The sequence below is a fragment of the Eretmochelys imbricata genome, chromosome 11, assembly GCF_965152235.1.
Source record: "Eretmochelys imbricata isolate rEreImb1 chromosome 11, rEreImb1.hap1, whole genome shotgun sequence".
NCBI classification, from domain to species: domain Eukaryota; kingdom Metazoa; phylum Chordata; order Testudines; family Cheloniidae; genus Eretmochelys; species Eretmochelys imbricata.
In genome coordinates this window covers 1,298,879-1,363,131 of record NC_135582.1, presented here as the reverse complement: position 1 = coordinate 1,363,131, position 64,253 = coordinate 1,298,879, and the positions used below count along the sequence as shown (strand labels likewise).

The 64,253-nt window shown below is 56.0% G+C and overlaps 3 protein-coding genes across 3 annotated transcripts; 2 read left to right on the top strand and 1 right to left on the bottom strand.

The window, feature by feature from the left end:
- Positions 1-3,762: 3,762 nt before the first annotated feature.
- STK16 (serine/threonine kinase 16) lies at positions 3,763-9,258 on the top strand. Its single transcript, XM_077829386.1, is given in 8 exon segments — positions 3,763-3,948; positions 6,028-6,068; positions 6,071-6,246; positions 7,177-7,310; positions 7,590-7,710; positions 8,073-8,168; positions 8,277-8,398; positions 8,506-9,258. Coding segments are annotated over 8 exon segments (915 nt in total). The 5' UTR covers positions 3,763-3,862; the 3' UTR covers positions 8,645-9,258.
- A 1,265-nt stretch (positions 9,259-10,523) lies between these two features.
- LOC144271820 (tubulin alpha-4A chain) lies at positions 10,524-16,390 on the bottom strand. The gene is made up of 4 exons (XM_077829385.1): positions 16,294-16,390; positions 12,814-13,036; positions 11,940-12,088; positions 10,524-11,583 (listed from the first exon to the last, which is right to left on the bottom strand). The coding sequence occupies exons 1-4, from the start codon at positions 16,294-16,296 to the stop codon at positions 10,609-10,611; spliced, it is 1,350 nt and encodes a 449-aa protein (XP_077685511.1). The 5' UTR covers positions 16,297-16,390; the 3' UTR covers positions 10,524-10,608.
- A 4,125-nt stretch (positions 16,391-20,515) lies between these two features.
- Positions 20,516-47,281, top strand: LOC144272349 (tubulin alpha-1D chain-like). Its single transcript, XM_077830351.1, has 6 exons — positions 20,516-20,629; positions 22,454-22,593; positions 23,334-23,460; positions 42,926-43,148; positions 43,567-43,715; positions 46,298-47,281. The coding sequence occupies exons 1-6, from the start codon at positions 20,516-20,518 to the stop codon at positions 47,279-47,281; spliced, it is 1,737 nt and encodes a 578-aa protein (XP_077686477.1).
- Positions 47,282-64,253: the final 16,972 nt, after the last annotated feature.

Here is a 64,253-nt window from a genome sequence, read left to right as displayed (position 1 = left end):
CACAGTTCTGCAGAGATTTCAAGCCACAAACACTTCAGGCTGCTGACCTTGACTTGCCTAATGCTGTAAGGTTGGTGGGCTCCTTAAAGGATTTTGTGGCTGATCTACAAGTTCAGTCTGACAGCTTTGAAACTGCTTCTAAACAAATGACACTTTGAGTTTCTCAGCAGCACAAATCGGAAAAGCACTGTGAACTGAAGCGTAAAAACCAACAGGACGAGTCTGGGGAGCCGGACTGTAAGTTGTCAGGTCGAGAGAAATTTTGCATGGAGGTTTTCAGCGTTGTTATTGATAAACTTGTTGCAGAGTTGCATCGCAGGTATGAAGCATTCAAAGAGGTATGCGGCTACTTCAGATTTATGAACAATCTTCATCTACTTTCTGCATCAGAACTATATGATTGAACTACAAAACAAATATAGTACCGACTTACAAGAGGATTTTGCAGATGAACTAGTTCAATCTAGGAACTTCACAAAAAACGAGGAAAACAAAACAGCAAACACACTACTTCACGTTTTAAGACAACGGTGTCTGCAGTCCATTGCCTTACAGATTTTTTTGACATTGCCAGTAACTAACGCTGGAAGGGAATGATTGTTTTCAAAACTGGCGCTAATGAAAAACAAGCAGAGGTCAAGCATGGACCAGATGAGACTGAATAATTTGGCTCTAATGTCAGTACAGTATGACTTGCTTCGTCAACTGGATTTCAGTGACATCATCGAGGATTTCTCAGCCCTGAAGACCAGAAGGAAACTAATATAACAGCTGTTTAAGGTAAGAAGTAGGCTATTTTGAATTAACTTAACCACTATTCTACATGTTTTAAGACTGAAATGTAACCACAGAACGGCTTTATGTTAATTTAAAGGCAAGTTTGGTATAGTGTTAATAGCCTCGATGCCATAATTGTGATCATTTTGTTTTAAATTAGGAAAAAGACTTGTATACGGGGGGCCCCACAAAATCTAATAGCCTCAAACCCACAGGAGAGTTAATCAGGCCCTGACTGACATTAGTGCAATGATCCTCCCACTTTATGTTGAGGATCTTCCAAAGAAAGTGCTGGGGCTGACGTTCCAGGTTTTTCAGCTGTTTTCTGTAGGTCACCCAAGTCTCACAGCCATAGAGGAGAGTTGGGATTACCCCCGCTTTATAAACTAAAAGTCTAGTGTGTGTTCTGATGTTGCGATTGTTGAACACCCGGCGAGACAGTCTGCCAAAGGCAAGGCTGGCACAGCAAATTCTGTGCTGAATCTCGACGTCTGTGTCTGCCCTCTGTGAGAGATGACTGCCAAGATAGGCAAAGTATTCTACCTTTTCCAGATCTGCTTTGTCGATATAGTTCTTCCTTGCTGGGTCTGATGATTGACTGGGGACTGGTTGGTGGAGAATTTTTGTTTTGCTGATGTTCAGAGTTATCCCTATGCTTTTGTAAGCTTCAGAGAGCAATTAAAGGCTGTTTGAAGATCCTCCTTTGAGCGTGCAACTCCAGCACAATCATCTGCATACTGGAGTTCAGTTATTGTTGCTGGATATTACTTTAGTTCTGGCATGGAGACGAAAAAGGTTGAAGAGGTTGCCATCATCTGATATTGGATGCCAATGTCCTGTGGTAACCGGTCTTGGGTTAGTGTTTCCGTAGCTGCTAAGAAAAGGCAGAAAAGGGTGGGTGCTGGTACACAGCCTTGTTTCACGCCAGTTCGGATGGCTCAGGGCTCAGAGGCAGAGCCACTGCACAGGATGGAGGCAGTCATCTGGTCGTGGAGGAGTCTTACAATGGTGCTACATTTGCTTGGGCAGCCAAACTTTGACATGATTTTCCACAGAGCCTCATGGTTGACAGAGTGGAAGGCCTTCTCCTCTCCTGCACCCCTTCCACTTATATATATATATATATATAACCCCAACGATACATACAACATGATGGGGGCTAATTTAGCTACTGCTAATCAGGAGAAAGATCTTGGCGTCATCGTGGATAGTTCTCTGAAGACGTCCACGCAGTGTGCAGCGGCAGTCAAAACAGCAAACGGGATGTTAGGAGTCATTAAAAAAGGGACAGAGAATAAAACGGAGAGTATCTTCTTGCCCTTATATAAATCCATGGTATGCCCACATCTTGAATAATGCGTACAGATGTGGTCCCCTCATCTCAGAAAAGCTATGCTGGCATTAGAAAAGGTTCAGAGAAGGGCAACTAAAATGATTAGGGGTTTGGAACGGGTCCCATAGGAGGAGAGATTAAAGAGGCTAGGACTTTTCAGCTTGGAAAAGAGGAGACTAAGGGGGGAGATGACAGAGGTCTATAAACCCATGAGTGCTGTGGAGAAAGGGAATAAGGAAAAGTTATTTACTTGTTCCCATAATATAAGAACTAGGGGCCACCAAATGAAATGAATGGGCAGCAGGCTTAAAACAAATAAAAGGAAGTTCTTCTTCACTCAGTGCACAGTCAACCTATGGAACTCCTTGCCTGAGGAGGTTGTGAAGGCTAGGACTATAACAGGGTTTAAAAGAGAACTGGATAAATTCATGGAGGTTAAGTCCATCAGTGGCTATTAGCCAGGATGGGCAGGGATGGTGTCCCGAGCCTCTGTTTGCCAGAAGCTGGGAATGGATGAGGGGATGGATCACTTGATAGTTACCTGTTCTGTCCATTCCCTCTGGGGCACCTGGCCCTGGCCACTGTCAGCAGACAGGACACAGGGCTGGATGGACCTTTGGTCTGACCCAGTCTGGCCGCTCTTATGTTCTTATGTCCTTCCCACAGCCCCACCCCTTCTCCTCTCCTCCACCCCTCCCCTCCCCCACTTCCCCACAGCCCCGCCCCTTCTCCTCTCCTCCATCCCTTCCCTTCCCCACAACCCCTCTGCCCTGCCCCTTCCCCACCCCTTCTCCTCTCTTCCACCCCTCCCCCACAGCCCCTCTGCCCTGCCCCTTTCCCTCTCCTCCCCCCCACAACCCCTCTGCCCCTCCCCTTCTCCTCTCCTCACCCCAAACCCCTCTGCCCCGCCCCTTCTCCTCTCCTCCACCCCTCCCCTCCCCCACTTCCCCACAGCCCCGCCCCTTCTCCTCTCCTCCATCCCTTCCCTTCCCCACTTCCCCACAGCCCCACCCCTTCTCCTCTCCGCCTCCCCTCCCCCACTTCCCCACAGCCCCGCCCCTTCTCCTCTCCTCCATCCCTTCCCTTCCCCACTTCCCCACAGCCCCGCCCCTTCTCCTCTCCTCCATCCCTTCCCTTCCCCACTTCCCCACAGCCCCACCCCTTCTCCTCTCCTCCATCCCTTCCCTTCCCCACTTCCCCACAGCCCCACCCCTTCTCCTCTCCGCCTCCCCTCCCCCACTTCCCCACAGCCCCGCCCCTTCTCCTCTCCTCCATCCCTCCCCTCCCCACAACCCGTCTGCCCTGCCCCTTCCCCACCCCTTCTCCTCTCTTCCACCCCTCCCCCACAGCCCCTCTGCCCTGCCCCTTTCCCTCTCCTCCCCCCCACAACCCCTCTGCCCCGCCCCTTCCCCTCTCCTCCACCAAAACCCCTCTGCCCCGCCCCTTCTCCTCTCCTCCACCAAAACCCCTCTGCCCCGCCCCTTCCCCTCTCCTCCACCCCTCCCCCACAGCCCCTCTGCCCCGCCCCTTCCCCTCTCCTCCACCCCTCCCCCACAGCCCCTCCCCCTCCCAGTTCCCCACAGCCCCGCCCCTCCTCCTCTCCGCGGCTGCCGGCGCAGGGTGATGACGTGACGGCAGTTCCGGCCCAGGCGCCGGCCGGGAAGGGGCGGGGCTCGCGGGTCATGACGTCCCCGCCGGGGTCCGGGTCCCGCCCCCGCCCAGCCGCCGCCAGCGCCGGGCCCGGGACGGGCGATGGGCCACGCGCTGTGCGCCTGCGCGCGGGGCAGCCTCAGCATCGAGGGGCAGCGCTACCTGCTGCTGCAGCGCCTGGGGGAGGGGTGAGCGCGAGCGCGGGGGGGGGCCGAGCTGGGGGGGGTGAGCGCGAGCGCGGGGGGGGGCCGAGCTGGGGGGGGCGAGCGCGGGGGGGGGCCGAGCTGGGGGGGGCGAGCGCGAGCGCGGGGGGGGGGGCGAGCGCGAGCGCGGGGGCCGAGCGCGAGCGCGGGGGGGGGGCCGAGCTGGGGGGGGCGAGCGCGAGCGCGGGGGGGACTAGCTGGGGGGGGCGAGCGCGGGCCGGGAGGGGCCGAGGCGAGGGAGGGGTGAGCGCGGGGGGGGGCCGGCCTGAGGCGGGGGGGGTGCGCGCGGGGGGGGGGCTCTAGCAGCGGCCGGTTCCTGAGACGCCTCCGCTCCCCCCCCCCCACTGGTGCTGCCTGGGGCGGGAGGGTCGGTGTCATTCCCCCTCCCCCACTGTACAGCCGGGGAAACTGAGGCAGGAAGGTGCCATGGGGGATGTGTCCGCAGGAACCCCCACTGAGTTGGCCGCGGGTGTCGGCCCGGGGGGCGCTGGCTGCTGCTCTCTGGGCCCCAGAGTGTCCCGGGGCCTGGTGTGTTTCTGGCGAGGGGGCTCCCCCAGCGGCGGGGGTTAAGCCCTCCCCGGGGCCTGGGCACACATGCCCGTCTCCCAGCCCGGGGCGGGGGCCGGGCCCCAGCCGCTCCCGTCCTGCGGGGCTCGACCCCCCGCTCCTGGTGCCGTGAGCCCGGGGGCCAGTCGCGGCCTGCGGCCTGGGGAGCCGGGGCCAGCCCCGCGGGAGGGGAGCGGCTGCGGGCTCGCCTGTGCGGGACCCCGGCCCCATCGCTGTGTTCTGGTGAGCGGGCGGCGAGGCCGGGTCCTGGCCCCGCAGCGCGGCCGGGTGCAATAGCTCTCCGCTCGGTACAGGCCCCCTGACAGGGTGGGGCGCTGGGCCCCAGGGGAGGCTGCCCGTAGGTAGGCGGCACGGAGCCGAGTGGGGCCCCGTGGAGCCTGGGCGCTGAGGCGGATGGGAGGGGAGCGGGGCTGGAGCAGTGGGTGATGGTGTGCCCGCTTGCCGTGCTGCTGGGCGGGAGGGGCTCTGTCTCTAGGCCTGGTTATCTCTGGCATGTCGTCCTCTCCCTCAGCAGCCTGTCCTGCTCCCGGGAGAGGCGCAGGGACCCCTGGAGATAACATCAGAGCGGCCAGACTGGGTCAGACCAAAGGTCTATCTAGCCCGGAGTCCTGTCCTCTGACCACGGCCAGGTGCCCCAGAGGGAATGAACCGAACAGGGAATCGCCCAGTGATCCATCCCCTGGCCCCCATTCCCGGCTTCTGGCAAACAGGGGGCGAGGGACACCGTCCCTGCCCATCCTGGCTAATGGCCATTGAGGGACCTGTCCTCCAGGAACGTATCTAGTTCTTTTTTGAACCCAGTTATAGTCTGGTGAAGGGTGTTGGGCATTGTATGACGAAATACTTCCTTTTGTTTGTTTGTTTGAAACCTGCTGCCTATTAATTACATTTGGTGACTCCTAGTTCTTGTGTTATGGGAAGGGGTAAATGACGCTTCCTTAGTCACTCTCTCCACATCAGTCGTGATTTTATAGGCCTCAATCAGATCCCCTCCTTAATCGTCTCTTTCCAAGCTGAAAAGTCCCAGTTTTATTAATCTCTCCTCATATGGCCGCCGTTCCATCCCCCTCATCATTTTTGTTGCCCTTTTCTGATCCTTTTCCAATTTATCTTTTCTGAGATGCAGTGACCACATCTGCACGCAGTATTCAAGGTGTGGGCGTACCAGGGATTTATAGAGAGGCAATAGGATATTTTCTGTCCTATTCTTTCTCCCTTTCTTAATGATTCCCAACATTCTGTTTGCTTTTTTGACGGCTGCTGCCCATTGAGTGGATGATTTCAGAGAACTCTCCACAGTGACTCCAAGATCTCTCTCCAGTGGTAACAGCTAATTTAGACCCATCATTTTGTAGGTAGAAGTGGGATTATGTTTTCCCCCATTACTTTGCATTTACTAACATTGAATTTCACCTGCCATTTTGATGATGTCTCTGCCCCCCTGCTCTGGGGTGTTGGGAGCTGCTCCTGCCCCACTCACACTTCTCTGCCCCTCAGAGGCTTCAGCTACGTGGACTTGGTGGAGGGGCTGCAGGACGGCCGTTCTATGCCCTGAAACGCATCCTGTGCCATGACAAGGAGGACTACCGGGAAGCCCTGCACGAGGTGGAAATGCATGGCCTCTTCGAGCACCCCAACATCCTGCGGCTCGAGGCCCACTGCATGGTAGAGAAAGGGCCCAAGCACGAGGCCTGGCTGCTGTTGCCCTTTCTCAGGGTGAGGCCACCCTCCCTCCCAGGGGAGCCACGACACGGCCGGAGGTGCTCATCCCCCTGCCCCGGGGGCACCGTGCCTGGTGCCAAGCTCTGTTTGTAGCCAAGGGGTCAGATTGCAGCTGGCCTTGGAGCCCAGTGCAGCAATGCATCCTGGGAGGGGCAGTCTTGGGGGCCAGCACTCTAGGCCAATGGCAAAGGGAGTAGGAGATGCAGCCTGGGGCAGTGTGGGGGAGGAGGAGGAGGAGGGTGGTTACTGTCCCTCCAGGCAGCTGTTACTCCAGCCCTGCTCTGCACCTGGGTCAGAGCCACCAGTGTGAGGGTCTGCACTGGGCCTCACACAGCCAGGGCTGTGAGCTGGGGACTGGAACCGCCCAGCCAGCAGAATCCTGGCTTGGGCAGGGCCTGGGCCCAGCAGCTGCAGAGGAAAGTTTAAAACTCCCAGGTGGCTGCAGTGGGGGTGCTGAGTTGGGGCAAATAGCCTTTAGAAAGGGGTCCATGCTGTCCAGACACCCCTCCAGCCCCTGCTGAATTCAGCAGAGCCCTGGGGCCCCCCTGGTCTCTTATGGCAGTGAGTTCCACAGATGACTGGTGTCTGTGTGCAGCATCACTGTCCCTGCTGATGAGGCGGGGCCCATAGCTTAGAGCAGCTGCTTGCTGCGAAACGAGGCCTGAGCCAGGATGCTGTAGTTTGTCACTCTCCAAAGCTGTCTCTGCTCCCCCCCTCCACCCTGCTGTCACTTATCTGAGAAATCTTGGGAGCTGTTAGCAGAGGGCTCTTACTAGGAGCTGGTGCAGGAAGCCCTTCATGGCTTATCCCCCAGTGTGGGGCAGTGCTGGCAGGCTAGGCAGCTGGGGAAGGTGCTTTCTATGCCCCCTCTGCCAGTGCCCTGCAGGGAGTGTCCCACTAACCGGCCGCCTGTTTGCTCACCAGAGAGGGACCCTGTGGAGCGAGGTGGAAGCTCTGCGAGACAAAGGCACCTTCCTGGCTGAGGAGCGGATTGTCCCCATTCTCCTTGGCATCTGCCGAGGGCTGCAGGCCATTCATGCCAAGGGCTATGCACACAGGTGAGCCCAGCCACGAGCTAGTGCCCTTGGCCACCAGACCTGTCCCCCTCACAACTGCAGGAGCACTTGCAGTGGGCAACCGGGCACGAGATCCTCACATGCAGAGCTGGAGCGCCAGCACTGGACTGGTGGGGGGTGGGTCAAAGTGGGGGCATCAACACTGGACCCATGGGTGTGGGTCAGAGTGGGGCATCAGCACTGTACTGGTGGGGGAAGGCTCTGTGCCCCCTCTAGGGCCTGGGAAGCTGCAGGGAACTTGCTGTCTCTTGGTCCCCACAGAGACCTGAAGCCCACCAATGTGCTGCTGGATGACAAGGAGCAGCCAGTGCTGATGGACCTGGGCTCCATGAACCGGGCCCGCATTGAGGTCAAGGGCTCCCGGGAAGCCATGGCTGTGCAGGTATGAGGCTCCCTGCCCAAGGGGTGCAGGGTTCTGCAGCCCCTCCCTGGGGGAGGGCTGGGATCAGCTGGTGGGGTCTTAGAGGTCCTGGGAATGTTTCTCTCATCAGCTGGGGCTCTCCTGGGGAAGAGGCCCTAGGTAACCCTGTCCCACACCAGTCACAGGCCTCCTGCCCTGCTACCCCTGAACAGCCCCTGCCCCCCTACTGCTGAGAGCTGGGCACAAGGCAAGCTCTGAGCAGTAACTGAGAATAGCCCCCCCCCCCCCCCAGCCTGGCTCAGTCCCTGTGGAAAATGGCTTGTCTTGTCCTGCCAGCCCCCGGGGTCCTGGTGCAGGCTCACCCTGTGCTCCGCCCTTCCTAGGACTGGGCGGCTCAGCGCTGCACAATCTCCTACCGGGCACCTGAGCTCTTCACGGTGCAGAGTCACTGCGTTATCGACGAGCGAACAGACATCTGGGTAAGGAACCCCTTGGCGTCCCCCTGTCCCGGGGCAGCTTCTCTCCCCTCCCTCTCTGTACTGGCTAGGGGGGGAACTCAGGGGAGTGGCTGACCTGGCCTGGTTCAGTCCCTAGGCTGCGTGCTGTACTGCATGATGTTCGGCGAGGGCCCCTATGACCTCATCTTCCAGAAGGGCGACAGCGTGGCTCTGGCTGTGCAGAACCAGCTCCGCGTGCCCCCCAGCAGCAGGTGAGGAACAGGCACTGCTGCCCCCCTGGCAGGGGAGGGGAGGGTCTGCTCTGCGCTCACCCCCTGCACAGGGGCCCAGCCTCACAGACCTGCTGTGCCTCTTGCAGGTATTCCATTGCCCTGGAGCACCTGCTCTCCTCCATGATGGCAGTGAGCCCTCAGGAGCGGCCCCACGTCTCCCACATACTTGACCAGCTGGAGGGGCTGCAGTCAGCACCAAGTGGCCAGGACACCACACGGATCTGAGCCCTGCACAGCTCTGTACCCACAGGGACTGGTGTGTGTAGGGGGGTGTACACGCACAAGGCCTACGGGCAGCTGCTGACCTGCCCCAGGGACGGACTCACGGAACTGCTTTTAAAATGGAATTTTAGGTTAAAAGCAAAACCAGCCCTGTGGGGCTAAGTCCTGCCACCAGTGCCAGGCTGGCACATGCTGTCTGCTTCAGCACCACGCTGGGCACCTGCCCTGCTGCTAGGAACTCTGCCAGCCTTGGGCCTGGGCAGGACACAGGGCCCAGCAGCCTGCCCCTTCCCTCCTGCCCACCCCAGAGCTCCACTTGGCTGGGGAGGGGAAGGTGGTACGAGTACATCACCTTCCCCAGGGCCCTGGGCTGCCTCCAGCAATGCAGCTGGGGTGGCCTTCGCAGCATTTCCTTGGCCATGGGGAGGGATGCTGCCTTCTGACCCTCAGTCAGGGGTGCTGCCTGAATCTGCTGCTGGGCTCTACCCAGCACCTCCCCAGGCCCAGCGTCCCCCTCCAGGGGCAGCCTGTTCCCCTTCTCCTGCTGGAAGGGAGGTGGGGCCCAGCCTGTACCCCCACCAGGGCTTGTCTGTTTAGTAAAGTGTGTGCACAGAGAATGTGGCCTGACTCCCTGGGATTCCTGTGACACCCCCCACCCCCCAAATGCAGCCTGGGGGGAGGGAAGACCTGGGAACCTATGGGATTGGGGATTGGCCCTGACTCCAGCCCAACAGAGGCTTTCCTGCTGGGGTGGGGGTAAGGGGCTGTGGCTGTCTGGGCCGCCAATGGGGCAGGGATGAAAAATACCCCCCCCCGGCACCAGGGGGCAAGCAGCCTCCTTTGGTTGGGGGCAGGGGGGGGGAAGGAGGAGGGAGAGTGTTGCTGCTGGGGCTCAACTAGCAGAGGGTGGCACTGGGACTGTTAGTTACTAGGGAGCAGGGGCCAGAGCATAAATCAATGATTAACCCCAGCCCTGTCCTGAGAGCCCTGCTGTTCCCAGTGCAGGCTGCCCCCTTCCCCCATGGGCTGCAGGGAGAGCCAGCACCCCATGGCTGGCACTACCCAGGGCCTTGGGAGCAGGGGCAGAGCCTGGCCCAGGCAGGTTCCCTCCCACCCCCAGGAGAGGGGAACAGGGCACAGCCAGTGTAGCCCAGCCAGATGCCAGCTCACCTTCCCAGCCAATAGCCAGGGGAGTTGGCACTGCCAGGGGCCCTCCCAAGCAAGGCCTGGAGGAGGGGCAGGCTCTACCCCTCCCTGCAGAGGCACAGACAGCAGAGTAACATGCCCCCTTTCCCCATGTAGCTAGTCCAGCCCTGGGCTCAGCCCTGGCCATGGCCTCAGGCAGGCTCCAAGGCTCAGCCCTGCTCAGGGAGTTGTGTCACGTGGAGGATGCTTCCCATCACTAAGCAACAGAACTGGCCATGCCATGCTGGCTGCTTTGTGCAGGGGTGGGGGGCAGCCTGGGAGGGCCCTTGCCCTCAGTAGGCCACTTACACCTGGGCATATGGGGGGCAACCCCCAGGACCTGGAGTTTGCTGGTGGAGTTCTCCACCCCTCCTCCAGCGAGAGAGCAGAATAGATCCGAGAGCCCAAGCCACACTGGGCACCTGGTCAGGCCTAGGGCTTAGAAGCCACCACTTGCCCACAGCCCCAGCTAGGAGCCAGGTACCTGATTTGGGGGCAGCCTGCCCTGCTGATGGCCCATGCTACTGCGCTGCCCAGGATGTCTTGGGACCCCATTCCCAGCCCCAACACAGCCTGGCCCCAGGGCTGTAACTGGACCTGCTCAGCACCAGCTCAGTGGGCCTAGGACTGACAGTGCAGCAGAGCTGGGACACTCACTACAGCCCTGCCCCCGGCAAGGAACAGCCACAGCCTCAGCTTTGGGTTCAAGACCAAGGAGATGGTTTATTGTTTAAAGGATTTTGCAATTAACACTATAACATGAAAGTCCTTCAGCCAGTGCCTCAGTACTCCTCTCCCTCCTCTTCATCCTCATAGGAGTCAAGGCCCACCTCCTCGTAATCCTTCTCCAGGGCAGCCATGTCCTCCCGGGCCTCTGAGAACTCCCCCTCCTCCATGCCCTCTCCCACGTACCAGTGCACGAAGGCCCGCTTGGCATACATCAGGTCAAACTTGTGGTCCAGCCGAGCCCAGGCCTCGGCAATGGCCGTGGTGTTGCTCAGCATGCACACGGCCCGCTGCACCTTGGCCAGGTCGCCGCCGGGAACCACCGTCGGGGGCTGGTAGTTGATGCCAACCTTGAAGCCAGTTGGGCACCAGTCTACGAACTGGATGCTGCGCTTGGTTTTGATGGCAGCAATGGCAGCGTTGACATCTTTGGGCACCACATCCCCGCGGTACAAGAGGCAGCAGGCCATGTATTTCCCGTGGCGGGGGTCACACTTCACCATCTGGTTGGCTGGCTCAAAGCAAGAGTTTGTGATCTCAGCCACAGAGAGCTGCTCATGGTAGGCCTTCTCTGCAGAGATGACGGGGGCGTAGGTGGCCAGTGGGAAGTGGATGCGGGGGTAGGGCACCAGGTTGGTCTGGAACTCTGTCAGATCCACATTGAGGGCACCATCGAATCGGAGGGAGGCGGTGATGGAGGACACGATCTGGCTAATAAGGCGGTTCAGGTTGGTGTAGGTGGGGCGCTCGATGTCCAGGTTCCTGCGGCAGATGTCGTAGATGGCCTCGTTGTCGACCATGAAGGCGCAGTCCGAGTGCTCCAGGGTGGTGTGGGTCGTCAGGATGGAGTTGTAGGGCTCCACCACCGCAGTGGAGACCTGAGGCGCTGGGTAGATGGCGAACTCCAGCTTGGACTTCTTGCCATAGTCAACGGAGAGACGCTCCATCAGCAGGGAAGTGAATCCAGACCCGGTGCCGCCCCCGAAGCTGTGGAAAACCAGGAAGCCCTGGAGCCCTGTGCACTGGTCGGCCTGCGGGAAAAACAAACATCAGAGCTCATTAGACTAAAGTACCAGCCAATCCAGGCTGCAGCCCAGACATGGCCAAGAAGGCTAGAGATAGAGAACCAGCTGGCCGAGACCTCCACCAGTTCCCAGGCCAGCCCACCCAACCCAGGGGAAGAACAAGCCCCAGTGTCAGAAAGGGAGCCCTCTAGGTCCCAGACCCCTTGCCAAGTACAGCCAGCTCCCAAGGCCTCCCCAGACAAGAGCATGTTTAGCGGGGACTTACAGCGAGAAGCTGGAGCCCTCTTACCAGCTCCTTGGCTGGGCAGAGCGCAGACCCTCCCCCCCCTCCCCCCCAATATTCCCTCTGACAGGCTGCATACCAGCTTCCGGATCCTGTCCAGCACTTGGTCGATGATCTCCTTGCCGATTGTGTAGTGCCCACGGGCATAGTTATTGGCAGCATCTTCCTTGCCGGTGATGAGCTGCTCTGGGTGGAAGAGCTGGCGGTAGATGCCGGTCCGAATCTCATCTGGAAGAGATGAAAGGAGGGGTGTGGGACAGGACTCTAGGCCAGTGGTGGTCCCCCCCACCCCCTTAACAGAATCTGCCTGCACCCCACCCCCCTTACCTCACAGCCCAGGCTCCCGCCCCAGCCTGGCCTCACTGGGCTGGCCCAAGCAGCCTGGCGTTGCTGCTCACCCCCTCTGAACGTTCCTGTGTGCACCCCATGGACATCAGCAGAGGCCGGTGCACTGAGCTGGCCTGCTGGCGCAGGGGGTGGAGGACGGCCATCCTCCACCAACAGGAGGGCCTGGGGCACAGGCTGACGTCCCTGGAGAAGCCGCCAGGGTGTGGCAGAGGGTGTGGGACACAGCATTTCGCCCACACCAGGAAGTGGCACCAGCTGCCCTGAGGGCGTTCAGTCTAGCTCTGAGCAGTGCCGTGGCGGGAGCAGACCTGCCGGTTGGGTAGGTTTCTCGGGGCACCAAGCCTGTGTCACGGATAACGAGCATCAGCGTACATGACGCTTCTCATCCTCAAAGCCCCCCCTGCAGTGGGGAAGGCCAGTCCCAGGCCAGGCGGAAGGGCCTGGCACAGAGCTAGGGCAGGGCTGCCCTGTGGGCAGGAGTGACTGAGGCCGCACAAGCCAGCTGCTGCGCTTGGCAGTCCAGGAGGCAGACGTGGCTGTACCTGGGGGGCCTAAATCCTTCACCAGTGAGCGCCCCCCCACCCCACCCAGGCACCGTCACTCACCGATCACGGTGGGTTCCAGGTCCACAAAGATAGCCCTGGGGACGTGCTTCCCAGCGCCCGTCTCACAGAAGAAGGTGGTAAAGGAGTCGTCCCCTCCCCCGATGGTCTTCTCGCTGGGCATCTGCCCGTCTGGCTGGATGCCATGCTCCAGGCAGTACAGCTCCCAGCAGGTGTTGCCCATCTGGACGCCGGCCTGGCCGACATGGACTGAGATACATTCACGCTGCAGAGAGAGAAGGGCCATTGAGGTGCCTCTCCAGGCCAGTGGACCCAGAGCCCCATGCCAGCGCTGGTGGCGAGGTGGGGCCCGCGGCTCCCCCAAACTCCTGGGGGATCACAGTGCCGGTCTCTGTTCAGCGAGAGCTGCCAGACAGCCCGGGACATTAGTGCCTGCGGGTCAGCACAGCGGGCGAAGGGACCTTGGAGAACAGTCCCGCTACCAGCTCCCCAGCCTGGGGCAGCACCAAGCCCAGAAGGAGCCTGGGGTTCTCAAGCAGAGAGTCCATTCCACGGGGGAGAAGGGGCTGCTTGCTCCCGGCAGCCCCCGACCCTGGTGCCCAGCACCATGGAGGCCAGGTGAGTCGTGCAGCACAGGGAAACACTGCAGGCTGCAACTGGCTGCCACGCTGCGTGTCTCCCCCCCCCCCCCTCACACTGCAGCACTGCCCAGACTGCAGGTGTGGGGGAGGAGCCCAGCAGTGTGTGCCCCCCCCACCCCCCAAGAGCAGGCCCCGCCCTAGATCCAGCAGCAGTCACACTCCTAAGGATTGTGTCTGCCACACCCTGCTGTTAGAACCGCGGGGCCGCGTTGTGGGAGGTCCCTGCTACAGGGGCCATGCTGGGCACTTGCTCGATACCTGTCCTTGGCTCTGAAGGTGGCAACGCCAGGGCAGGAGCAGGGTGGGAGGGCTCGGATCAGACTCTTCAGTGGTGCCCATCCCCCTGGGACCCAGCCCACAGCCCCTCACTGTCCCAGGACTGCAGCAGCCCCTGCCAGCTTACTGCTGGCTGGAGCCCCCCAGGGTCAGGTCGGAGGCTTGGCTGTCCCTGGGACCAGCTCTGGCTCCCGTCCACCGTCTCGCTGCAGCGGGAGGGGAGGAGCCGGGACTGCAGCGTCAGGCAGGTGCTGAGCTGACAAGCACATACCTAATGCATAAGCTACAGCCCCACCCTCGCTGCTCCCAGCCAGCCTGGGCACGGCAGCGCCATCCCCAATCCCAAGGGAACCCAGCAGCGGGCAGGGCTGCGGGGCATCAGAGTGGGGAGAGGGCAGGGAGGCTGCCCAGTACCTGCCCGGGCTCTAATGGGGAATAAGGCCCTTCCACCTAGCGGCATAGAGCAGCGCCCCGCTGGAGCCGCTACAGGGCCCGTGGGAGGGGACGGCAGAGGGAGCTTTTCCACAAGGCAGCAGGCTCATCTGTGCCCACAACAGCACAGGGGCTGTTCGCACAGAGCTGGCTGCATCCGGTGGGCGCTGGTGGCCGGGACGCAGAACCCCCCTTTCCCAAACACTCCCCTCCCCCCAGCAGCTCTGACCCCCAGGCCTGCAAGGCCAGACAGAGGCCTCTGGTCACTCGGCCCTCCCACCCCCACAAGCAAGGGAGCCAGCTGGACCAGCCATGGGGCTCCCAGGGCGGGGGGCACAGGCAGGGTCCAGCTCTCAGGAGCCGCAGGGTCACAGCCACCCGCTCTGGGGGCCCCAGGGGGTCTGGGACGGGAGCCAGGATTCCTGCAGCAGCCAGAGGGCCAAGCCCAGGAGGCCCCTCCGCCCGCCCGCAGCATCAGCCCCAAACTCAAGCCGTTTATGGGGAAGCCACAAGGAGGAAGCACCCAGCTCCGTGCAGCTGCCACCTCAGGGCTGGCCTGCATCCCCGTCCCCGATGGCAGCCCGCGGAGAGCTCTGCGGCGCCCGCCAGGTCCCCCCCCAGGGCTGGCAGCCCAAGCTGGGGCTGTGCGACGCGGCAGCCGTTCCGGTCCCTGCCACGGTGCTGGATGCAGGGGGCTGTGGGTCAGGACTGGGGGGCATCAGCAGAGCGGGGGACATTCTCCAGGCCCCGCCAGCGCTGAACCCGGGCCGCCGACGCACCATCTCCGGCCCCCGCCTGTGTGTACCGCCCCGCCCCGGCCCGGCCCCGCCCGGGGGAGTCACCAGGCAGCCGACATTTGAACGCGCACAGGCCAACCAGGGAGGGCTGCGAAGCCACCAGCCCCGCCCGCCAGACGTTCCCTCCCGCCATCCGCACTGGGGGAGCGACGGCAGGAAACCCCTTCCCCGGTGCGGCGCCGGTGCCCCCGGCCGGCGCCGGTGCCCCCGGCACTGCCGAGACCCCGCTCCGGGCGCATGGCGCTGGGCTGGCCCCCGTGGGCCTGGGCTCCTCCGCCGAGGGGGGACGGGGATCTGGCGGCGCCGCGCTACCGGCCCCCCCGAAGGGCTCCCGGGCAGGGGCCCAGCTGAGGGGGGGCCCAGCCGTGCCCTGGCCCAGCTGTCTCCAGGGGCGCAGCGCGGCCAGCCCCGCGGTGCCCAGCCCGAGGGGCGAGAGCCAGGAAACGCTGCCGGGAAGGGGGGGGGACGGGCGCTGCCTCCTCGCCAGGGGCCCGGCTCCACCTGCGCGCCCAGGCCGCGGCCTCGCCACGAGGTGGGGGAACCGGCTCCGCCACTGGACCGGCAGCGACCGAGCGGGCGGCCTTGAGGGCCCCTTCCGCCAGACACGGGCGGCGAGCGGGGCTGCCCCCGGCTCACCCCCGCCCCCGAGGCAGGGCTACGGCCCCTAGTTGGGCCAGGAGCCCGGCAGAGCTATTTCCAGGCGAGCCCCCCGCCTATTAATAACCCCCCGGCCAGACGCAGCCGCTGCCCCCCACTGAGCAGGCAGAGCCCCCAGCACCCTCGTGTCCTTCCCGAGTCGGGCCGGGCGCCAACACCCCCCCCCCCGGGCTCACCAGCCCCTGTCCAGCTGCCCCTGCCCGTCTGGAGCAAGCCCAGCCCGGGGGGGCCTGGCTGGGGATCCCCGCTCGCGGGGCAGCCCCCACTGCGCTGGCGCCTGCCTATGGCCAGGGCAAGGTCGCCCTCTCCCCGCCCATCCTGCGCCGAGGGCAGGGCGCTGGCGGTGCCAGGGCTCTGCCCCCCAACCCAGCGCCGCGGGCCCTTCAAGGGACCCAGCAAGGCCCGGACACGTCGCTTCGGGCGGCCCCGCGCCATGGAGAGCCCGGCCCGGCCCGGCCGCCCCCCTCGGCGGGAGGGGCCCGGCACCCTCGGGAGAGGGGCCCGCCGCGGAGCGCACCAGCCACGCGCGGCCCGGGCACCGCGCACGCTGCGGGGCGCGGAGCCCCGCACAGGATCCGGGGTAGGAGGCGCGCGGCGGGGCCCGGACTCCTGGGTTCCGCGCGCGCGGCGGGGCCCCCGGGTCAGTGCAGCGCCCCGGGCTGCTCCGTTCCCGAGCGGGGCCCCCGCGAGCTCCGGGGCCCCCCGGGCCCCGCACTCACCATGACGCAGTAGTGGCCGGGATCTCACGTGAGTCTGCGCGACGAGGTCTCGGTGAGAAGCTTCGCCTGGTGCAGTCCTGGCGCACCGGCCTTATATACGGGGGTGGGGGCTGGGCCACGCCCACGGGCGGGATGACGAGTCTGACCACGCCCCCACCTCCAGATTTGCACAGGGGGCGTGGTTTGTTTTTAGAGCGGGGGTGTCCTAACACACTGTACCATGCAAGGCCCACCCTAAAATGACCCCCCCCCCCCGCAATCCCATGGTGTTCCCCCCCTTCCCCCCCAGCAAAGGGGGAATGTGCTTCAATGTAGCAAAACCATGTCTCTGAACATGGCTGCGGGAGGGGTCCAAATCCAAGCCACTGTCTGGGAAGCAGGTCTGGGGGAGCCCCTTCCACACTGGGCTCAAGCCCACTGCAGCCTTGGTGAGCAGTGCAGCCAGGAGAGACGACAGGCCCCAGCATGCATGGCTGCAGCGTGCTCCCTGCAGAGCGCTGCCTGGCCTGCCCCAGGATACCGCGGCCCCCGGGGCCTGGCTCCCTGGGAGAGCTACCCCTGCCTTCGGGCAGCCTGTTCCTGGTGTCATATGTCTTAGAAATACCTGGAATGGGGATCCTGGTCTCCCAGTCCCATGGAGTCTCTCGGGGAAGGCTGGACCCTCTCACCCCTTGCTGACAGTGGCGAATTAACGCATGGGCCCACGGGGCCTGAGTTGTACTTAAAGTTCTGCACAGGGTCTTTTCAGGGGGAATAAGGCAAACGCCACATTTGTTGGTAATCCATGTATCAATCAACACTGTATCATATGCATAAGATACATCTTACACTCAGGCACTCACGCACACGCCGTCTTGTTGTTGTTACCAACTAGTTGCTCCCCTTAACTTCACTGGCCAGGTGAGTTAGATGCGGGGGGCATGGAGCCGGGCTTCTGCTGATCCGGATCGATGCTCCAATCTTGACAAGACGAGACCCGGGTCCTCTGCAAGACCCCTCGCATTTATAGGCGCTTCCCTCTCATGCAAATTGTCCCAGATTCAAAATCTGGGTCTGCGTCTGTTGGTCCTTTGTGCCGCTTCCCTCTGGGTGTTCCCAAAAGAAGGTGCTGGCTTCTAACCCCCAAGCCCGTCACTATGTCAGCTCTTCTTTAGTGAGCCCACTTGGCAAGTTTTATTGTTCTTGGGTCTGGCTGCCATCCCCTCTCCAACTATTGCAGCTGTCTGGAGGTGCGGGCCTTCCACGCCTTGCTCATTCACACCTCGTTCATTCAACAGGGCAATGGATTACAAAGTGTGTGTGTGTGGGGGGGGGGGGATCTTACTCTATTCCTAGCAAAAAGACAATTTTCTTCTACCTTAATTATACTATTTTAGGGGCTTTAACATTATATCAAGGTTCAATACAAAGTTTCTATATAAGGATCTGATGCAAAGTTCCTGTATCAAAGGACTCGATACAAAAGTTGTATAAAAACAGAGGTTACATGCAGATAGACTTAATACAAGGTTATATGAAGAGACATAACACCAAGTCATATGAAAGTTATGTGAAGATGCTTAATGCGGAGATTTATCTACAGCTGTGCCCAGGGGCCCCGGACAATTTGGGGGCCTCAGGGTGTTGGGGGGGTCCAAAATGTTCTTTGTGTCCAGGGCACCAATAAATCCTAATCCACTTCTGCTCACTGAAGGCGTGCAGTACTCCACCTTCAACAAAGGGAGCTTTGCTGGGGATTTGAGTTAAATGGAGGTTAAGAAAGTCAAAGAGAACTCAGAGCATGGTGAAGGGTTTCACTTACCCCTCGCCCACCTAACCGGGATCACTGCTTCGGCAGCCACGACGCCAGAAACCTACCAGTTCTGCAGTCGCCCATAGAGCCTTCCAGGAAAACCAGGTGAGACAAGACCTGAATTGCTAAAGGAAACAAGCAGAGAAAACACTTTAGAAGCAAAGAAGAATCTTCCAGGCCTCTGAAGGTCAGAGAGAAGGCGGTAATAAAAAGGGGCCCCATTCCATGTCCGTTCCGTTGGCAGGTCCCTTTGCAGACAGGGCAGCCCCCCGAAATCACTCCCTGAGCCGTGTTCGGTGCCTGGGATGCACCTCTCACCCACTCTGCTAATTCCTTCCCACTCTTCATAAAAACATACCGTCTTCTAAAGCACTCGGAAACATCCCGCAGACCTGCGTTTCCATGCAATACAGGTCCTTCTCGGACTCAGTGAGCAGGGCTTGGGCAGCTGCTAGGAAGGTTTATTAGACCTCATTTCATAGAACATCAGCATTGGAAGGGACCTCAGGAGGTCATCTAGTCCAACCCCCTGCTCAAAAAAGCAGGACCAATCCCCAATTTTTGCCCCAGATCCCTAAATGGCCCCCTCAAGGATTGAACTCACAACCCTGAATTTAGCAGGCCAATGCTCAAACCACTGAGCTATCCTTTCCCTCCCCTGTGACCTGAATAACTCACCTATCCCGAGCCCCAGCCAATCAAACCCACCCAGCACCCCACAAATCAACCCCAGCCTCTCTCAGCACCCTGACTTATGAACTCCCAGCGACAGGCTCTGTCGTCTCTCTGCAGACACTTACGCTGTGTTGTAATGGCAGACACATGAGTTTGCTTTTCGATGAAGTCACTGGGACCCCACGGAAAGTGTCTTCACTGCTTCTCGTTGGGAAAAACTGAAGTGTGGAAAATGAGCGATTTGAACCTCTCAGGTCATTCATGCCAACAGCACCATTGCCATGAACGCTTGGAGCAGGTCTAATGGACGCAGTGCTTGGAAAGCAGCAGTGGGCTGTCTGCAGGGGGGGTCCCAGGGCTGCGAATGCTGCTGGAGCTGATGGGGGGCTAGCCGCAATGAGATGTTTTCCCAGAAATGTTTAAATTCGTCCTGACATGAAGAAGGATGAATTTAAACCCAGGGAAGGTTGCTGGACTGCAGATGTCACCAACGGATGAAAACATAACAATTGAGGTGATAAGCAGTTAAGTCAGTCAACACAACCTTCCCAGAGAGTAGTTACCAGTGGTCACAGTCAGGCTGGACGGGCATAACGAGTGGGGTCCCGCAGGGATCAGTTCTGGGTCCGGTTCTGTTCAATCTCTTCATCAATGATTTAGATAATGGCACAGAGAGTACACTGATAAAGTTTGCGGACGATAACAAGCTGGGAGGGGTTGCAAGTGCTTTGGAGGATAGGATTGAAATTCAAAATGATCTGGACAAACTGGAGAAATGGTCTGCAGTAAATAGGATGAAATTCAATAAGGACAAATACAAAGTGCTCCACTTGGGAAGGAACAATCGGTGACACACACACAATGGGCAGTGACGGCCGAGGAAGGAGCACTGCGGAAAGGGATCTGGGGGTCAGAGTCGACCATAAGCTAGATATGAGTCAACAGTGTAACTCTGTTGCAAAAAAAGCGAACATCACTCTGGGCTGTAGTAGCAGGAGTGTTGTAAGCAAGACACGAGCAGTAATTCTTCTGCTCTGCTCAGCACTGATTGGGCCTCAACTGGAGTACTGCGTCCAGTTCTGGGAGCCACGTTTCAGGAACCATGTGGACAAAGTGGAGAAAGTCCAAAGAAGAGCAACAAAAATGAGGGAAGATTGAAAAAACTGGGTTTGTTTAGTCTGGAGAAGAGAAGACTGAGGGGGGCACATGAGAACAGTTTTCAAGTACATAAAAGCATATTAGAAGGAGGAGGGGGAAGAATTGTTCTCCTTAACCCCTGAGGACAGGACAAGCAGCAACGGGCTTAAATCGCAGCCGGGGTGGTTTCGGTCAGACATTAGGAAAAACGTCCTAACTCTGCAGGTGGTGAAGCACGGGAATACATTGCTCAGGGAGGTTGTGGAATCTCCGTCACTTGGGATATTAAAGAGCAGGTTAGACACACCCCTGCCAGGGACGCGTAGGGGAACGCGAGCTGGGACGTGGGGAGAATCAGGAGCGGGGGAGTGGGGGTGGAAATGAGGGGAGGAGGGGTTTGGTTGGGGAGGGACCAGGCTGCGTATGAAGACAGGGAACACGGTGGTGTCTTGCACAGCCTGGGAGGCGCCCATGCCTTGGCTCCCAGACACTCGACTCTCCAGGCCCGGCTGTGCTGAGTACTCGAGCAATAAATGAAAACCCACAAATCTGACCCCCCAGGAGCCCCCAGCACTCAGCTGTGGAAGGAGCTGCCGCTGCGAAGCTCTCAGAAGCACAATGCAGGTCAAGCATGGACAGGTGGAGTCTGACAAGTGCCTGACAACTTTGGGTGTTGGAAGTGCAGCCCGGGTCCCCATGGGTGTGAATTCTGCTGTGGAGGCATTTCAAAGAGTCAGTGCACAGGGATTTTTGAGTGAAATTGCCCCTGTGCAGAGAGCCAGCAGCAAATGGCCTAGTCTATTGCTGGTGAAGTTACGACGGGCTCGGGCTTGGAAGCACCATCATCAAATACTTTGGCACATTTTGCAGACAGCAAGATGGCTGCGTAACACATAGACCCACAGGGTTAGAGGGGACCGCACGGGTCATCTCGTCTAACCCCCGATGAGATGCAGGACTTGTTGGGTCTCACCCATCCCAGACAGACGGCTCCAGCCTCCTCTCGAAAACCTCCAGGGAAGGAGCTTCCACAACCTCCGGAGGCGTCTGTGCCATTGTCTGACTGCTCTTACGGGGAGGACGTTTCTCCTGAGATTTAATCGAAACCTGCTCTTTCTGTCGTTTGAACCCATCGCCTCTTGTCCTGCCCCCCGTGGCAAGAGAGAAAAACTTTTCGCCATCTTATCTGTGGCAGCTTTTCAAGTATTTGAAGACCCCTATCATGCCCCCCCCCCCAATCTCCTCTTTTCCAAACTGAACATACCCAGTTCCTTCAGCCTTTGCTCATCCTACTTGCATTCCATCCCTGTGATCATCCCTGTCGCTCGCCTCGGGATCCTTTCCAGTTTCTCTCTATCCTTTCTACACAGCGGGGACCAAAGCTGGGCCCAGGTCTCCAATTTATCGAGATCCCTCTGAATTTTATCTCTGTTCTCCAAAGTGTTGGCAACCCCCCCAGCTTTGTGTCATGTGCAAATCTGATCAGTCTGCTCTCTAGTCCTCCACCTGGGGCACTGATAAAGACATTAAACAACACCGGACCCAGAACAGCTCCCTGTGGAGCCCCACTTGAGCCCTCCCTCTGCTCTGACATCAGTCCATTAATGGGGATGCTTTTTTTTGCAGTTAATTACGTATTCACTTAATGGTGGTTCTGTTGAGCCTGTATTTTCCCAGCTTACTTATCAGAATGCCGTGTGGGACTGTCTCAAAACCTTGCTGAAGTCCATCGTATTCCCCCATTCACCAAACCAGTTACCCATATTACCGACATTAATAGATTTTAAGGTGGGAAGGGACAGTTCTCAGTCTGACCTCCTGTATAGCACAGGGCAGAAAATTCACCCAGAGACTCCTATAATGAGCCCAAGAACTTGTGTTTGACTAAAGCATCTTGCAGGAAGGCACCAGCCTGACTCTGAAGCCACCAAGAGATGGAGGATCTGCCCCTGGTCTGACAGGAACGTTCTCTGTTGGACACATACTGAGCAGATGCAGTTTAACTGCTGGTTTAGATCAAATAAAAGCAGTAGCGAAATGCAGAGAGTTGCAGAGATCACAAAACATCTGGAGAAAGCGATGTCCACCTCTGCCTCCGGCCCCCAAACCCTGCCAGGCTGGGCGAGGGCAGGGGGCAGACAGACCGGGCCCGAGAAACACGGCTCGCCCATCAGCCAGTCGGAAAGGATTAGCAGATAGATTGGGGCTAGTCCACAAACCAGGGGGAGCCAGAAGCCCTCCCCTACTCGGGGCAGGGTGCGACTGACACCATGGGACAACCAGGCAGATGCCCAGAGCAGTGAAATAGGTGGCAACTGGCTAATGAAAGTGACCTCCAAGGAAAAGTAAACGATACTCGTAGTAAGGCTCCTCTGACCATGCCCTGTGTGACTGAGAGGTCCCCAGGAGCCAGAGCAGACCCAGCTGAGTGGAGGGCCCCTGCAGTGGACGGGCGTGCCGGGCCTGCTCCCCGGCATGTTCTCTGCACCCCACAGGTAGGTAGAGGCCCAGTGTGCCATGGGGCGAGCTAACGCTCTCCTCTCCCTTCTCCTGCAGGTTTCACAGCCTGTGGGGACAGCTAGGCAGGCCGTAAATGAACAACTGGACACCGACGTGGAGTTCACCATGCACAAGCGACAGCAGAGCCTGCCTGGGGCTAGGAAAGCAACACGGGATTTGCTTCCCCCCAGCACTAGGTACGTTCCCAGGGCTGGGGCCACGCTGCAGCCGGCCAGCCAGGAGAGAGCCCTGCACTGTGCGGGGTCGGGGAGCCGGCTCCAGCAGGGCAGCGCCGTTGTGCCCGTCGGGGCCGACTGCTCTGCAATATTGGAACAAACGTGTGGTCAGCTGGGCGCATCAGCGTTGCTTGTGGAACGCCCCAGCGAGGGGGGCAGGGCAGACCTCAGGCCCTGCTTCCCCAGAGCCATAAGCCCCGCCCACCTGAGCCAAAGGAGAATCACTGTTAGTACAGGGCCAATGGCACACAGCAGAGGCAGAGGGGACACAGACACGCTAGCCAGTTCATTACAGCGAGTTTACACCCTGTGCCCTTCTCCCCTGGGAGCCATGGCCTAGCTCCAGGGAGCCTGCAGAACATCCCAGGCATGAGCCAAAAGCAGAGTCCCCCAGGAACTCGGTCCCACTACAGACAATGGCTGGGGAAGAAGAATGCTGCAGACAGTGGCCCCCCAGCAGGAACCCCGGCTCTCCCCCGCCCCCGCACTCTGGATCTCCCCCCCCCCGCGGGTTTATTCAGTGCGTGTTTTTGCAGACTGCGCAAAAGCCACATTGTGCCTCCGATGAAGTGAGCTGTAGCTCACGAAAGCTCATGCTCAAATAAATTGGTTAGTCTCTAAGGTGCCACAAGTCCTCCTTTTCTTTTTGCGAAGACAGACTCACACGGCTGCTCCTCTGAATCCTGTCATTGTGCAAACAGTTTGTTGACCCGGGTGTGCAGAGAGAGGTGGAACCAGCCCAGCCGCATGGGTGCTCAGAGCCGTTGGGAGCAGGAGGAAGTGGCCGGGCAGCCAGCCAAGCCAGGCAGAGGGCTTCAAGAGGAAATGGTTAATTAGCGGAAGGCTGAAGGCAGCTAGCAAAGGCGCCAGCTCCCAGGGCTCTCACTTGTCCCCAGCTCAGCAGGGCCACGGGGGTGCGACACAGCACAGCGCCCCTGGCACTCGCAGGGTTAATGCCCTCCTGAGCACACCTGGTGCCCACACCCAGGCAGGTGGCGAGGGGTGCGGTAAGGAGCCTGGAGCTGCGGGATCATGAGAGAGACAGGCAGAGAGCTTAGCCCTGGCCCTGCCGCTGAGGGGCCAGGCAAGCCTCCAAAGCACACGATGGACTTTTGTGCTGGCTGGCCAGGCCTTTGTGCTGGGCACAGAAGAGCGGTGCCCTGCGGGGGAGGCTCAATTGCTGCCCCGGCCTGGGTGACACACAGCCACGCCCGGTGGCCTGCTGCCTTTGCAAGTGCGCGGGGAAGGGCTGCACGGTCCCCAGCCTGCCCCCTTCAGTGCAGCGAAGGCCACTCCTCCTCCTCCAGCATCGCCGAGGCTGTGGTGGGTCCTAGTTCTCTTTACGGCCAGTTTCTCAGCGTGACGCCCAGAGCAAATGTGCCAGTGACTGGGCTGGAATCTGCTACGGCTGTGACCATCTCTCCGCCTCGGGGTGGCGGGTGACACAGGCCTGCTAGGAGAGGAACAGCGGGCTCCCGGCTCTGTCCCCTCTAGGGACTCCATGGAGCTGGCCCTTGGCCTCGGTGTTACTAGCTGCCACTGACGGGAGCTGTAGGAGGACCAGGGAAGGAGAGACAAGCCGGGAGTGGCGGAGTTCCCTTCAGCTCCCTGATTCCACACACAGCCCACGGGAGATGGGTGCTGAACTCCTGCCAGGGTGTTCTCCTGCCAGGGGCCAGAGCGTATCCTGGGGGGAGAGGCTGGAAGCCAATTCCCAGCTCGACACCCTGCCACACCGTTTGCCTGAGCCTGCCTCAAGCCCTGGACTAGGTGGAGAAATCCTGGTGGTTAGAGACCAGTGAATGGCTCCATCTGGTGAGCACAGGCAGGACTGTGGACCCGGCTTCTCCCTTCCAGGGCTTTGGGTGCTCGTGGCCGTGACTGAGGCCTCCAACTCCAGGGCTTGTCGGGGCAGCGGGGGATGCGGTGAACAGGTCACTGTGGAGCCCAGGTTGCTGAGCACCTGCCTGCTGGGAAAGGAGCCTAGGGACAGTGCGATTTCACAAAGCTCCCTTCACGGCGGTACGACTGTTACGTGCATTAGACAAACTATGTCCAAAAAGAAAAGGAGGACTTGTGGCACCTTAGAGACTAACCAATTTATTTGAGCATAAGCTTACGTGAGCTACAGATGCATCTGATGAAGTGAGCTGTAGCTCACGAAAGCTCATGCTCAAATAAATTGGTTAGTCTCTAAGGTTCCACAAGTACCCCTTTTCTTTTTGCGAATACAGACTAACACGGCTGTTACTCTGAAATATGTCCAAAAACTGCAGCGTGAATTTGCCGTGTCCCCCTCCCAAAGCCAGGGGCCTGCAGGGCTGGCGTTGCAGGCGGCGACGAGGAGAGCTGGGGGTGGCTTGCACCCACTCAGCAGTGTCTGGCTACAGCGAGCTCTGTTGTGGGCCCAGAAACCCCCCGGCGGCGCACAGATCTCTGCTGCTCATTAGGTCTGGGAGCGGGGCTGCTGCGCCAGCCACCTCAGCGACAATCAGCTGGTTCTGCTCTCAGCCGTTCTCCGGCTCGGCACCTGCTGTGTAAGGTGACAGTTAGTGAGGGCTTGGTGCCTAGTGGCCAGGAAGTTCTGCTTCTAGCTTCTCAGCGTGACGCGTCGCGCCCGCGACACACGGGACTGCCTCGGGTGTCAGGTTTGTTCAGAAGAACGATGCAGCCAAACAGAGCAGGAGGGGAACGGTCCCTCTACAAGAACAACTGGAATGTAGGAACAGTCAGGGCGCTGTGTGATGCCCCTGCCCAGCCCCTGGTCTGGGAGCGCCTGGCTTCTAGGAGGTCCCACAGAAGCTCCTGCACCAGCTGGTTTATAGATGGCTCCCAGCTGGGATGGTGGGAGCTCCCTAGCGGGCCTTGGAGGCGAGCGGCTGGGGCTCCCCAGGGGGCAGGGCACTGGCCCTTAGAAAGGAAGTCCAGTTCCCCAGCCCCCCATGGATGCAGGGTCTCTGCAAGGCAGGGACAGTGACTGCCTCCTGCAGAGCACGCGTGGGGAGTGTGCCAGGTGCAGACAGGTGTGAAGGGGGCTGATGGCAGCTCCACCCTTCTGTAGAAGGTCAAGGTTTAATGGGCCGGTTGGCCTGGAAGGGCAGTGCTGGCAGCCGGCCAGGAATGAGTGACAGGATTTCACAGGGAAAACTGGGGGAGGGGTGAAGGGAGGGGGGGCGTGCTTTGGTTTCCACTGGCGGGGTTGGGGTGGCATCTGGACAGACTGGCTCCCTCACGCGGATGGACAGACGAGCCCACTGCTGGAAGGTGTTAGCCCAAGCTAGCCCACACGGACTGGCACCTCGTTTACACCCCAGGCAAGACAAGGGCAGAGGGGCGCTGCTGTAGGGCTTGGGCAAAAAGGACGAGGGACGTAGAAGGCCAAGACTCTCGGGGAGCACTGGGCATGGCTTTGCTGAGAGTCCTCAGCGTCCTGCCACCTTCCCGCGTGAGGCCAGTGGGCTCCCCTCCAGCCCCCAGAGCCAGACTCAGAGCGTGCTGCATCTCCAGGGCTGCACCAGACCCTTGGCCACATAGCCAGGCGCAGATCACGGGGCCCAGGAACCAAGGTTCCTCCGAGCCTGTTTTTGTCCCTTTGGACTGTCGCAGCCCCAGTGACAGGACCAGGGAGGCCGAGGCCCCCTGCTTGGAGGCAAAGGGGTGAAAGAGAAGACCCTCACTCAGAGCCACCCAGTGGCCGTTATTCATTACCCTTTCAGGGCACAAGGACTCTGTCCACTCCTGAAGACCTTAGCAGGACATGGTCCCCATCCACGAAACCTGCCAGTCCCGCTGCCTCTCAAGTAAGAGGCAGCAGGACAATGCCCTGGGAGACTCAGCCATTGTTCTTCTAGCTCAGTGAGGGACGGCGAAGCCTCATTTCATCTCAGAGTTTAAAGTCCTTAACCAGTTTCCCCTATGACTTTAAGTATCCAGGTGGTGAGATAAGGGGGTGTGATTGTGGCAGAGCCCTAGGGGCCCAGCGTGATGGTGTGTGCACAGAGAATGGCCGACACCCTGTCTCCTGGCAGCTGATGGTCTGGGCCCTTCCTCTGCAAGGTGCCAACTGAAGGGGTTGGAGAACAAAGATCAGGTGGCCTCCTGGCCCGGGAAAGAGACAAAGGAGAGGAGGGGCCGGGGAAATGGAGGGAGGCCCAGAGGGGGCTCTGGCCTCCCTGCCCCCCCAAGACAGACCCGGCTGAGGGGTCCTGTTCTCTGCACCTGCAAGCTCTGTGTTAGACCATGTTCCTGTCGTCTAATAAACCTTCTGTTTTACTGGCTGGCTGAGAGTCACGTCTGACTGCAGAGTTGGGAAGCAGGACCCTCTGGCTTCCCCAGGACCCCACCTGGGCAGACTTGCTGTGGGAAGCGCACAGAGGGTCAGAGGAGGCTGAATGCTCTGAGGTCAGACCCAGGAAGGTGGAAGCAGTGTGAGTTTCTTGCCCTGGAGACAGTCTGCACCCAGAGAGGAGGCTCCCCCAGAGTCCTGCCTGGCTTCATATGGAGTAGTTCCAGAGCATGGCCCGGTGACTGTGACAGAGGGAGAGAGGAGGGAGTTTGCCACTGAATCTTGGTGGGCTCCAAAATCACCTAGTTAGTTAATCAGACAAGATGGAGCTTGGCTGGGATGCACAAGATGGAGCAGCCAAGGCCAAAGCATCAGTGAGACTATGAGAAGACTCCCCAGCTCTACCTGGATGCCCAAGGCTGCGGTAACCCTTTTGGAGAGCTGCTGGCGAGCTCTGCAGTCACTCTGTGGGGGTGAAGACACTCCAGAGCAAGGTGCTTCATCCGGGGAGGAGGTGGGTGAAGCTAACAGGGGTGAGGCTGGGCCTCTTCTGACAGTTGCCCCTTAGGTCCTCTTGAACTTCTTCCTTCTGCTTGGTACCAAGCCCGGCACCAGATCAGGAGGAGCTGGATGAGACGACTCCCCAGGTCTAGGTGAAGATACTGAATGTGAATGGCATGGGGAGGATCTGGAAATGGGAGGGGTCACTGAAAGGGCATTGCACCCCAATGACTTCCTTGCCATCTTTCCATGCCAGTGCTGGCAGCAGAATCTCACTAGTACCCCAAGTGGTAAAGTCTAGGAGGGGGTTGTGACGAGTCAAACCCCTTGGGAAGCCACCTGATGTGTTGAGATACCCCCGAGTCTACCTGTTCTGCCAGCCTGAGCCCCCATTAACTTGTCTTGCTGAGCCAGGCTCTGAAAACCTCCTTGAACTCACACCCAGGCAAGGAAACCCCCAGCTGCAGATCAGCTCTGGGAAGACTCAGCTTAAGAGACTTGCTCCAGTCCTCAGATGTCCCCTCCCTTGGGGTGCAGACCCACGGATCTATTATGAAATTTGCCTGTTCCCTCTATGTGGAGAGAGGTGTGCACATGTCTTCCCCCTCCCCAGTTAGAAATGACAAACTGGGTTTAATAATAAACAAAACAAGTTTTATTAACTCTAAAAGGCAGATTTTAAGTGGTAAAAGGGTAACAGAATAAAGCAGATAACGAACAAATGAAACCAAACATGCAAACTAAGCTAGTCGCACTAAAGAAATTGGTGACAAACAGTATTTCTCCCCCTAGATACTGTTGCAGGCAGGTTGCAAAGCTCCTGTGGTTCACTGTTATATTCCTTTTCAGACTGGGCCCGTCTCAGTCTGGACCGACCCCCCCCGCCCCGGCCTTCCCTTTTGCAGTCTGTCTTCTTGGGCAGACAGGCCATGGAGAGGAGGAGTCCCGTTTGCCTTCCTCCCCACCCTTCAATAGGATTTACATAAGGCAGGAATCCTTTGTTTCCCAAACTTGACACCCCCCCCCCCTTTCCCTTCCAGTGGAAAGTTACAAGTCCCAGGTAATGTTTAGGATCAGGTGACAAGACCACCTGACTCTGTAGGATCACAGCATCCATGAGTCAGGGGCAGGATGGAGCATCCGCAGGAAGGCCAAGCTTTTCACGATCCATTGTCCTCGCTGATGAGCCATCCGCCCTGTTGGCTTTTCCATTGTTGTATCTGAAGTGTTAGCAGGGGCATCACCCAAAGTGGCATAGTTGAAATACAGATACATAATCAATATTCCTAACTTCAGATACAGAAATGATACAGGCATACCCACTGGATAATCCCATTCAGTAAATCACAACCTCTCCAATGATCTCTCACAGGAGCCATCTTGCATAAAGTACATCTCAGTTATGTCGTATTCATATCATAAGCCATATTCCTTATGAAAATATGAACAACACGTCATGGGGTGGCGAGACACACTCTGGGCTGGGAGACAAGAGTCCAAAGAAGAAGAATCATCATCTCCCAACCACGGAGGGGCCAAACCTGTCAGGGCTGGAGACTGGTACCAAGGTCCGGGGAATAATGGAGAAGCCATCACCAATGGCACCGATGGCTGAGAGCTCTGGGAGGCTGGAGGATGACATGGTACCGGGTGCTGCACTGAGGAGGCTGGTGCCATGCAGTCTACAGGGACCACTGAAGGAATCTCCTGCACCACTGGGCACACCAGAACTCACAAGCTCAACAAGTCCCTGGCCACTGCCTATGCCTCTGGCATGGACAGTCCTGGAATAGTCTCTGACCAATGCACAATAGATGAAGACGGTGCTCCAGAACATGAAGGTGCTGCTTTGGGCCCAGGTCTGACAATGCCTGCCCCGGTGCTGTCTTACCTGATGAGCGAGTGCAGGAGTGCTTCGATTTTGCCTGCGCTCTACTCGACCCTTCACCCCCTTGCATGGTAGATTTAGGGGCGGTGATCTGCCTCTCCTGGCAGCATCCTTGGAAGCCTGGTGTTCGTTCCTTGGGCACCAGCAAGCGTGAGCGGTGCCGGGACAGTATTGGAGGCGCACTTCTCACACAGGCCGAAGTGCTCAGTACCCCTGTGACTGAAGACGGTCTCACGAGCAGCCTCCAACAAAGAAAACTTCGGCCTGGCCTCTCTCTCGTGCTTGGTCCTCAGCTTGAAGTCCATACAAATCTGGCATTGATCCCTAATGTGAGACTCACCTAGACACGTTAGAAAATTAGAGTGTGGGTCCCTCACGGGCCTGGTTTAGAGCATGAAAGGCAGAGCTTGAAGCCCGGTGACCCAGGTGTTCCTTGGTACCAGGGAACAGAACCCCAGAACTGGGGAGCCAAAAAACAAACTCCTACTAAACAAAAACACCAAAAAAGGAGTCTATGAACAGGTAACTCTGTGCATCTGGATGCTGAGAAAACTTGCTGAAGCAAGATAAACAGATTCCAACAATCATTACGGGCAGTAAGGAGGAAGTGAGGGGGTCAGGGATGGTGACCCTGTGGGGCCCCCCCTTGGCTGAGTGCATGTGGCCACACACTCTGTCTCTCAGTTTGTCCCTGCTCCGGACGAGAGCAGTGCCCCAGGGTTCCCTCCCGGGAGACAATGTCTTTGCCCTCTTGGGGCTTCTTGGCCACAGCTCTCCAGCTGGGCCACTCCAGTTCAGTTGCCTCTCTAGGGTGCCTCACTGTACAGGCCACTTCCTCCAGGGGGTTAGGGGGGACCCAGGCCCACCTACTACTCCGGGTCCAAGCCCAGGGACCTGTAGATAGCAGCTGTCTGCTGTTATCTAAGTCATGCTGCTGCTCTAATTCCCTGGGCCACTTCCCCGCGGCATCTTCACTCTTACCTCAGGGCCTTGTCCTGATGGAGACCCCGCAGCCAGCTCTGGGCTCCTTCTTGCCCTCCTTGGCTTCTGGCAGCATGGCCTTGTCCGAGGTCCTGTAGCTCCGCCCACCAGCCAGCCGCACCCCATCCTCACTCCTTCAGCACCAGCAAGGAACTGGACTCCCCCTGGCTCTGCAGCTCTTCTTATAGTCGGCTGCTGGGCCCTGACTGGCTGTGTGCCACACAGCCACTCTAGGCAGCTTGGAGGACTCTCTCCACTGCCCTCTTTGGGGCAGGGTGTGGCAGGGCCACGAGGCCTCCAGAAGGGGGCCTCAGGGGGTCTGGTGTACCCCATCACAGATGGTTTCGCCCTTTATACCTGCGTGCAGTGGCACGTGGCAGCAGAGGGTGCTCAAGCCGCTGAGATACAAATTTCCAGCCACTGGGCTGGAGACGAGCACTCTCCAAGAGTGGAATGCACATGAGCAGTCACGCAGCGAAGAACTAGTGGGGCCTCATGAGGTCAGTCCTGGGCCTGGCACTAGTCCATATTTTCAGTCATGACGCGGATAATGGAGTGGAGAGGATGCTTATGAAATGTGCAGATGACACCAAACTGGGAGAGGTCACAAGCACTTTGGAGGCAGGATTAGAATCCAAAGCGACCTTGACAATTGCAGAACTGGTCTGAAATCACAAGACACAATTCAATAAAGATGAGTGCAAAGTACCACACGTAGGGAGGAAAACTCAGATGCACAAGTACAAACTGGGGACTAACTGGCTCGGTGGTCGCACTGCTGAAAAGGACCTGGGGGTCACAGTGGATCACAAACAGAATGAGAGTGTCACGGAGTGTGGGGGAGTCCAGGCCCTGCACCGCTCTTCCAGGGATTCACTGAGACTCTCAGCCAGCCAGTAAAACAGAAGGTTTATTGGACAACAGGAACACCAGCGAGGCCCAAGGGCTGGCAGATGGCTGGATCACCCCCAAAGCCAGCATGTCCCGGACCTCTCTTTCCAGGTCCTGAGCAGTTTTCCCTGTGACTCGGAAGGGGGAGCATCTTATCGGCAGGTGCGACCCTGTCTGCACCCGGTGGACAGTCAGATTAGTGCGTCCAGGCTGGTTGGAAAACAGCTGTCGGGACGGACGCAGCACCCCCCTGACCTCAGCTTGCTGGGCAGGGGTTAGCTGATCCGAGAGGGGAATTGTTTCCAGGGGGGAACCAGCTCTGGTCCCAGGGAATAGATCTACTAAAGGGTCATCTCCCTGCTCCTCCCACTGTCCACACACGGCCAACACCACATTCCCCCTGGCATAATATGGCTTCATCATATTCACATGGTACACCCGGCGGTGGTGCGCCCGGTTCGACAGCTCCACCACATAGTTTACCTCCTTGAGCTGCTTGATAACCTTGAAAGGGCCCTCCCAGGCGGCCTGTAGTTTGTGTTTTCTCACAGGGATGAGAACCATCACCTGATCCCGGGTGGCGTAGGCCCGGGCCCGCGCCGTGCGGTCATACCAGACCTTCTGCTTCCTCTGGGCTCTGGCCAGATTCTCCCTGGCCAGGCCCATGAGTTCAGCCAGTCTCTCTCGGAAGATCAGGACATACTCCACCACTGACTCTCCATCGGGAGTGGCCTCCTCCTCCCACTTGTCTCTCATCAGGTCCAGGGGGCCCCTCACCCTCCTGCCATATAACAGTTCGAAAGGCGAAAATCCGGTAAACTCCTGGGGCACCTCCCTGTAGGCGAACAGCAGGTGAGGTAAGTACTTGTCCCAGTCCTGCGGGTGCTGGTTCATAAAGGTTTTCAGCATCACCTTTATCGTCCCATTGAACCTCTCCACCAGCTCATTGGACTGGGGGTGATAAGCTGAGGCCCAGTTGTGCCGGACCCCACATTTCTCCCACAAGCACCGGAGCAGGGCCAACATGAAGTTGGATCCTTGGTCTGTCAAGACTTCCTTGGGGAACCCCACTCGGCTGAAAATGGTCAGGAGCGCATCGGCCACGGTGTCTGCTTCAATGGAAGCTAAGGGCACTGCCTCGGGATAGCGGGTGGCAAAATCTACCACCACCAGAATGTATTTCCATTCTCGGTACAGGAACCCCTTCTCGCACAGGAACCTCTCCTGGCAGCCTCTCCTCATGGTCTGTCCCACCCTGACGTCGGCCAGGTCCCTGAGCTTCTGCAAGGAGGGATCTTTCCTCAACTCGGCCTGGAACTCAGCGGCTGGGGAAGGGATGGGGCCCGGTTCCCCTTCAGTGGCCAGGTCTGAGGCCTCAGCCTCTCTGAGCCGTGCCCCTCGGTGCTCCCTCCCCACCAGGGTAGGGTCCTGCGCCTCCGGTGTGGTACCCTCCCCAAGGTCAGGGTGCAGTGCCCCTCACCGGCTCTGGTTACGGGTCACAACCAGGGCGGTCTGGGGCTTGCTTGGCCAGTCCTCTAGGTCTCCCCCCATCAAAACTTCAGTGGGCAAATGGTGGTGTACCCCCACATCCTTGGGGGCCTCCTTGGCCCCCCATTTCAGGTGTACCCTTGCCACGGGCACCTTAAATGGGGTCCCGCCCACCCCTGTCAGGGTCAGGTAGGTGTTGGGCACCATCCGATCTGGGGCCACCACCTCGGGCCGGGCCAGCGTCACCTCCGCGCCCGTATCCCAGTATCCATTGACCTTCCTCCCATCCACCTCCAGGGGAACAAGGCACTCTCTCCGGAGGGACAGCCCCGCGCCCACCCTGTAAACCGAGCACCCTGAGTCCAGAGCCTCCGGCCCTCTGGCGGAGCTGGCCTGGGGTACTCTTCCCTCCTGAGCAGGTGGTAAACTTGTAGCCCCCCTTGCCTGGGTCGTCTGCCCCTTGTCCAGCTGGGTCCCTACCCAGTTAACCCTGGGTAGGTTGGGTCTGCTCAGTTTGTCCCTGAGCCCGGGGCACTGGGTCCGTACGTGGCCTCTCTGGCCACAGTGATAGCAGCTCCAGTCACGTTGGTCCCCTCGAGCGGGTCGGAGGGGCCCGACGCCAGGCATTCCCCTTGGGAGGGGGTTCTCCCTATTTCCCCGCTGGGAGGTCCCATGGTGACTCTCTACTTGCATCGGGGGGGGGGGGGGGGGCTGTTCTTTTGGGATTCCTCCTGGCTACCCCCTGACCAACTGTTCATATAATCATAGAATCATAGAATATCAGGGTTGGAAGGGACCTCAGGAGGTCATCTAATCCAACCCCCTGCTCAAAGCAGGACCAATCCCCAATTAAATCATCCCAGCCAGGGCTTTGTCAAGCCTGACCTTAAAAACTTCTAAGGAAGGAGATTCTACCACCTCCCTAGGTAACGCATTCCAGTGTTTTACCACCCTCCTAGTGAAAAAGTTTTTCCTAATATCCAACCTAAACCTCCCCCACTGCAACTTGAGACCATTACTCCTTGTCCTGTCCTCTTCTACTACTGAGAATAGTCTAGAACCATCCTCTCTGGAACCACCTCTCAGGTAGTTGAAAGCAGCTATCAAATCCCCCCTCATTCTTCTCTTCTGCAGACTAAACAATCCCAGTTCCCTCAGCCTCTCCTCATAAGTCATGTGTTCCAGACCCCTAATCATTTCTGTTGCCCTTCGCTGGACTCTCTCCAATTTTTCCACATCCTTCTTGTAGTGTGGGGCCCAAAACTGGACACAGTACTCCAGATGAGGCCTCACCAATGTCGAATAGAGGGGGACGATCACGTCCCTCGATCTGCTCGCTAAGCCCCTAATTATACATCCCAAAATGCCATTGGCCTTCTTGGCAACAAGGGCACACTGCTGACTCATATCCAGCTTCTCCTCCACTGTCACCCCTAGGTCCTTTTCCGCAGAACTGCTGCCTAGCCATTCGGTCCCTAGTCTGTAGCTGTGCATTGGGTTCTTCCGTCCTAAGTGCAGGACGCTGCACTTATCCTTATTGAACCTCATCAGATTTCTTTTGGCCCAATCCTCCAATTTGTCTAGGTCCCTCTGTATCCTATCCCTGCCCTCCAGCGTATCTACCACTCCTCCCAGTTTAGTATCATCCGCAAATTTGCTGAGAGTGCAATCCACACCATCCTCCAGATCATTTATGAAGATATTGAACAAAACCGGCCCCAGGACCGACCCCTGGGGCACTCCACTTGACACCGGCTGCCAACTAGACATGGAGCCATTGATCACAACCTGTTGAGCCCAACAATCTAGCCAGCTTTCTACCCACCTTATAGTGCATTCATCCAGCCCGTACTTCTTTAACTTGCTGACAAGAATACTGTGGGAGACCGTGTCAAAAGCTTTGCTAAAGTCAAGAAACAATACATCCACTGCTTTCCCTTCATCCACAGAACCAGTAATCTCATCATAGAAGGCGATTAGATTAGTCAGGCATGACCTTCCCTTGGTGAATCCATGCTGACTGTTCCTGATCACTTTCCTCTCATGTAAATGCTTCAGGATTGATTCTTTGAGGACCTGCTCCATGATTTTTCCGGGGACTGAGGTGAGGCTGACTGGCCTGTAGTTCCCAGGGTCCTCCTTCTTCCCTTTTTTAAAGATTGGCACAATCTTGTGAAGAGTTGTTCACAAACTCGTCGGCCAGCTGCCCTGCGTGCTGGGGGTTCTCGAGCTTTTTGTCCGCCAACCACAGCCTCAGGTCGGAAGGGCACTGTTCATACAGTTGCTCCAGTATGATTAGGTCAAGCAGGTCCTCTTTAGCTCGGGCCCCAGCTGTCCACTTGCGGGCGTATCCCTGCATCTGGTTGACCAGTTGTAGGTAGGTGACCTCAGGCGTTTTACGCTGACTCCGGAACCTTCTCCGGTACATCTCGGGGGTTAGCCCAAACTCACGGAGCAGGGCCTGTTTGAACAGTTCGTAGTCCCCTGCCTCTGCCCCTGTCATTCGGCTGTACACCTCCACGGCTTTGGGGTCCAGTAAGGGGGTGAGGAACTGGAGCCTGTCTGCAGGGTCAACCCTGTGCATCTCGCAGGCATTCTCAAAGGCCGTCAGGAAGCTATCTATGTCCTCCCCCTCCTTCTGCTGGGCCAGGAAGCACTTATCAAAGCTCCTTGCAGTCTTGGGTCCCCCCGCACTCACCGCAGCCAGGGCCCCACTGCTCCTCAGCCTGGCCAGCTCCAGTTCATGCTGTCTTTGTTTCTCCTTCTCCTGACGTTCCCTCTCCTTCTCCTGACGCTCCCTCTCCTTCTTCTCCTGCTCATGTTGATGTTGGTTCTCCTTCTCCTCCTGCTCATGTTGACGTTGTTTCTCCTCATGTTGACGTTGTTTTTCATGATCCTCCAGCTCCCTCATTTTCATCTCCCTCTCACATTCCAGCCGCATCTGCTCCAGGGATGGGGAGCTCCGCTGGGAGGATCCCCTGCTGGCTGCCGGGGTCAGGGTGCCCTCGGTATTCACTGGGCTTCCCCCAACCCCTCCCCCAGGCATAGGTAGGAAGGGTCTCAGGAGGTCCTGGGCACCAGTCTGACCCCTCCCAGCCCGGTCAGGCCCCCGGGCCCACGCTGCGTCCCGCGGGCGGCTTCCCTCAGGGACAGGGATTGGGTCATCCAAGCGATCCCCCTCCTCCAACTGGGCAATCAGCTGTTCCTTGGTGGACCTCCCGATGCGCAGCCCCCTCTGCCTGCACAGCTCCACCAGGTCGCTCTTAAGGCGTTTAGCGTACATCTCCCTGCTGGCCACTCGCAGGCCGGGCAGCTTCCCACGGTTTCCAGGAAAAGCCCCTAGTGTGCCAGTCCTTCTTGAGGTCACCACCTCTTTGCCAGGGTCGAGCTGCAGACTCCTCCGCCCCTGGGACCGCTTGCTGCAATCCCCCGGGGGACCCTGTTACTGCAAAAGTCCTTCTCTCTGGTCACACACTCCCAGGGGTTAACCGCCCCCTGAAACCATCTCTCTCTGAATCTTCAGCACGCCCGGTCCCCGTCAATCCCCCTTTGTTTTACTGTTCCCCAGTCACTTACTGCAGGAAGCACTGTTCACGGGGTGCAGTACATCCCACCTCTGCCACCAGTTGTCACGGAGTGTGGGGGAGTCCAGGCCCTGCACCCCTCTTCCAGGGATTCACCGAGACTCTCAGCCAGCCAATAAAACAGAAGGTTTATTGGACAACAGGAACACAGTCCAAAACAGAGCTTGTGGGTACCTCCAGGACCCCTCAGTCAAGTCCTTCTGGGGGAGCAGGGAGCTTAGACCCCAGCCCTGGGGTTCCCTGTGTTCCTCCACCCAGCCCCAAACTGAAACTAAACCCACCCAGCAGGTTCCCTGCTGCAGCCTCCGTCCACATTCCTGGGCAGAGGTGTTACCTCCCCCTCCCCCTCCTGGCTCAGGGGACAGGCTCTCAGGTCTCCCATCCCCAGGGCACATTCCCAGGTCAACACTCCCCCCTCCCTGCTGCCTCACATCCTCACAGAGAGTCAACAGTGTGTTGCGAAAAAGGCTAATCTCATTCTGAGACGTATGAACAGGAGCGTTGTACGTAAGACCCAGGAGGTCACTGTCCTGCTCTACTCGCACTGGCGAGGCCTCAGCTGGACTCCTGTGTCCAGTTCTGGGCACCGCACTTTAGGAAGATGCGGACAAACTGAAGAGAGTCCAGAGATGAGCTACAAAAATGATAAAAACTTTAGAAAACCTGACCTCTGAGCAAAGGCTGAAAACCCTGGGCATGGTTAGTCTGAAGGAGAGAAGACGGGGGGCTGGGGGGACACCTGATAACAGGCTTCAAATACATTGTGGGCTGTTATAAAGAGGACGGGGATCAGTTGTTCTCTGTGTCCGCTGGAGGTAGGACAAGCAGTAATGGGCTTAATCTGCAGCCAGGAAAATTGAGGTTAGATATCAGGAAAAACTTTCTAGCTCTCAGAGTAGTTACAATCTGGAACAGGCATCCAGGGGCCTATGGACTCCAGCTCCTGGCAGCCCCCCAGCCTCAGCCAGCTCTGCTCCCTTCCTGGAGCTGCAGCTGCAGGGCTGTTTCCCTGAGCCCTTGGCCCCCTGCTCTAGGGACTCACCACAGGAGCTAGCTCCACTCCAGCGTGGCTTTCCCTCCCCAGGGCTCAGCCTGTCTCAGTCTTTCCTTCCCAGCTGCCCCTGAGCAGCCCTTTATAGGTTCTGGTGCCACCCCGCCCTCTTTAACTGGCTGGGTTGGGCTCCCCTGCTCTAGTCCAGGGGCGCTGGGCTCAGTCTAGCCACAGGGACCAGTTAGATGTCTATGATTCTGCACCAGCAGCTGAGCAGCCCAGAAGGAATCACGCACTTGTTCCCTTGAATCACATGCAGCCATCCTGGCCACAAAAGTGAGACAAGAACAGGCCTGAGGGAGGCGCTTTAGGGAGTTCCTGGACACATTTGTCCATCCATCCATGCTGTCAAGTTACTGGAGAATCGGCAATAACTAGACACTTGCTGTCCAGTGCCAGGCCTGGTGGGTACTCGACCTACCTCCTGTGAGCCTTGAACCAGCCATGGCCGGACAACCCTGCAGCTGTTTCGTCTCCAGGAAGGGTCCAGAAGCCAGGCCCAGTTCTTTAGAAGCTCCTCAGCGCCGGAGCTGAGAGTTTCAGAGTAACAGCCGTGTTAGTCTGTATTCGCAAAAAGAAAAGGAGTACTTGTGGCACCTTAGAGACTAACCAATTTATTTGAGCATGAGCTTTCGTGAGCTACAGCTCACTTCATCGGATGCATACCGTGGAAACTGCAGCAGACTTTATATACACACAGAGATCATGAAACAATACCTCCTCCCACCCCACTGTCCTGCTGGTAATAGCTTATCTAAAGTGATCATCAAGTTGGGCCATTTCCAGCACAAATCCAGGTTTTCTCACCCTCCACCCCCCCCATACACAAACTCACTCTCCTGCTGGTAATAGCCCATCCAAAGTGACAACTCTCTACACAATGTGCATGATAATCAAGGTGGGCCATTTCCTGCACAAATCCAGGTTCTCTCACCCCCTCACCCCCCTCCAAAAACCACACACACAAACTCACTATCCTGCTGGTAATAGCTCATCCAAAGTGACCACTCTCCCTACAATGTGCATGATAATCAAGGTGGGCCATTTCCAGCACAAATCCAGGTTTTCTCACCCCCCCACCCCCATACACACAAACTCACTCTCCTGCTGGTAATAGCTGAGAGTGGCTCACCCCTGTAGCGAGAGGGAGAGAAATGCAATAGTAACCTCCCAGGGCTGAGCGAGATGTTTCTTCCTCTGTGTTTCCCTTTATTCCAGTTACAGGGACCCCTGCTCAGGCACCATGGGACCTGCTGACTCCAGAGCTGCCCTCCAGCCTCATGTGGCAAGGCGGGTGAGCCAACAGCTGCTGCTGGGGAGAGAGACCAGCGTTCCAGCTTGCCCAGGGCTCTCGTGAGCTCTGCAGATGAGCTCTGGGTGACTCGACAGCATGTCTCTCTCACCAGCAGAAGCTGGTCCAATAAAAGATATTCCCTCGCCCGCCTTGTCTTGCTAATATCCTGGGACCCACACGGCTACAGCCCCACTGCAGATTCCAGCCTGTCACGGTGCCACTTACCACCACAAGAGGGTGCTCCAGCCCCATGCAAGGCGCCATGGCCCTTCTCCTCCAGATGGGACACAGGGGATGAACTCTGGGCACCAGGGTGTCCCCAGGCTGGGGCAGCCCCTGCCAGCACACCGCAGGGACGTGGCATCCGACCTGGCTGAACCTCTGTGGGGGGCACCCAGAATGTGCCTGAGTCAAGGGTACTGGAGGGTGTTGGCAGTGCCCAGCACAATGGAGCCTGCTCCTGACGGGCCCCTCCGCAGCACAGACACCCACTGCCATGCCTCCGGTGTGTGCCCTTTCCTGACCATGCTGCTGCATTTGTTCTCACCTGCGGAGCCCCTGCTCCTGGGCACGCCCGCTGGGCTGCAGCGACAGCGGGGGTCCTGAGCACTGGCCGTTCGTTCGGCACCGGGAGAGGTGCACAGACAGACAGGCCTTTGTTCGCGGTCTCTGCCTCCTGGGCCTCCAGCGCAGCCCAGGACATCCCACTGAGTGCTGCCGTTCTCCTTCCCAGGCACGGCTCCTGGCTGGTGGGGACTCCTCCGCCACCCTGCTGCTCCCCGCCCAGCAGGACTGCAGGCCTCAGTCGTACCCGGGGAGGCTGCTGATGCTGACTACTGGGCCACTGGGTCCTGGGGGGATGTCGCCGACCTTAGAGCACTGCCCAGCCTTTGGGCAGCACCCAGAGCCTGCCCCACCTGCCTGAACTCAGGCAGGAATAACTCCTTCCCCTTCACAGGCCACGTCTCCATAGTCACGGCACGCTGAGGGAATTGCTGTGCAAACAAGGCCGAGCCCTGCCCACCTGGGATGGCCAAGAAGGCCCCAGGCTTGTAGCAACCTGGGTATTTTTTTGTTACTCTCCTTCCCTGACTTGGTCACCTTGTGCAGCTCCTCGCGGGCAGAGCGCTTCGGTGCTCAGGGGAGCAGAGGCCTTTAGCTGGCCTGCTGCCCGGGGTGAACTGTGGCCTGGGTGACGGCGCAGTCTCCAGTCATTGCCTGTCACTAGCTGTCGTGCGGCTGGGCGGAGCGCGATCGGCACAGACCGGGCTCTGGAAATGGGTTCTCCGTGGTGTGACGGGCGACTAAACTAGACAAGGAGCCTTTGCAGGGCTGCCAAGTGACGCCCCGCCCCATGCAATCACCAGTGCCCAGCTGTGAGGGGCATCCCGGTGCACACTGTGCTGATGGCACTGCCCAGGGGGGTGGGGGAGGGGAGTCCGAGTCCCTTGCCACTGTTCTGTGGTTTGTTCCCATCCCCGTAGCGTGTAACAAGGACGCTGGGAACTTGACACAGCTGCTGAACACTTTTCAGAGGAGCAGCCGTGTTAGTCTGTATCCACAAAAAGCAAAGGAGGACTAGGGCACCTTAGAGACTAACACATTTATGAGAAGGGGGAACTCATCTGCTCCCCGCAGTCGGATCTAGCTCCAGTGCTGAGAACTGGGAGAGACGCTGGCCACGTGACAAAGTCCTTTCCACCCAGTACTGTGCGGCGGCCACCATGTGAGATAGTTTGGAGGGTGTCTCGGTCTTGTTCCTAGCGGGCAGCTGCCCCCTTAGTGAGTCCCAGAGAGGCCGAGGCGTGAATGGGCCCCAGAGATAGGCCGACCTCGCTCCTAGGGCCAGGGCTCGGGAACAGCCAGAGCATGGGGTGTGCCACACCAGCGCCCTGCTGAAGATGCTGCAATTCTCCAGAATCTCATCCAGCCTCTAGCTCAGGGGTTGGCAAACTACGGCCCGGGGACCGCATCTGGCTCTTCAGACATTTTAATCTGGCCCTCAAGTTCCCACCAGGGAGCAAGGTCCAGGGCTTGTGCCCCTCCACGGCTCCAGCAGGGGAGCAGGGTTTGGGGCTTACCCCGCTCCGTGCGTGCCAGGGCTCTGCGCAGCTCCCGAAAGCAGCAGCATGTCCCACCTCCAGCTCCTACACATAGGGGCAGCCAGGGGGCTCTGCACGCTGCTCCCGCAGCTCCCATTGGCCAGGAACCGTGGCCAATAAGAGCTGCAGGAGCGATGCCTGCGGACAGGGCAGCGTGCAGAGCTGCTTGGCCATGTCGCCGTGTAGGAGCCGGAGGGGGGACATGCCACTGCTTCTGGGAGCTGCATGAGGTAAGTGCCGCCTGGAGCCTGCACCCCTGACCCCCTGCCGTGCCCCAACCCCCTGCCACAGCCCAGATCCCCCGCCCACCCTCTAACCCCTCGGTCCCAGCCCAGAGTACCCTCCTGCACCCCAACCCCTAAACAGAACCTATGGAGATGGAAAAGAGGGAGGTAACAGAAGTCTATAAAATACTGACTGGTTGAGAAAAGGGAGAGAAGGTGGGTCTGTTCTCCCATCTCATAGAACAAGAAGAAGGGGACAATGGATGCAATTGAAAGGTGGGAAATTCAAAACTGATGAAACAAAAATATTTTTCATATTGTCTAATTAGCCGGTGGAACTCACTGCCACAGGAAGCCACTGAGGCCAATAATTTAACAAAATGGAAAAAGGGACTGGACATTTCTCTGGAAAACAGGACCCTCCGAGGTTGTTAGAACAGACTGTGGCAGGGCTCTGGTCCCTCTGGATGCAGGGCTTCAGCCAACCTCGAACTATTAGAGACCAGGATGAGACCTAATGTGTGGGTGTGGGTGAGGGGCAGATTATCCCACCTCTGCTGCTGCTTAGTTCTTACACCTTCCTCTGCAGCATCTGGGGCCGGGCACTGTCCCAGAGAGGAGACGGAGCTCAAAGGACCTGAAGCCTGATCCCTCTGGTGATGCCTGCGTTCCTGTGCCCCTGAGATCTGTGCTCTGCAGAGACATGCAGCTCGGCGCTGCGCTGGGGCCAGCACGAGACCCCCGGGCAGTGGCAGGGAGGAGCCAGGCCCAGTTACTGATTTGTTTGGTGTAACCAAGGCCCTATGAGGCCCTTGCTGTGTGTTGCAAGGAGCTGTAACCCAGAGACAGCTCAGCAAAGGGCAGCGTGATGAGCAGTGCCCAGCACAGCCACCCCACCGCAGCTGTTACTAACAACAAACCCTCCCTCCCGGTTACTATAAAAGGCGCAGCTCGGAGCCCCCCCGTTCCCAGCCTTCGTCCTCCGAGCCCTTTGCTGTCGGATCGAAGAACCTCTGCAGCATGGTGAGTCCCGCCTGGGACTGGGGCTGCCTGTCCCCCCAGCGCGAGTTGGGGGCAGTCCCAGGCTAGGGAGGAGCAGGGTCTCCTGAGCTCCCTGGTTCCTGTGGTGCCCTGGGAGGGTTTAGACGTAAGAGAGCTGTACGGGGGGATTGGTCCCTGCTCCTAAAGGTGATCCATGTGGGCAGAAGCACGCGGAGCAGCCCCAGAGCAGAGCAGACTCCAGAGCTCAGAGGCGTCACAGGAGTGGGACGATGCTTGGCGGGCGTTTGTCCAGCAGCTGTTGCTGGCTGGGAGGGGGAAGGGGGTGCAGACAGCACAAATTCAGGAGTGGGCAAAGGAGACAGAACAAGCTGGGGCCGTGCAGTGGGAGGGGGGCAGGTGAAGGCTGGAAGGAGGCTGAGACGGAGGTGAGTGGGGCTGTGTGGAGGGTAGGCAGCCTGACTCTGGCTGGGGAAGGAGAGGGGCAGCCAGGGAAGGGAGGTGAGCTGGGAGAGAGGGGCCAGAGAGATGGAGGGAGGCCAGAGAGGAGGAGGGGAGAGGTGACGGGGGCTGGATCTGTGCAGATGATGGGAAGGGGCGATTGTAGGGGAATGTAGCGGGAGAGGCCAGATGTGGGGCGAGCGTGAGGAAGCAAAGCCCTGAGCCGGGCCGAGAGGCAGGACAGCAGTGCCCGGCAGGGAAGCAGAGGGATGTAGAGGAAAGATAACTCCGGGCTGCAGCTAGCAACTTGGAGGAAGCAGCACCAGAACCGGGGAGAGGACAGTGAACAAATCCGGTTTTCTGATGCACAAGCAGCTGGCCAATTTCTCCCTGCCCCCCACGAGCCCAGTTTGAGGTGGGCGGGGATGGTAGATGGCTCTCCCTGGTCTCGGGATCCCTCACTCCCAGAGACGATCTGCAGCGGGTCCTGTCCTTGCACGACATGCCCCACAGACAGCGGCTGGGCCCCCTGTCCCACGACGGTTCCTTGTTCTTCGCCCCCAGCGCGAGTGCATTTCCGTCCACGTCGGCCAGGCTGGCGTGCAGATCGGCAATGCCTGCTGGGAGCTGTACTGTCTGGAGCATGGCATCCAGCCGGACGGGCAGATGCCCAGCGACAAGACCATTGGGGGTGGGGATGACTCCTTCAACACCTTCTTCAGCGAGACGGGCGCCGGGAAGCATGTCCCCAGAGCCATCTTTGTGGACCTGGAACCCACAGTGATTGGTGAGTGCTGAGCGCCGGGGGGAGGGATGGGGCTGTGGACCTAGTGATCCCTGTGTGAGCACGGCCTGCCTCGGCGTTTGCACGCACCAGTCACAATAAACTGAGCCACCCAGCCCCACTGGTCTGGTGTGAAAGGCTCTGCATCCCGGCTCTGACTCTTTGGGTCACCCTCTGGAATCAGATAGCACAGAGCAGGTTTATGAGCCCTCTGTGGGGCCGGCAGGGGCAACAAACATCTAGGGCGGGAACGTCAGGGTCCATGGGCTGGTCAGTGTCACAGGAACAGCTGCTGGGAACAAAGCTACGTGAGCCCTTCATCTCTCACTCGCTAATCCATGCAGCCCTGCTCAGGTGTGCATGGGCACCGAGGTTCCTCCAGGTGGGGCGGGTGCTAACCGGGCTGTGCTGTGAATTCCAGACGAGGTTCGGACCGGCACTTACCGCCAGCTCTTCCACCCAGAGCAGCTCATCACCGGCAAGGAAGATGCTGCCAATAACTATGCCCGCGGGCACTACACCATTGGCAAGGAGATCATCGACCTGGTGCTGGACAGGATCCGGAAGCTGGTAAAGACGCTAGGGCAGGCAGGGTTCTGGGAAGCTCTCGGATTCCAGGTGGAGATAATGCCGAGTGGTGGTTGGATGGTGAGGGAGCAAAATCAGCTTCTGCTGCCCACACATTCGCTGGGCATCACCAGCTTCCTCCGTCAGCCTGGGGCAAGAGCAGTGGTGGCCAACATGCAGCTGGACTGCGGAGTCTGCAGGGCCCAGCATGCAGGGATCCACTGAGAGGTGAATGGCCTCTCTGCTTGGATCTAGCTGGAAGGCTGCAAGGCTGAGACCTGCAACTGCCTGCCCAGGCCACACCTCAGTCTGGAATACGAGGATGGCTAGAATCCGCACCATTGTACGGCAGCTAGGCGCAACCCTCAGGGTCACAGTGACCTGCTAATAGAAAAGGAGGACTTGTTGCACCTTGGAGACTAACCAATTTATTTGAGCATAAGCTTTCGTGAGCTACAGCTCACTTCATCAGATGCATACTGTGGAAAGTACAGAAGATCTTTTTATACACACAAACCATGAAAAAATGGGTGTTTACCACTACAAAAGGTTTTCTCTCCCCCCACCCCACTCTCCTGCTGGTAATAGCTTATCTAAGGTGATCACTCTCCTTACAATGTGTATGATAATCAAGGTGGGCCATTTCCAGCACAAATCCAGGGTTTACGTCTGGGGGGGCGGGGTAGGAAAAAACAAGGGGAAATAGGTTACCTTGCATAATGACTTAGCCACTCCCAGTCTCTATTCAAGCCTAAGTTAATTGTATCCAATTTGCAAATGAATTCCAATTCAGCAGTTTCTCGCTGGAGTCTGGATTTGAAGTTTTTCTGTTGTAATATCGCAACTTTCATGTCTGTAATCGCGTGACCAGAGAGATTGAAGTGTTCTCCGACTGGTTTATGAATGTTATAATTCTTGACATCTGATTTGTGTCCATTTATTCTTTTACGTAGAGACTGTCCAGTTTGACCAATGTACATGGCAGAGGGGCATTGCTGGCACATGATGGCATATATCACATTGGTGGATGTGCAGGTGAACAAGCCTCTGATAGTGTGGCTGATGTTATTAGGCCCTGTGATGGTGTCCCCTGAATAGATATGTGGGCACAGTTGGCAACGGGTTTTGTTGCAAGGATAGGTTCCTGGGTTAGTGGTTCTGTTGTGTGGTATGTGGTTGTTGGTGAGTATTCGCTTCAGGTTGGGGGGCTGTCTGTAGGCAAGGACTGGCCTGTCTCCCAAGATTTGTGAGAGTGTTGGGTCATCCTTCAGGATTGGTTGTAGAGAGTGTTGGGTCATCCTTCAGGATAGGTTGTAGATCCTTGATAATGTATTGGAGGGGTTTTAGTTGGGGGCTGAAGGTGACGGCTAGTGGCGTTCTGTTATTTTCTTTGTTAGGCCTGTCCTGTAGTGGGTGACTTCTGGGAATTCTTCTGGCTCTATCAATCTGTTTCTTCACTTCCACAGGCGGGTATTATAGTTGTAAGAATGCTTGATAGAGATCTTGTAGGTCTTTGTCTCTGTCTGAGGGGTTGGAGCAAATGCGGTTGTATCGCAGAGCTTGGCTGTAGACGATGGATCGTGTGGTGTGGTCAGGGTGAAAGCTGGAGGCATGTAGGTAGGAATAGCAGTCAGTAGGTTTCCGGTATAGGGTGGTGTTTATGTGACCTGCTAATGCAGCCTTCATCTGGGTTCTGTCCATGCCCTCAGGGTGCAGGGGAACTCGGTGCCCAAGTGTGTGCCGTGAATTCAAGCTGTCTCGGGCTCTGGCTGGAGCTGTCTCACCCCTTCCCAGGGAGCTAGAACAGGTCCCTTCACGCCCGGGGCAGCGGACCCCAAACTGCTCTCAGGGAAGAGGCAGAGAAGTGCAGCTCCGGGACAGGCTCTGGCCTGGGAGGCCCAGGATGGCAGAGCCTGGGACGGGGGACGATGAGAGGGGATGGGTTCTCCATCCACATAGGGAAAGGAGCCGGTGGACAGGCTCTGTGCCTCCAGCCTCTTCTTGCTTTCAGTGGTGCTGGCGCGACTGCGCATCCAATGCTGAAGCCATGCTGGTGCCACCAGAGCTCACACCAGCATGCTCCTCGGTGAGCCGGGAGGTGAGTGGTATTGGCAGAGAGAAGCCCCGGGCCCGGCATGGTGAGAAGGAGACTAAAGCGAGGATTAGTAATAGGGCTCTGGGAGCAGAAGGTGAGTTGGGTGTGTGTGTAGGGGGCTTTCAGGAGTCAGGATAAAGTCAGGCAAGGGGTGAAAGACAGAGAGCGGGTGACAGTGAGTCAGTACGGGGGTCCTGGAAGCCGACACATTTTCCATAAATCTCTTTCTGCTGGAACACTTCCACCTTCCCCCATGGGCTCCTGAGCACTGAAAGTCCTCCGGAGCCCTCCTGTCATCTCACAGCACAGCTGTGAAATCCTGGGGCCCTACTGCACAAGGGATGGGACGACTGAGCCCCTGGCAGGGTGCTGAGTGATACAGGCTGCTCTGCTACACGACCTGGGAGAGCCGAGCTTGGACACACATCTCACTCCCGGCTGCCTGCCCCTTTCCCAGGCTGAGCCCTCTCTCTTTCCTGGATCCCCGCAGGCCGACCAGTGCACGGGGCTCCAGGGCTTCCTCATCTTCCACAGCTTCGGGGGCGGCACCGGCTCCGGATTCACTTCCCTGCTGATGGAGCGTCTCTCCGTTGACTATGGCAAGAAGTCCAAGCTGGAGTTCTCCATCTACCCAGCGCCTCAGATCTCCACCGCGGTGGTGGAGCCCTACAACTCCATCCTGACGACCCACACCACCCTGGAGCACTCGGACTGCGCCTTCATGGTCGACAACGAGGCCATCTATGACATCTGCCGCAGGAACCTGGACATCGAGCGCCCCACCTACACCAACCTCAACCGGCTAATAGGTCAGATTGTGTCCTCCATCACCGCCTCCCTCCGATTCGATGGTGCCCTCAATGTGGATCTGACAGAGTTCCAGACCAACCTGGTGCCCTACCCCCGCATCCACTTCCCGCTGGCCACCTACGCCCCCGTCATCTCTGCAGAGAAGGCCTACCATGAGCAGCTCTCTGTGGCTGAGATCACAAACGCTTGCTTTGAGCCAGCCAACCAGATGGTGAAGTGTGACCCCCGCCACGGGAAATACATGGCCTGCTGCCTCTTGTACCGCGGGGACGTGGTGCCCAAAGATGTCAACGCTGCCATTGCCACCATCAAAACCAAGCGCAGCATCCAGTTCGTAGACTGGTGCCCAACTGGCTTCAAGGTTGGCATCAACTACCAGCCCCCGACGGTGGTTCCCGGCGGCGACCTGGCCAAGGTGCAGCGGGCTGTGTGCATGCTGAGCAACACCACGGCCATTGCCGAGGCCTGGGCTCGGCTGGACCACAAGTTTGACCTGATGTATGCCAAGCGGGCCTTCGTGCACTGGTATGTGGGAGAGGGCATGGAGGAGGGGGAGTTCTCAGAGGCCCGGGAGGACATGGCTGCCCTGGAGAAGGATTACGAGGAGGTGGGGACAGACAGTGTGGATGGAGAAGGAGAGGAAGAGGAAGGTGATGAATACTAGAGGGTAAATGTCCTGTTTGGATGGCTGGGAATCAGCCTGATGTCTTCCTCACTGATGCACTTGGGACGATTGTCCACCTTAAATAAAACAGTTCCTCCAGTCACGTTGTAGGGCTTTAGTTTGCTGCATCCATTTACCTGTTCCCAATCTGAGCTATGCCCCTTCATCCCACGCCTGGTGCAGCCACAGGAAGGAAGTGGACGCAACCCCCGTTGTCTGCCAGGCTGAACTCTACAATCTGCCAGCTGCCGAGCGCACTTCACTGGCTCGAGACAGAGCCGCTGTCCCATCCCCCGGCACCGCTCTGGGCGAGGGGCTCCCGGTGAGGCGCACAGACCCTAACCCTAGACAATGCCGACTGGGTCATGAGTGACAGGGAGAATCAGATGGAGGGGAAGAGGGGAACCGGTGGGCTGTGTAGATCCCTGGGGTCGGGATGCTGGGGCCAGCACATGGGCCCCACGGATCATGGGCCCAATCCAACACTATATGTTGGCTGGGGACACGGAACCCTCCTCCATGGTGCTGCTAAGAAATAACCCTCCCTGGTCTCTACATTGCTCTCCCAGGTCTTCTCGTCCATCTCTGCTGGTTAGCTTTTCCCTTTGCCTCCCATGTCACCTCCGATACCTTTCACACGGGACCTCATACAACACAGATACTGGTGATGAGAGGACTGACTGTATCCATCCATTTCCATGTTCCTGTACCCTGGCACCTTGGAACCCGGTTCACTCCTTCAATATGGGGTTAAGAATACAGGGGGAGGGGAGAGGTCTTCCCCTGACCTTTGACCCATAGGCCATCCACTGGTCACCCGTCTGGCAATAGTAATTCCTTCCATGAGGCAGTCAGGTTGGGTAGGAGAGGCTGTCTGAGCTCCCCTATCTCCTGGACAGCCGTTAGCGATGACATTGTCAGCCGGGAGGGAGGGAGAGCGCTGCAGGGGCCGATCCTGAGAGCTCGGACCCCCACAGGACCGATGGCTGCTTGCTAGCATCCTTTCCTGTTTCTCTTTTCCTTTAACCTAAGTGCTCTCCACCCCTTCTCTGCTCTGTCCCCTGGGATGACTCGCTCTGTGTCACCCCATCCAAGGGAGACTGTCCCAAAATGCCCCCTGGCTCCTAGCAACTGTGCTCTTGGGAGGAACGGCTGCTGGAATCTAACCAGCTTTGAAACCACTCATGGAGAGGTTACAAAGAGGAACAGCCCGTTCTAGGGGGGTAGCCATGTCGGTCCCAGACGTTAGAGAGACAAGGTGGGGGAGGGAATAGCTTTTATTGGACCCACGGCTGTAGGTGAGAGAGAGCAGCTTTCACAGATCTCTTCAGCAGGCCTGAGGCAGAGCTCTGTCCCTCTCACCTACAGAAACGGGTCCAATAGAAGCGATTCCCTCCCCCGCTCATTCTAGGAGCCTCACACAAGGGACGTCAGCCTCCCCACGCCCTATCAGCGCCGTGTGTGCTGGGTGTCTGGCAGTGCCCATCCGAGCTCACCTGGGACTCCAGTGGGCAGCGCCAGCGCCCTCGGAACAGCACCTTGTCCGTGCCGGGGGGACTCTGGGAGTGTCCTGGAGCGGTGCGTGTTGGCACTCACCAACCCAGCCCAGCAGTGGCTGACCTCGCGGCTCCACCCCAAGGAGACAGGTGCGCTAGAAACACAGGACAGATGATCCAGGCTCAGAACAATAATTTCCAGCTCCACAAACCGACCAACATAGAACCTATTAGTTCATACAACAACCTGGGTTTGGGTGCTGTGAATTTCAGCAGGGCATTCGAGGATGTTCAGTGTCTCTGGGGACTCAGGACTAGGTGTCCTGTGTGACCCGATGGAGCACGTCTATGTCAGGGGTTCTGCACAAGTCGGACAATGTCTGTATAATAAATAAAAACAGTAACACACGTCAGCAGCGAAAGGGTTAATAGGAGGGTGACGCCCACAAGGAACTGAAAGGCATGTCCTGAAAGGAGGATCCTCTCTAGGGATGTAGAAAAATTGGAGATGGGACAAAAAAGAGCCCCAGAAATGACTGAGGGCCAGCGCTAACGGCTTGCCACGAGAGACTTACAGAGCTCCATCTGTTTAGCTTTTCGAGATGAAGCTCGAGATGTAACTTGCCTGGAGTGTGTCAGGACCTTCAGGGAGAACACAGTGGGTGCTAACGGGCTCTTTAGTCTAGTGGAGCCAGGCAGAACCAGAGCCAAGGGCTGGAAGCTGAAGCCAGACTAATTCTAATGAGAAACGAGGCACAAATTAACAGTGCGGGTGATTAGCCACGGGCACTGCCAACTGGCTGGCTTCCCATCCGGCCTGGTGCCTTCCTGGATGATGCTTTTGCCGGACAAGTCCCTGGGCTCCAGGCAGGGAATGGCCTGGGCTAGAGAGGGGGTCAGATTTTGTGAACTAAAGGTCCCCCCTGGCCTTCACCTCTATGACTGTACGAGTGGCACATCAAGAGTTTGTAACCTCCCAGTGCACTGCCCTGACATCACAATCAGCCTGAGCTTTCCATTGGCTGCAGCAGCTGCCAGTCAGCAGGGGAGGAATGTGATGGGCTGCTGGTGAGCTCCTGCCCTGCACCCCTGTGTACCACCGAGACCACCTGCAGTGCAGATCTCTCCTGATGCAGTAAGGTAGGGCCTGGGCTTTATCAGAGGGGTGGGGAGCCCGGCAAGCACTGAAATACCCTGGAGAGGGACGAGCTGGGTGGAGACCTGAGGGACGGGGGATGGTGAAGGGGAGAGGTGGTGACTGGAGAGCGCCTGACGCAATTGGTGCAGAGCAGAGAGCGGAAAGGGGATGTAGGAAAAAGCATGAGGGTCAGACAAGGGCTGGTCTCCTGGGCATGGGCCTAATACCCCCGGCCTAGGAGCCTGGCCCCACGCTCTGCCCTGGGAAGGGCCATAAACCTCAGCCAACGGTGAGCGCAACACCCTCCCGACCCCAGCAGGTCTCCCCTGCCAGGACAGGGATGGGTCTGGCTTGTGGGCTAAAGCTCCCTTGGCACGTCTGAGAACCACAGCGAGGGAAGCTGCTCAGATCTCACCCAGAGTATCAACAAAACATCTGTGGCCAATTGGCTTAAAGATAGGAAGAAGTTTATACAATATATCAGAAAAATACTAGTGTTAGCAATGGTATGGGCCCATTTCGAGACAGAGCAGTAAAAATGTCAATAATGATGTAGAAAAGGCAGAAGTGTTCAATAAATATTTCCGGTCTGTATCTCAAACCAAGCTGAATGATGTCTCCACATTATACATGACGATCACTTACTTGCTTTTTCATCGGTAACAAAGGAAGATGTTAAACAGCACCTGCTGAAGCTAACCATTTTAAAATCAGCCATTCCAGATAACTTGCACCCTAGAGTTTTAAAAGAGCTGGCCAAGGAGCTCTCCAAATCAATGGTATTCATTTTTTGTAAGTCTTGGAAAATTGGAGAAGTTTCAGAGGACTGACATCACTCCCAGGGAAAATTATTGAACAGCTGATATGAGACTATCAATATGACCATGTAATTAATACCAGTCAATATAGTTTCCTAGAAAGCAGGTCTTGTTAGACAAACTTGAGATCATTCTTTGACAAGGTTACAAGTGGGTCTGAAAAAGGGATTGGTGTTGACCTACTATACATGGATTTGTGTGAGGCACTTGACTCATTACTGCACAATATTCTGATTAAACTACATGCACTGTATAAAATCAGTGCAACACATATTAAAAGGAGTAAAAACTGGCCAACTGATAGATCTCAAAATATTACTGTTAATGGGGAATAACCAACAAGTGGGGGTGTTTCTAGTGGAATCCCCGGGGACTGGTTTTTGGCCCAACACTATCTAATATTTTTATTAATGATTTGGAAGAAAACCAATCATTGCTCAGAGAGTTTCCAGATGACGTAAGGCTTGGGGTGAGGCGGTAAATAGTGACAAGGACCAAACCCCTACATGGAGCAATCTGGATTGGTTGGACAGCTGGGCATAATCAACAGCACGGGTTAATATGGCCAATCATAACGTCACACATCTAGGGACAAAGACTGCAGGTCATACGTACGTAATGGCGAATTACAGTCTGGAAGGAAGTGACACTGATTTGGAGATGATTGTAGATACCAACTGCCTGGGAGTCAGGGGCACAGGTTGTTCTTGTCCATCCTCCTTGTTGAGGGCAAGGGCCAGGCAGGAGCCCAAGTGTGCTGGAGACGAACTCATGGCTGTGCAGATGGTGTCCATGGGAGGTCATAAATATAAAGGGAAGGGTAAACACCTTTAAATTCCTCCTGGCCAGAGGAAAAACCCTTTCACCTGTAAAGGGTTAAGAAGCTAGGATAACCTCGCTGGCACCTGATCAAAATGACCAATGAGGAGACAAGATACTTTCAAAGCTGGGGGGAAGAAACAAAGGTTCTCTCTGTCTGTGTGATGCTTTTGCCGGGACCAGAGCAGGAATGCAGGTGAGAACTCCTGTGAAGAGTCAGTAAGTAATCTAGTTAGAGATGCGTTAGATTCTGTTTTGTTTAAATGGCTGATAAAATAAGCTGTGCTGGATGGAATGTAGATTCCTGTTTTTGTGTCTTTTTGTAACTTAAGGTTTTGCCTAGAGGGATTCTCTAGGTTTTGAATCTGATTACCCTGTAAGGTATTTACCATCCTGATTTTACAGAGGTGATTCTTTTACTTTTTCTTTAATTAAAATTCTCTTTTAAGAACCTGATTGCTTTTTCATTGTTCTTAAGATCCAAGGGTTTGGGTCTGTGTTCACCTATGCATATTGGTGAGGATTTTTATCAAGCCTTCCCCAGGAAAGGGGGTGTAGTGCTTGGGGGGATATTTTGGGGGGAGAGACATTTCCAAGTGGGCACTTCCCCTGTTCTTTGTGTAACACTTTGGTGGTGGCAGCGTTTAACCTAAGCTGGTAAGAATAAGCTTAGGGGGTCTTTCATGCAGGTCCCCACATCTGTACCCTAGAGTTCAGAGTGGGGAAGGAACCTTGACAGGAGGGCTTTGGCTTCCGTGACCATGGGATGCTGTTCCAGGCAGGAGGTCAGTGGGAGGAGATGGAGGACACAGACTCAGAAACCTAGCGAGGAGTGCTCTAAGCTAGGTTCAAGGGGAAGGTGACAAAAGCACACAGGTAAGCATAAAAAAGGCAGCCTTATCAGAGGGCTGCTGACAGAAGAATTCTTTGTCTCCTTAAATGAAGGATAAAGATGGAGTCGCTTTCTGTTCCTTATATTCCCAAAGGTTCTGACCCTGGTTTACATCCCAGGCCTGCTGGGGATTCAGTCTCCTGTGTCTCTTTGTGGTGCAGGAGCCGTGTTAACAATTCTTTGTCTCTCGAGTTCAGGATCAGGATAACCCCGGCTATGTTAGCTCGATGGCTTTGTTTACTGCTAATATGTAAATTGAGGTAAACCCACATTCCTCTATCTAGGACAGCCCTGTTTATCACCTTTACCTAGGGTGGTCTGTCTTGTCTTAAACATGGTCAAGTAACATCAAACAGAGGGAATCCCTAACTTCACATGGAACATTAACTCTTGCCTTTTACACTGATACTAACAACCGGCGCGTTATTAGCTTTCATGTGATCGCTCACGAGGCATATTTGGTACAGATATTATTCCAGTAATGTTTTACGGTGTGAATCAGGGTTTACCGAGGGTCACCGATGGGGATTCCACAACCTCCCTTGGGAGCCTATTCTAGAATTTAATGACGCAGAGAGAAAGTTTTCCCTAGGTTATGTCTACGCTATGGACCTGACTGCAGCACAGTGTAGCAGTGTACCAGACTGTAAAGTCTGCTGTGAAGCCGCTCGTTGCCAGCAGGAGAGGGCGCTCCTGTCAGCACAATTAAACCGCCCCCAACGAGCGTCGGTAGCTGTGTCGCTGGAGGAGCCTCTCCTGCCAACATAGCGCTGTCCACACAGCGCTTCTGTCGGTGACACTTAGGTCTGTCAGACGTGGTTTTTTCACACCCCTGACCAACACAAGTGTTAGAAACAAAACTGGTAGTGTAGCCAACGCCCCAATCTCTAACCTGAATCTCCCTGGCTGCAGAGTGACCCCTTGGCCTACTCTCTGTAGACATGGAGAGCTACTGATCCCAGCCCTGTTTTCCTCTGGACTCTCTCCAATTTATCTGCGTCTTTCCTAAAGTGTGGCGCCCAGAACGGGACACAGAACTCCAGCTGAGGCCTCGCCAGCGCTGAGCAGAGCGGGACAGTGACCTCCCATGTCTTCCATACGATGCTCCTGTTACGACACTCAGAGTGAGAATAGCCTTTTTCTCAACTGCATGACATTGTTGACTCGTATTCAATATTCAACCCCCAGGTCCTTTTCAGCAGCACTGTCACCGAGACAGTTAGTTCCCCTACTCCCTAGGAGAGTTTTCCTCCCTACGCGTGGTACTTTGCACTTGTCTCTATTGAATTCGTCTTGTTGATTTCAGACCAGTTCTCCAATGTCAAGGTCGCTTTGGATTCTAATCCTGCCTCCAAAGTGCTTGTGACCTCTCCCAGCTTAGTGTCATCTGCACATTTCATAAGCATCCTCTCCACTCCATTATCCACGTCATGACTGAAAATATTGAATAGTGCCAGACCCAGGACTGACCCCTGCAGAATCCCACCAGATTCACACTCCCAGTTTGACAATGAACCCTGGATAACTACTCTTAGGGTATGGCCTTTCAGCCAGTTGTGCACCCACCGGATAGTAATTTCATCTAGACCACATTGCCCTAGTTTGTTTAGAAGAATGTCACGTGGGACTGTGCCAAAAGCCTTACTGACATCCAGATATATCCCGTCCACTGCTTCCCCCAGCCACTGGGCCGGTGACCCTGTCAAAGGAGGAAGTTCGGTTGGTTTGCCATGATTTTCTTGACAAATCCATGTTGGTTTTTACTTAGAACCCTATTATTCTCCAGGTTCTTTCAAACTGATTGTTCAATAATTTGTTCCAGCATCAAAGCTTATGCTCAAATAAATTTGTTCGTCTCTAAGGTGCCACAAGTACTCCCTTTCTTTCTGCGGATACAGACTAACTCGGCTGCTACTCTGAAACCAGGTATCAAAGTTAGGCTGACTGGTTTATAATTCCCTGGGTCCTCTTTGCTCTCCTTTTTAAAGAAACGGGCTATGTCTGCTCTTCTCCAGTCCTCTGGGACTGCACCTGTCCTCCCCAAGTGCCCGAAGATTGTTGCTAACAGCTCCAAGATTGCTTCAACTAGGGCCTTAAGTAGCCTGGGATGAATTTCATCAGGCCCTGCCAACCTGAATACATGTAACTCCTCTAAATAGACTTTAACCTGTTCGTCCCCTATTTCGGCTTGTTCCTTCTCCACTGTTGTTAGTGGTAAGCGTGTTGAGTGTTTGGTCACTGTAACCTTTTAGTGAAGACTGAAGCAAAACAGGCCTTAGGCCCTCAGCCTTTTTGATGTGATTTTCTTTCCTTCTCCGCTAAGTAGAGGACCAACACCTTCCAAGATCTTTCTCTTGCTCCTAATGTATTCAAAGAACCTCTTCTTATTGCCTTTTATGTCTCTTGCTAGGTGTAACTCATTTTGTGCCTTGGCCTTTCTGATTTGTCCCTACCAGCTTGTACTATTCCTTTGTACTCCTCCTTAGCAATTTGGCCATCTTTCCACTTTCTGTAGTATTCCTTTTTGAGTTTCAGGTCATTAAAGAGCTCCTGATGGAGCCATAGTGCTCTCTTATTATTCTTCCTATCTTTGTTTTGTGTCGGGGTGTGAGGAAGTGGGAATGTTCTTAATGTTTTCTCTGAATACTGTGTGGGGGCCTCAGTTTCCCCAGTGTAGTTCTTAAGTATCCAGGTGGTGAGATAAGGGGGCGTGATTGTGGCAGAGCCCTAGGGGCCCAGCGTGATGGTGTCTGCACAGAGAATGGCTGACACCCTGTCTCTGGCCACTGATGGCCTGGGCCCCCCCCGCAAGGTGCCAACTGAAGGGGTTGGAGAACAAAGAGATCAGGTGGCCTCCTGGCCTGGGAAAGAGACAAAGGCCAGAGGAGGGGCGGGAGACTTTCAGTTGGGAGCTGGCTGGGGAAATGGATGGGGCTCTGGCCTCCCTGCCTCCCAAGATGGACCTGACTGAGGGGTCCTGTTCTCTGTTTTAGACCATGTTCCTGTCGTCTAATAAATCTTCTGTTTTAGTGGCTGGCTGAGAGTCCTATCTGACTGTGGAGTTGGGGGGCAGGACCCACTGGCTTCCCCAGGACCCCACCTGTGCGGACTTGCTGTGGGAAGCACGCGGTGGGGCAGGGGATGCTGAATGCTCTGAGGTCAGACCCAGGAAGGTGGGAGCTGTGGAGGCTTCTTGCTCTGAAGACAGTCTGCTCCCAGAGAGGAGGCTCCCTCAGAGTCCTGCCCGGCTTCATATGGAGCAGTTCCAGAGCATCGCCCGGGGACTCCGTGACACGGGGTAGTTTGCAGCTGTGCCTTTAGTACTGTCTCCTTGAGAAACTGCCAGCTCTCCTGAACTCCTTTTCCCCTTAGATTTTCTTCCCATGGGACCTCATCTCCCAGTTCTCTGAGTTGGTTAAAGTCCATCGTCCTTCTCTCACTCCTTTCCTCAGAATCATGAAATCTGTCATTTCTGTCACTGTCACCCAAACTGCCTCCACCTTCAGATTCACTACCAACTCCTCCATGTTGGAAAGAATCAAGTGAAAAATGCTGTTCCCCCGGTTACCTCCTCCGCTTTCTAAAACAAAATGTTGTCTTCAGGGCATGCCAAATATTGACTGGACAGTTTGTGGTTTGCTATATTACTTTTGCAACAGAGTCTGTATAGTTCAAATCCCTCATTACTATCAGGTCTTGTGTTTTGGATATTTCTGTTATTTGTTCTAGAAATCTCTCCTCCACCTCTTCTTCCTGATTTGCTGGGCTATGGTGGACTCCTACCATGATGCCACCCCCATTTTCTCCTCTTTTATCTTTACCAGAGACTTTCAACTGCTCTGCCTCCCACCTCCGTCTGGCTCTCAGAACAAGTGCATATATTCTTGATGTAGAATGTAACTCCTCCTCCCTTTTCCTGTGCCTGTCCTCCCTGAACAAGCCGTACTCCTCAATACCAATATTTCAGTCATGAGATTTATCTCAGCAAGTCTCTGTGAATTCTTCCATCAACCTAGCTACCAGCTCTCGGGGAGGTGGATTTACTACAGTGATGGAAGAACCCCTCCCACCACTCTGGGAAGTGTCCACACTGAGGTGCTAGAGCAGTGCAGCTCCAGCTATAGCCTCTGAAGTGTAGACAAAAAGAAAAGGAGGACTTGTGGCACCTTAGAGAGTAACCAATTTATTTGAGCATGAGCTTTCGTGAGCTACAGCTCACTTCATCGGATGCATACTGCGGAAACTGCAGAAGACATTATATACACAGAGACCATGAAACAATACCTCCTCCCACCCCACTCTCCTGCTGGTGATAGCTTATCTAAAGTGATCACTCTCCTTACAATGTGTATGATAATCAAGGTGGGCCATTTCCAGCACAAATCCAGGTTTTCTCACCCCCCCCCCCCCACAAACTCACTCTCCTGCTGGTAATAGCTCATCCAAACTGACCACTCTCCTTACAATGTGTATGATAATCAAGGTGGGCCATTTCCAGCATAAATCCAAGTTTAAACAGAACGTGGGGGGGGGGGGGGGTAGGAAAAAACAAGGGGAAATAGGCTACCTTGCATAATGACTTAGCCACTCCCAGTCTCTATTCAAGCCTAAGTTAATAGTATCCAATTTGCAAATGAATTCCAATTCAGCAGTTTCTCGCTGGAGTCTGGATTTGAAGTTTTTTTGTTTTAAGATAGCGACCTTCATGTCTGTAATTGCGTGACCAGAGAGATTGAAGTGTTCTCCGACTGGTTTATGAATGTTAAAATTCTTGAAATCTGATTTGTGTCCATTTATTCTTTTACGTAGAGACTGTCCAGTTTGACCAATGTACATGGCAGAGGGGCATTGCTGGCACATGATGGCATATATCACATTGGTGGATGTGCAGGTGAACGAGCCTCTGATAGTGTGGCTGATGTTATTAGGCCCTGTGATGGTGTCCCCTGAATAGATATGTGGGCACAGTTGGCAACGGGCTTTGTTGCAACGATAGGTTCCTGGGTTAGTGGTTCTGTTGTGTGGTATGTGGTTGTTGGTGAGTATTCGCTTCAGGTTGGGGGGCTGTCTGTAGGCAAGGACTGGCCTGTCTCCCAAGATTTGTGAGAGTGTTGGGTCATCCTTCAGGATAGGTTGTAGATCCTTAATAATGCGTTGGAGAGGTTTTAGTTGGGGGCTGAAGGTGACGGCTAGTGGCGTTCTGTTATTTTCTTTGTTAGGCCTGTCCTGTGGTAGGTAACTTCTGGGAACTCTTCTGGCTCTATCAATCTGTTTCTTCACTTCCGCAGGTGGGTATTGTAGTTGTAAGAATGCTTGATAGAGATCTTGTAGGTCTTTGTCTCTGTCTCAGGGGTTGGAGCAAATGCGGTTGTATTGCAGAGCTTGACTGTAGACGATGGATCGTGTGGTGTGGTCAGGGTGAAAGCTGGAGGCATGTAGGTAGGAATAGCGGTCAGTAGGTTTCCGGTATAGGGTGGTGTTTATGTGACCATTGTTTATTAGCACTGTAGTGTCCAGGAAGTGGATCTCTTGTGTGGACTGGACCAGGCTGAGGTTGATGGTGGGATGGAAATTGTTGAAATCATGGTGGAATTCCTCAAGGGCTTCTTTTCCATGGGTCCAGATGATGAAGATGTCATCAATGTAGCGCAAGTAGAGTAGGGGCGTTAGGGGACGAGACCTGAGGAAGCGTTGTTCTAAATCAGCCATAAAAAAGTTGGCATCCTGTGGGGCCATGCGGGTACCATAGCAGTGCCGCTGATCTGAAGGTATACATTGTCCCCAGATGTAAAATAGTTATGGGTGAGGACAAAGTCACAAAGTTCAGCCACCAGGTTAGCCGTGACATTATCGGGGATAGTGTTCCTGACGGCTTGCAGTCCATCTTTGTGTGGAATGTTGGTGTAGAGGGCTTCTACATCCAGAGTTGCCAGGATGGTGTTATCAGGAAGATCACCGATGGATTGTAGTTTCCTCAGGAAGTCAGTGGTGTCTCGAAGGTAGCTGGGAGTGCTAGTAGCGTAGGGCCTGAGGAGGGAGCCTACATAGCCAGACAATCCTGCTGTCAGGGTGCCAATGGCTGAGATGATGGGGCGCCCAGGATTTCCAGGTTTATGGATCTTGGGTAGTAGATAGAATATCCCAGGTTGGGGTTCCAGGGGTGTGTCTGTGCGGATTTGATCTTGTGCTTTTTCAGGAAGTTTCTTGAGCAAATGCTGTAGTTGCTTTTGGTAACTCTCAGTGGGATCATAGGGTAATAGCTTGTAGAAAGTGGTGTAGGAGAGCTGCCCACCTTGATTTTCATACACATTGTAAGGAGAGTGGTCACTTTGGATAAGCTATTACCAGCAGGAGAGTGAGTTTGTGTGTGTGGTTTTTGGAAAAAAGGGGGGGGGTGAGAAAACCTGGATTTGTGCTGGAAATGGCCCACATTGATTATCATAAACATTGTAAAGAGAGTGGTCACTTTGGATGGGCTATTACCAGCAGGAGAGTGAGTTGGGGGGGGGGGCGCAGAGGGTGAGAAAACCTGGATTTGTGCTGGAAATGGCCCACCTTGATTATCATACACATTGTAAGGAGAGTGATCACTTTAGATAAGCTATTTCCAGCAGGAGAGTGGGGTGGGAGGAGGTATTGTTTCATGGTCTCTGTGTATATAATGTCTTCTGCAGTTTCCACAGTATGCATCCGATGAAGTGAGCTGTAGCTCACGAAAGCTCATGCTCAAATAAATTGGTTAGTCTCTAAGGTGCCACAAGTCCTCCTTTTCTTTTTGCAAATACAGACTAACATGGCTGTTACTCTGAAACCTGAAGTGTAGACAGAGGCTTAATCCAGGCTACTTTGTTAATTAACCTGTTTTACTTTCCCTAGAATCCAGCTCAGGGCTGGAGTTGAAGGGTCGGGTGCCTTCACCCCAGTTAAAGTAATAAACTGGAACGTGCTGACTCCTTAATGAACTTAGTATCTTCTGCGACTGCCCCATGCTTGTTACCTGTCTGGCAAGGTCTGGGGCGGGGGAGTCTACAGGAGTTTGCTGGGGAGGAGGACAGGCTGGCGTGGCAGGGAGCTGACACTGTCTAACCACCAGCAAAGCTCGCGCTCACTGAGGCAGAGAGGTAACGCAGGGGCTCACAGCTCTGGGTAGCTGCTGCAGCATGTTACACCATGAGTGGAGGTGTTTAAGAACAGGTTGGACAAACCCCTGTCAGGGCTGGTCTAGGGTTACCTGGCCCTGACTCAGCGCTGGGTGCTGGACAAGACGACCTCTCGAGGGCCCTTCCAGCCCCACATTTCTATGATTCTATGAGCTCCAAGTGCGACGCCCTGGCAAAAAGGCTCATATTATCCTGGGACATATAAACTGGGTGAGCACTGAGCAGAAGGCAGGGTGTTATAATACCTCCTCCTGAGAGGACTATTGCCTCTTTGGCTCAAGCAGTTAGCCAAAATCTGGGGCCCAGCAGGCTTGGTTGTGTTAGGGGGGCAATCAGTGAACCGAGTGAGGCCTCTTCTTGGCATAATCTTGTTCATTCACAAAGAATACCCACAAAGTCCTCTCCCTCTGGAATAGAGCAGAACCAAAGAGCCCAGAAACCCCCATGTGCCACTCCAGGGAACACTGCCAAAGAAGCCCTGTCCCTCTGAGGGTCACACTCGCAGCTCCTTCTCCTGCCTTTCTGCCTCCAACACCCACAGCCTGCACCAGCACCCCAACCCCTGCATTTGCCACCAGAGAAAGCCCTCAGCACACGAGGGTTAGCTCTGACCTGCCACGCACGCGCACCCAGCCTAGCAGAGGGAGCCCATGGACCTGGACTGTTTTTACTAAATAAAGGGGCTTAGTGGAACCTTCTGCTGAGCCTGAAAGAGGGTGCATGGCACAGCCACTGGCTATAACGAGACCTGTGATGCTCTTTGGATCCAAGACAGCTGTGCTGACAGCCAGTAGCCCCTTTCAGCAGCACCCTCCCACTGGCAAGCCCACTCTGACGTACTGCATACCGTTCCGGTGTTGAGAACTGGAGACATTTCAGACAATATCTACAAGAATGAATCTGAGGTCTGGGAAGCCTTACACTGAGGTTACTCAATCTTTGTGGTTTATCAAAGAGACGGTCACATGATGACTTGATCATGCCCTGTAAGTATCTACATGAGGGGATTCCTGGCTTCAGAAGGCTCTTTAATCAACCAGACAAAGGCAGAACAAAATCCACTGGCTAGAAGTTGAAGTCAGGAAAGTTCAGATGAGAAGTAACATGCAAATTTGTACCAGTGAGGGGAATTAATGGAGTTGTCTGAAAAGTCCATCAGAAACCACCATTTCATCAAACTCCAAACTTTTCACAGGAACACAGGGATTTTGACAAAATTTTGTTTAGCAAAATATTGAAAAAAGTGTTCTGGTAAGACCAGAACATTCTGGTTTTTTTGTTTCAAAGTGACTTTTAATCCCAACATTTATTTAATTTAAAAAAGTAAAAAAACTGGAGGAAAATGTTTCAGGTTTATCCAAACCGAGCGCTTTATGTGACCTGAAACAATTCTTGTTGTTGAAAATTTTGCTTCATGGAAGTGTGGTTTGTTTTCGTTCCCATTGTCACGGAGTCCCTGGGCGATGCTTTGGAACTGCTCCCCATGAAGCCAGTCAGGACTCTGGGCCAGTCGCCTTCCTGTGAACCTCCTGTCTGCAGGACACACAGCTCACACAGCTTCCACCTTCCTGGGTCTGACCTCGGAGCATTCAGTATCCTCTGCCCCTCCGTGCGCTTCCCACAGCGAGTCCGCCCAGGCGGGGTCCTGGGGGGCCCAGAGGGTCCTGCCCCCCAACTCCACAGTCAGACGGGACTCTCAGCCAGCCAGTAAAACAGAAGGTTTATTAGCCGACAGGAACATGGTCTAACACAGAGCTTGTAGGTGCAGAGAACAGGACCCCTCAGCTGGGTATATTTTGGGGCGCAGTGAGCCAGACAACCACGTCTGCCCTTCACTCCATGTCTCCAGCCAGCCCCAAACTGAAACTCTCTCCAGCCCCCCTCCTCTGGGCTTTGTCCCTTTCCCGGGCCAGGAGGTCACTGGATTCCTTTGTTCTCCAACCCCTTAGCTCTCACCTTGCAGGGGGGAAGGGCCCAGGCCATCAGTTGCCAGGAAACAGGGTGTTGGCCATTCTCTGTGTCCAGACCCCTGCACACACCTGCCCTCTAGGGCTCTGCAATGATCATACACCCTTACCCCACCACCTAGATACTTAAGAACTGCCTAGGGGAAACTGAGGCACACCCACACTATTCAGAGGAAACATTAAGAACAGTCCCATTTCGTCACACCCATTTCCCAGGGAATGGAAATGGCAAGTCTCAAGCAGCCCAAGCAGGTCGCTGAGGGGTGGGGTGTATGCTCCATCATGTGGAGCCTTGAAATCAAGACGCTGTTTTCTAACAGCAAATGTTCTAGCTCCGCCACAAGGTACTGGGCTGTGAAATTCTCTGTCCTAGGTCATCCTGGAGATCAGCCTGGCCTTAACATGAATAAAAGGGAGATGCCTGATGCTGGGGCATCAAGATAGATGGCCAGGGTGGGTGGGTCTGTGTATTGGAGTGTGACACAGACACTGCTGGCTGGACTGAGTGTGAGACAGAACAAGATAGGGATTTCTGAACCATTCAGTGGACAAATAAGTGTGTGTGAGAGTTGGACAGACAGACAGACCCGGACAAACAGGGATTCAAAACAGACAGATCTTAACAGTGCTATCAGAATGCAGGGAGAGGAAGGGAGATTGGGCTAAGGGCTCTGTGCTACAGAAGGGCTAATGATGGAGTGAGTAAATCAGCAGAGCCCTACTGAAATCAAGGGGGGGGTACGACAGCTTACAGCTGGAGAGGATCTAGGCTACCAGAGTCTGTTCTCTCTGGGGCTTGCAGGCTGGCTGATATGTCTCCTTAACTGTTCTGTGTCCCATGCTCCTTAGGGCCAGGTATCTACAGCATGCATCTGCTGCCATTCTGCATGGAGCTGGCCAGCCACAGGAATGGCCATGACCACTACTAACCACAGGCCTGCAGACTTTGGCTGCATCTCCAGAGACACGCCCCAATTCCTGGCTGCTTCTCCTCCCCAGCTGCCTGGCTGGCCCCTGTACAGGACAGACGGTCACCATGGGGGAGTACTACAAACTGCTGGAACTTCCCCAGGACGCCTCTGACGAGGACATCAAAAAGGCGTAAGTCCCCCTTCCTTGGCGCTTCCCTTTCCCCAGGCACCCCGATGGCATGGTTCCTGCTGCCTCCCTCTGCGATTGCCAGTATTCTCTGCCTGGGGCTGCTGGCCAGCCCTGGGGAACTGGAGGTCTCTCCTGATCGCTCTGCTCTGAGAGCACCTCATGGGCTCTCAGCTGTGACAGACACCGGAGAGGGGTTCCTGGGGTAGGACAGCTCCACTGGTAAATGGGGTGTGAGTCCAGCTAGTGACCATTTGAACATCCCTGGGACAGGGGCATTGAGATGTGTTTAAAGGAGTCAGTTCTGAAAGGTGAGCATTCCTTACTGAGATGGGTGTGGGTCACAGGGGTGGAGAAGGGCAGAGGTCAGCTGGGGTGCCAGAGCTGGCCTTGCAAAATCCAGGGTAGGAGGAGGTGGTAAGAATCCCAAAGGTGCTGGGAGACAAGGGCAGCTAAAGGGAATTCTTCTACTTGCTGGGCTTCCCGCAGCAGGAGTCGGTACCTATGGCGGGGCTCTGAGGGGCTGCCCTGCATAGGCGGATGCACAGCACCTAACAAACTGGGCATGGCCAGGTGTGACTGACTGTCTCTCTGGGCTCTGTGCAGGTTCAGGAAGGCAGCAATGAGATGGCACCCGGATAAAAACCCAGAAACCGAGCAGTACGCTGAGCGGAAGTTCAAAGAAATAACAGAGGCGTATGAAGTGCTGTCAGACAGTAAGGGGCCCGCCCGTCCCCTTCTCCAGCCATCCACCCTCGCTCGGCTCATTTCGGGTCCTTGATGTTCCCACTCTCCTCACTGCACTTGTGTTGCGCTCCTTGTGGATGCTGAGGCAGTGACAAGCACACGCTCAGTGTCTGTCTCCCTCCTCTGGTTGCAGGCTCTTATGTAAATTATGTTGTCATGCAATAAGAGGGAAGATCCTTTCATGAGTTGAGAATTGGTTACAGGGAACAAAGAGTAGGAATAAATGGTAAATGTTCAGAATGGAGAGGGGTAACTAGTGGTGTTCCCCAAGGGTCAGTCCTAGGACCAATCCTATTCAACCTATTCATAAATGATCTGGAGAAAGGGGTAAACAGTGAGGTAGCAAAGTTTGCAGACAATACTAAACTGCTCAAGATAGTTAAGACCAAAGCAGACTGTAAAGAACTTCAAAAAGATCTCACAAAACAAAGTGATTGGGCAACAAAATGGCAAATGAAATGTAATGTGGATAAATGTCAAGTAATGCACATTGGAAAAAATAACTCCAACGATACATACAACATGATGGGGGCTAATTTAGCTACAACTAATCAGGAGAAAGATCTTGGCGTCATCGTGGATAGTTCTCTGAAGACGTCCACGCAGTGTGCAGCAGCAGTCAAAACAGCAAATGGGATGTTAGAAATCATTAAAAAAGGGACAGAGAATAAGACGGAGAATATCTTCTTGCCCTTATATAAATCCATGAATACTGCGTACAGATGTGGTCCCCTCATCTCAGAAAAGCTATGCTAGCATTAGAAAAGGTTCAGAGAAGGGCAACTAAAATGATGAGGGGTTTGGAACGGGTCCCGTAGGAGGAGAGATTAAAGAGGC

Excerpts from the sequence above, each read along its gene's own strand:
- LOC144272349 (XM_077830351.1), top strand. The coding sequence starts at position 20,516 with ATGCAGGTCAAGCATGGACAGGTGGAGTCTGACAAGTGCCTGACAACT. Across the intron at positions 43,149-43,566 it reads CCTGGAACCCACAGTGATTG|ACGAGGTTCGGACCGGCACT; the intron begins GTGAGTGCTGAG and ends TGTGAATTCCAG. Across the intron at positions 43,716-46,297 it reads TGGACAGGATCCGGAAGCTG|GCCGACCAGTGCACGGGGCT; the intron begins GTAAAGACGCTA and ends GGATCCCCGCAG.
- LOC144271820 (XM_077829385.1), bottom strand. Across the intron at positions 12,089-12,813 it reads CCTGGAACCCACCGTGATCG|ATGAGATTCGGACCGGCATC; the intron begins GTGAGTGACGGT and ends CATCTCTTCCAG. Across the intron at positions 11,584-11,939 it reads TGGACAGGATCCGGAAGCTG|GCCGACCAGTGCACAGGGCT; the intron begins GTATGCAGCCTG and ends TTTTTCCCGCAG.